Source organism: Strigops habroptila, assembly GCF_004027225.2.
Source record: "Strigops habroptila isolate Jane chromosome 13 unlocalized genomic scaffold, bStrHab1.2.pri S16, whole genome shotgun sequence".
Taxonomy (NCBI): Eukaryota; Metazoa; Chordata; class Aves; order Psittaciformes; family Psittacidae; genus Strigops; species Strigops habroptila.
The window spans coordinates 2,861,087-2,933,175 of record NW_022651054.1 but is presented as its reverse complement, the minus strand read 5'-3'; positions in this window follow the sequence as shown (position 1 = coordinate 2,933,175).

The window sequence follows — 72,089 nt, the reverse complement described above, 5'->3', positions numbered from 1 at the left end:
AGGATGGATGCAGCCAGGACATGAGATTCCTGCGTGGGGAAACAAGGAAAGCACTAACAAGCACATCTTGCCAATGAAAGCCAGAGCAGCAGGCTGTGGAGACAGCCTCACTTCGACCTAGGGAAAGCTGAATTAACAGCAGATGGAACAGCTCCACCAGGAGAAACGGAGAGGACCCTACCTGCAACAGGAAGAAGCTCTTTAGGTAGGTCTTTATGCGTGAAGACAGTGGATCAGATCCTGACTGTGACTGAGGATGGGGCTGCAGCTACAGCCACCGCTCAAGGGGGTGCCAGGATTACGGATGCACTGGCTGTCCTGGGGCATAGGACACTGTGTTCCTTACGATTTGAGCCAGAAATGTCACCCACAGGTGATATGTCCCTATAAAAAGTTTCATTTTAGTGAATTGTTAAAGGCTGGGAAACTCACCCTGCATGATCAGAACATCACCAGCCCACACCATCTCACAGCGCCATGAGCTTCCTCCAAGCTGGGGCAATGGGTGAGAAGGGGTATGTGGGGTGGTAGGGGTGACACAGACAGTGCAGGGACAGGTTCAGAGCAGAGCCAGGGCTCCTGGAGCTGCAGAGGGAAAGAGGTGGCAGGAGGAAATCCCATGTTTAGGGCTTGCTTGTGAAAAACTGTCCAAACCTTGGCCAAAGCAACAAGGAGCACAGGGTACCCCACTGCTCACAGACTATTGCTGCAGCTCCTGGAGCAGTAGCATCCCTTCTTGTAGCTCCACAGGGTGGGAAAACCCAGCCAACAACCAGCAATTCCAGTGATGGGGCTGGTACTACCTTCCCTTGGATGCACCTTTCCCAAGTGGGTGTGCAGTGGGACCTTCTCTCCATGGAGCAACGGGTGTCGGGGGAGAGCTCTGCCCTCCATGGAGGAAAGCTTGTCCTCCAGGTCCATGAGCTGGCAAGTGGGATGCTACTGACACCCAGTGGCTCCCTGCATGCTGCAGACAGGGACTGGCTCCTTTGCTGGTGGAGGAGACATCTCCATGCTCTCCCCACAGCCTTTTGAGGGGTCCTGCCTCTTCAGGGACTCATCTGTGGAGGGTTGGAGCCCCTGGGTCACCATATGCTTGTGGCATGGCCAGCAGAGAGACCCTGGCAACATGGTTTTTCAGGGTGGCAAATGGGACCCAGGGGACAGGAGGCTGCACCCTGGAGCGTTGTGGCTCCGTGTTCAGCCCAACAGTGTCTACCTTGTACCATGTGCCCCAGGGAGATGCTGTGCACGGGTGATGTTCTCTCCTCACCCGTATCACAGCCACATCCACCTCTGCAAACACTGGTTTATTCTAAAAGCTAATCCATGCTGGATAAATACATGCCATGTTACCACAGAAATGCTGGAGGATGGGATGAGGAGAGAGGTTGGAGTTAGTTGTTGTTGCTGCTCCCCAGATCGCCCTGCAAAGCTCTGGGTGGCCAGCTCCCACCTCTGCGGACCATACATCCTGCAGCAGTGAAGCTGGGATTTTAGGATGGAGCTCCACGGGCACAGATCGCTCACAAGCATTGTGACTCCAGGCAAAGCAGCAGGTTAGAATTGGAAGTGGATTAAGCTAAATCAGAAAAACCCATTCACGTTCCAGAAGACTGTCTACACAGGGAGTTATTTAAGAGCAGCACCAGAGCTTTTCAATCCACTCTGCATGTCATTTCAGAGCCAAACCCAAGCAAGTGAACAGTACAAAAACATATCAACAAACTGTCTGCATTTGGCACCCCACTGTGCAGAACCAGAGACGATACAGCCTCTGACCTGAAGAACAGCAACAGACAAGATGGACACCGAATGGAATAAAAAAGGCTTCAGGAGCAACACTTCACAGCTAAGACAAACACGTTTTCCTCTGGCCCTGTACACTGACAAGCTCATTTTAGCCGGGGAGAGCACCCAGAGGCTGTTCAAACAGAAATGCATTTCTAATTATTTGTGATCATCAATTGCTTTGCAGACAGAAGCTGCTGAGAACAAAAGCCCATTGCACTGAGCACACAGAAACAGCTCTTTTGGCCAGGGACTGTGTGAGCAGACACCAAGGCAGGGACTTACCTAAGGAAGATGATCTCAGTCTCATAGTGGACCAGCCATTGTCCCTGCGGGATCAGAGGAAGAAAAGATGCTTCCTCTGCAACTATATAAATCAAATTGTGGGTGGAGAAAAAAAGAAATAGAAGCAATAGATGAAAATCATTGTGGCCACAGCACATGGTGCACAGATTTTGTGCACAGCACACAGATTTTGTTTGTGTTCTCCCAGAGAGGACTGGTGGTTCTGTCTTACAGGATCGGGAAATACTGGTTGAAGATAAGGCACCAAATCTGGGCTACAAACAGGGACAGAAGGCAAAGTCTGGAAGTTCATATCTGCATCCCATTGCCAGGTCTTTCTTGCCTCCTCTTACCATGCAAACTGGGGACATGGGAAGGCTCCACGTGCCATGATCTGGGGGATGAGTCTGGGGTGTCCAAGGAGTGCAAGGGAATGCACTGGCTGAATGAATGCAGCATTTCCATCTGTCATTTCTCCGCCCAAATAAGCCCTGTTGGCAAACACACACATCCAGCTCTGGAAACACACTAGCTGATTAGCATCGACTCTATTATCATTATTATGGGCACAGACAGTTGATCAATGTCTACTCAATAAGGCAAAATCAGGCGGCAGTCACTCCAGCAATGCCTCCTGCCTGCTCCACAGGAATTCGTGTGCGCTGGCTGCCTTGCTCCCGGACCACAGCCCAAACGGAGAAGGAAAAGAAGTGTGGTTCCACTTTCATCCCCAAATATGTGATGACTGCTTGTGTGTCAGCAATAGGGACCTGATCACAGCAGTCTTCTTCATGGCAGGACTTTTGCTGTCCCTTGGCAGAAGGTGGACTTCTGCAGGGCACAAGAAGGATGCATCTTCCACCCGGAGCAATGCCTGAGCATGCTGTACCCTGTGATGAGGAGACATCCTCTCCCCTGCCCTGCTCTCATCACACTCTGTGCATGCTTCCCTAGCCCTGCCCAGTAAACATCTTGCACGTAAGGATTAAAACATAAAGATCCTGAGCTGACCTTCCAGACTGCCTACCTTCTGCAGTCTCCAGCTCCGTGCAGTAATCAATAGCTCTGCCCTCTCTTCCCATTCTTCCCAACCTGACACTTTTTCAATAGCCTTATTTCCTTCGGTTTGTTTTGCTCCCTGCAAACTCCTCACTCTTGTTTCTTCTGCATAAATTGGTTTTCTCTTACACATTGTCTGGAGAGAGGTGAAGGAGGAGTGGAAAGATCACAGCCCCTTTCTCATCTCAGATCATCACCCACTTTCCCTCTCTTCAAGCACACATTCAGAGCTGGGAACAAAACCAGCTTCATGGTGGGGCTGAGGATCATTGCGAGGCTGTAGTGTGGAATGACTCTCCTGCTTCAGAGGTGGAATGTCCTGTGGAGCAATGAACAAGCGAGTGGTGCTGGGGAGGAGGACTCAGTCCCCTGCTCTCTGCTCCCACTTCTGTGCCTGCCAGCAGTGAGGAGTGTCTGGGTGCACGGCAAAGAGCTGTGGCAGCCAAATGGGAGGTGAGGAAGGTGCTGAAGATACGTGGCTGTCTGCATCGGCTCTGGGATGGTGCTCTCCCTGTGAGACCTACAGACAGAGGTAAAAGGCCTCATGCATACACATGTGGGTCCTGGACTTTCATTACAGGAAAACTCAAGACCAGCTTCAAACCCCAGTGCAGACACAACCAAAACCTCTGCACTCCTCTAAGTGGCTGCCAAGTCCTCTCTCAGCCAGGACTGTCCCCTCGTGGGTGCACACAGAGCCTGGAGCTGGGGGGGATTGGGGTGTCCTGTGTGGATCTGGACACCTGAAGGGCAGGAGCAGCCCTTGGGCTCAGTGCTGGCACAGCAGGAGACCGCATTGCTGTAGTCTGGCCAAGGGGTGATGAAGTCATGAATAACTTCAGCCAGGTCGTTATCTGCCAGGATGAGGTAGAACCTCCTTGCCAGTTAGGGATGACAGAAAACATCCTTCATGGCCATTCCCATGTGAGAGGAATCCAGAAGTACAGCAAAAACCAGGCCACCATTTGTAGGTGTGAACTTCCGACCAAGGAGAAGCTTTCTTGGGGGAAGCTGCAAACTCTTCAAATGATTTTCCCCCCATGTTGTGCAGATCCAGACCTCTGCTGACCTGCTTGGCTGTCACCCATCCAGGAGCCAGTGTCTCTAGCTAGCAGGGAGCTGTGCCACCCTCACATCCCACCAACCCAGGGCTTGTGCCATGCCTGCAGATGGGCACAAAGGGCTGAGTGTGGGGGCTCCAAGGCCCCTGGCCATGGAGATGCCACCATGGAGAGCTGGCCTTGTCCAGTGTGTTGCCCCAGCCCAGTGCCACCACTCCCAGGTGAGGTACCACCATCCTGCTGATGCAGTGATGAACAAGGATGCACACGAGTGCCTGCGCCTCCTGACAGCGGGACATGATCCATCGGTGGCACTTGGTCTGCTTCAGCTCATGCTCTGGCCCGGCTCCAGAGCTGGGATCTTGGCTCCAGTCAGATGAGCTTGTAGCTTGCCTTTGAATAACATTTGAGATCCCAGTTTTCAGGCACCTGTGCAATTTATTACTCTCCAAATAAACATAATATGCATCACACCCCGGGGCAATCTGTGCACCAGTAAATCCCAATCCCTCACCTCCAGAAAGCCATAAAAACCAGTAAGATGCCAGTATCCACTACTGAGCTTGGATTGCGCTGAGATCACAGGCTGGAAAAGATGTGCTCTGAGGCACAGTGCATAACTCGCAGTGCTGAAAGCACACTGAAGCATGGTGCTTTCTGCTGATGCGAGACAGGCAATGCAGTGCCCGGTGCCTGCGCTGCACTCCTGAACAGGGTGCATGGGCACGGGGCCTGGGTCTATCCCCAGGAGCTGTCAGGGCTCCTTGAACCAACTCCCTGGCTCTGGCAGAGCACACTTTGCACCTCTCTGCTTCAAGAAGCCCCGGGAAAGCTTTGCTGTGTCGACACAACTAGAAGAGCCTCCCTTGAAGAGGGAATAACCCCCAGGTATGAGGAGTCAGCACATGGCACAGACTCTCTCTGAGACTGAGAACAGGAAGGGAAAAGGTAGAATCAGACATCACGGGAGCCAAAAATCTGAGATACCACATGCAGTTGTGTGGCAAAGGTGGAAAAAAAGCCCTACATAAACTTGTCATTGATTTAGACAACATTCCCCATTGGGGTTCCTTGGCTAGGAACATCCCCTGGCTGAGTTTCCACCCATGGCAGGGCTGGGTGTCCCCATAACTGAGGCTCAGCCTGTGATCCAGCGCCATCACTTCGTCTGCCACGGTGAGTGGATTTAATGAATGAATTAATTCTGTTTTCAACCGGGTGCAACACACATTCAGAAGCTAGAAAATAAATGTTTCCTTTTCCTAATTTCTCGTGTCCCTTTTGATTTGTCATGCACACAACTGCGTGTGCACAGTCTCTCCCTATCTCCCCCACCAACCGGGTCCTGGATTCTCCATCACCACAGAGATAAAGAGCAGAACAAGTATTGCTGTACCATGTATTTCCTGCCATGCACATCGCTGTCTCTGGCACTGTACAGTACCACAAGTTGCTCAGGAGCCCAGAACTGATATTTCGTCTCTCTTGTGGGTCATCACAGCCAAAGACAACCACCTCCCTCCTCTGTCAGTAGAATCCTGTTACAATTTCCATCTGAAATGTATTTATGCCCATTTCCAACCATGACAATTTTATATTTAAGCATCTGTATCCTTCTCTCTCCATGGTGCTGTTCAGTGTGATATACACAGAGGGAGTGATCCTGTTCCCACTCAGTTTGTTTTGCTAAGCTTAATAAGCCAAGAGTCTTCACTGCAAAACATGCTTCTCAGTCCTCGGGCTAGCCTTTCTTTCCTGCTGTTCCAGTTTTTGGATGGATGCCACAGAAATAGTGATCATGAAAACCTTTAACAACCACTCTTTGGTGACTGCACCACAACCAAGCCTTTCTTCTTTTACAGGAGTGTATATAAGACTGTAACTATACCCAAAACTTGGATATATAATTGGGGCTCTTCCAGTGCCTTTTCTAACAGGCATGAGAGCCAAGTTCTACACCCTACACATTGCCAGGCAAACCACTTCTTTGCCTTTTTGAGCCACAACCTTGCTATACAAAGCCCTGGTGCTGCGAAGCCTGGAAACCAGTTAGTGCCATTAAGAGTACCTGCAATTCCAGGTATTATCTGTCATGGTATCTTTAGAAAGCAGAGCAGCACTTAAGTGGTGAAGTGTAAGAAATCATCTGACAGAGCCTCTCAGGACTGAGCAGAGAGTTTCAGCCCCAGCATTAGCATTTGCAATCCCTCTTATAATGAGAGGCCATAGGCAGTCTGCTGGAACAATCTCCCACTAAACTGTCCCAAACCAAAGCAGGAAGCTCATTAAGAGGGAGTAATTGTGAAGATTTGAAAAATCCATGGTTTTCCCCATTGGCTCTGCAAATCCAGTTTAGAATTTGTAAATCTGTAGGACTGGATTTCTAGGTTTCATGATTTATAGATCTTTGCTTCCCTCTTACCCTCCCCTTGACTTTAAGAAGCAGTCGTAGACTTTAGCTCAGTTGACATTTTAGAAAGAATTTCTCAACCACAGCAGTTATGTGGTACATCAGAGGGGGAGATTTCCCACATAGAACATGAGACATCCCCGTGCCAAACCCTTCTCACAAACAGGATGCTGATAGTGAGATGTATTAGCCTTGGCTGGTGCCTCTGAAGAAGCACTATTGGAACAGAGAGTGTGTGCCATCTCCAGCAATGAAACCCAGCAAATGAAGTCAAGGTCTTGCTTCAAATCACCTGAAAGCAGAGCACCACCACCACCACCACCAGGCCAGACCAGCCATCTCCAAAGTTGGCTGCTGGGGGCAAAGAGCAGAAAAGCACAAACTTGTGGTGGTATTATCCAGAATATCTCACAAACATCAACAATTTGCAGCCGAGCCAGTGATGGGGAGTTCATATTCAATTAGCCCTTGAGGGATATGTCCTCTGTGCCCATGGCCCAGCTCTGCCCTGAAAAAAGCCCTTTCCTCTTGGCTATAGAAGGCCCTAGCATGACTGTCCTCCTACGGACATGTCTACGCTTAGTGCTGACTGCCCCGCTGCCCGAGCATCCCTCACTGCCCTTGGATATCTCATTGGGATCAAACAAGATATCCAGACACAAGAGCAACAGCAAATCTTAACTCACTCTGGGATCTTTATCCACCAGACCTGAGGGAGCAAATCATTTATCAGACTCCAATAAAAGGTCCCACTGAGTAGCCCCAAAGACACTGTGTCTCAGCTCCACTTTGCTCAGTGGCCGCATCATTCCCAGCCTGGGCTGATGTATTCTTAATTAGCATCTTAATGTGAAGAGCATATGCAATGAAGCATGAAAAGAAAATCCCCATCATTTAAATTCATTAACAGTCATCGAAAGCCTTCAATGCAGAGGTGGAATTATCTCTGAACTCCTTCTGAGAGACCAGCTGTGCTCACTAAACTGTGCTGGATGTCGCTGCACTGCCTTATTTATTTAGCAGCCTCCAGGAGGTTTGTCCCCTCGGATTATCACAGATTGCACCCGCCAGATCGCCTGGGTGTCTGTGCCAGGGCACACAGACTGTAACCACAGCCATCGCCCCAGGTCCACACACAGAACCACTGCCACAGGTTGGTCATGGAAACCCTGCCAGTGCATCCCCGCCAAGGCTGTTTACCGGTCATGTTTACCACACGGATTACTCTGTCTCCACTATTTGCTTTTCTTCTCATCCTTGCCACAGGGAATACCTCCAGCAGCTACTGCCTTTAATCTCTCCCCCTGCACATGTCATGGTTGTAAAGCCCTGGCAGCAGGGTGAGAGCAGGAGTGGGATGTGTCTGCCCAGATGTGCCTGTGCCCAGATGTGTCTGGGTGCACCCCCCATGCTCCAGTGCAGTGGGGTGCATTTGGCTACATAGAGCAACAGCTGGAGGTACACCACGGGGCTGCTGTGCTGTGTGAACCCACTCCCAGTACGCAAGGAGAGACAGGGTATGTCCAGATGTGGAAAATCCACCCTGTCTTAATAAGGCAGGACTTTTCCATCTGCTGGAATCACACTCATTCTTCAACCCCGCTATCCCAGCCTCTGTCTGTGACCTGTTTGCCATCAACCCCCAAAGCTGCTGGCTGCAGACCCTCCATCAGCAGGCTCCCAGACACCCCACATGGAGAGTGAGACCCCTGCTTGGAGAACCAACCCCTGACACTGAGCACACAGAACTGACGAGAGGAGATGCTGGGCTGGGTTCAGCCTTCCCATGTAGGGTCCTCCTGACACAGGTGAGGAGCTGATCAGCTATAAGATGGAGTAGCAGAAGAAGAGAGGAAAACCTTGTGCCAGCAAGACCTGTACCACTGAGCACCCCCTGCCTTCCTCTGCCGTTTGTCTGTCCCGAGTGTTTTGCTGGAGGCAAATTACCAGAACCAAAGAGGCAAAGAAATCAGAATAAGCTGCTCCAGAGCAATTATAGTGAAGGTCTCATTTATAGAGAAAACCTGATTTAATGCAAAATGGGCTTATAACCTGGTGCAAACTAGGCTGGTTTAGGGTATTTGAAGTTGCTTGAATACCTTGCACTCAATTAGGGATTGTGTTTATAAGCCAAACCCAAATTTACCATTAAAAGAGAATAAAATATCCTCACAGAATTTTGAGCAAGTGCAAATAAAGTGGATCCAGATCCTATTTGCATTCAGTGTGCGCCACTTTCTGAGTTCCTGAGGTGGAACGATCCATGAAGGAGGCAGCAACCATAAAACCAGAAAGCTTGTGGAAATGTCAAAATTCCCCACATTCTTGGAGGTCAGGCTCCACAGGTGGGTTACAATCAGTGTTGGGTTTGAGTGGCAAGGATTTGGTAGTGGGGCTGCTACAGGGGTGGCTTCTGTGAGAAGCTTCCAGAAGCCTCCCCCATGTCCAATTGGCTCCATGGAGCCAATGCCAGGCGGCTTCAAGATGGACATACCGCTGGCGAAGGCTAAGCCCAGCAGTGACGGTGGCAGTGCCTCTGGGATAACAGAGTTATCCCAGGGGGGATAAGAAGGGGAGGAAAACCCAAAACTGCACAACGTCAGCTGGAGCGAGAAGTGAGGATATGTAAGAGCAACAGCTCTGTAAAACCCCAAGGTCAGCGAAGAAGGAGGAAGGAGATGCTCCAGGCGCTGGAGCAGAGATTCCCCTGCAGCCCATGGTGCAGCCCATGGTGAGGCAGGCTGCGCCCTGCAGCCCAGGGAGGTCCATGGTGGAGCAGATATCCCCCTGCAGCCCAGGGAGGACCCCACACTGGAGCAGGGAGATGCTCAAAGGAGGCTGTGACCCTACGTGAAGCGCACTCTGGAGCAGGCTCCTGGCAGGAGCTGTGGCCCCATGGAGGCAGGAGCCCATGCTGGAGCAGGGGAAGAGTGTGAGGCGGAAGGAGAGGCAGAGACAACGTGTGATGAACTGACCACAACCCCCAGAGAAGATCGGGAGTGAAGCTGAGCCTGGGAGGAAGGGAGGGGTGGAAGGAAGGTGTTTTAAGATCTGGTTTTATTTCTCATTACCCTACTCTGATTGACTGGTAATAAAGTAAACTGATTTCCCCAAGTCAAGTGTGTTCCGCCCATGACAGCACTTGGTGAGTGATCTCTCCCTGCCCTTATCTCAATCTGTGAGCTTTTCATTGTATTTCCTCTCCCCTGTTCAGCTGAGGAGGGCAGTGATGGAGCAGCTTTGGTGGGTACCCAGCATCCAGCCACACACCCCAGAATCACATCGTCTTCCCAGTGACAGAGCTGCAGGAGGAATGGCAGGAGTGTTTGAAGAATGCAGTGATCTGAGGTGCTTTCAGCCATCTTTAATAAATGATAGAAAAGGGACCCACTTCCATTCAAAACACTGCTCTAAGATTACATTTGCCTCACCTTAATTTTTAAAATACTTTCAAAAGTGAGGCAAATGAGTGTAAAACAAAAAGAAACAGAAATCTGTTTTGGTTTGGAGTATACAGACCCTTCCATTGAATCTCAAAGGCTTTGTGAAGGTGGAGAGGACTCTCGTGCATGAGCTTCTCTAAGGAAAGAAACAAGCTGAAAAACTTTCTATTTTGGGCCATTCTGAAAAAGAAACCTCATTTTGCATTTATTTCTGGTTAGGCAGTAAAAGGAAAAAGCAATTATTCATGCAGTTCTCATTAACCATCCATTTGCAAGTTGTTTATAAGTGATTAGTCAATCTTAGCTGCCTGTCCTAGACAGGAGCAGCGTGTGTTTATTAAAACCATGGGTGGAAGGTGTTGAAGGCAGTTAGAAGCCGTGGCTGAAAAGAATCAGCTCAACCCTTCAGCTATTGATTAGTGATTTAGCCAGCCCGTATTCATTACAATATCTCTTCGTGGTGTACTAATGAGCACTCAGGAATACACCTCTAATCTAAAGCTGAGTTCTTAAGTGGTCAGCTTGGGTCCAGCTCTCAACTACTGAGGGGGGTTCAGGTTGACCTTGCCTGGATCCCATGTCAGGGGTTGCTCCTGGGCAATTTTTCTCCAGGCCTCCTTGGAGCAAGCTGTGGAGCATTTTTCATCGAGGACCATATCCAATTGACTTCCCAGGGATAGAGCTATCATGCTATTTCCCATGGAGGTGACTTTGGTAAAATTACCTCAGTACTGATTGCACAGCCCTGACTTGGGAGCAAGTGTGTGAAAGGACCAGATCCAGACTCTGCTCAATAAAACCAGGAGGATTTACTTCAGCAAATAATTCAGCCTAGTAATTGTATTCTGCTCTCTCCTACTCTCTTACCCTCCTTCTTTTTCTTTCCTAATAAAATAACTATATGACAAGGACTGAATTCTGCAGTAGGAAATTTTTCAAGCCAGGCCTCCTCCTAGGATAATCTATTATCTTCACAAATTACAGCAGACAGTTCTTTATTGTTTAAAACCTTTTATCCAAATAAATGCATAAACCTTTAGGATGGGGGAAAGGGTGGGGGAGATGAAGGGAACCAGCATTTTAAATTAAAACCTCTTCCCCTCATTGACTATTGCATGCTAAAAAAATGAAAATAAGCTGAGAAAAGGAGAGGAAAGGAATGAGCCCAGGGGAACAGAAACTGGTGATCTGCAATGGATTCCATTAAAGTCTTCCCCCTTTAAATATTACAAGTGTTTGTTCTCTGCAGCCTGATAAATATCTCACTGTGTTGAGATTGAAAATTGATAAGCCATGCAACATCAATCTCTGTCAGCTTCGCAGCCTCCCTGCAAACTCATCACTTTGGGACGGGTACTAGTTTAATTAGCTGCTGGGTAATGCCATGTCGGGCAGCTACCTAACAGCCTGAAAGCATTTCCAGTGTTCTGCTACATTAGGTCCCTTTGGGCAAATATTTCACATACACCCAAACACAAACAGGAATGCGAGAGGCCAAATGAAGAAGCAAGCTCCTCTCCCTCCTCTGCCTGATGTGCTTTATTATCCTCATTTCAGTATTAACTCGCTGGTGGCGGGTGAGATGCGGCTGGGAGATGGCAAGGGCAGAAGGATGCTCAGAGAGGATGCTTGGGAAGAGGAAGGGCAGCGGGCTGGGGAATTGTCTCAGGGTGAGGGCAGGAACCTGGTTTCTGGCAGCACAAGCAGAATTGTGGTGATTTTTCTGCAACACCCCCCACTGTTTTCTGCCTCTGAGGGCACACTGAGGAGCATCTCAGAGGACCACGTGTGTGTTTGTAGGTGCAGATGAGTGGGACTGGCACATAAGCTTCAAGATTGTGCTCTCCCACCAGGGAGTCAAATCTTAATGCCCCACTATCCCCCTGGCCCTTGTACCCACCACAGGGTCAGGGCACTGAGTGGGTGAAGGTTTGTCAGTGTGGGGAGATAGCGTGGCTCTGCACAGACCTGACTGCTCCTTTCTGGGGACCTGGACCTTTATGGGACCCTCTTCAAAGCCACCCAGCAGGAACTGAACCTCACTGGAGACTTGGAGACTGTCCTGGGGACATTCACTGAAAAGTAACCTGAGGGATAGTGACAAATCACCACTGAGCCCTTGATTTGACTGATGGAGCCTCCTGCATCACCTCTTCCTGCACCCTGAGGACCAACTGCCCAACTTGAGCATCTCAGCTATCTCCACGGCAAACCAGGGCTCCCTCAGGCTTCCTCGGAATCACATCCAGTTTCTCCCCTTCTTCTTCTTCCTGCATCTCCTCCTTTCCCAGACCCAGGGCCTCACCACAGCGTTGGTCTGTTCTCCCCATGCTGCAGCAAGAAAAGGGAAATGGGGCCACCACTATTTCACCCAGCGTGAGGGAGGTGAGCGCGGCTCCGGAGAGGGAGGAAATGACTCGGAACCGTACACAGTGAAGATGTGGCCCAGGAGAGCAACTCCTCTTGTCGGGGCCCCGGCGACTCTTTATCAGGGAAGCCTTGTTCAGTCTAACAAAGCACAGCTAATGTGCTGTTTATTACCTCCGCTGGTGCATTTGGACTGTCAGGAGATGAAGAAATATCCCCAGAATTAACAGCAACATAACAGAGGGAGAAGAGCCAGGGGAGAGGTTAAGGCAAGTGCTGCTATCTAAGAAATAGGCTCGTAAACCCTCTTCACTAAAAACGGCTTGTGCTTAGATGGCAGCACCCCTCCTGGCACCCGAAGGCGGAACTGGGGCTTCTGAACACGTGGCAGGCAAGGTGCAAGGCACCAGGGAGAACCAGGCTTCTTCCCTCATCACCTTTGCCTGCATGGCCGCTAATGCTCAGACCATGAAAATATGTCTAGTGTGATGCAGAGCATTCCCAGATAGAGTTAACATTAAGTCCTTGAAGGCTTGAGTAGTCTTTGTGGATGTACAGTGCTTAAGATGACAAGCTCCATGGCCGAGTCACAGGGACAAGAGGAAATTCGTTAGCACCCAGCTCCAGACTGCAAACACTCAGCAGAGGTTAAAGTCTGGACAGGAGGGAGCCCGTCACACCAGAGGCTGAATGCCTGAGCTGAGGGAGGTGTCACCCAATCCAGAAGGCACCTAAATGCAGGGGACACAATGGGTGAAAGCAGGAAGGATCAAAATGAAGGCACGGGATGAAGAACTGAACAGCTCAGGAAGATGATACTGGAAAAACCTTCATTTTTGATGGCTGAGGTATGATATGTCCTATAGACAGGGGCTTGTCTGGTTGGGAGCCTAGAGAGAGGGCAGGATAAGCTCAGTCAAACATACAGGACCTTCAATAAAACAACCTTTGTCTCGCTCACAGACCTGGAGCCATCAAGTCTCCAAGCTTTGGGTGAAGAGCCTTCTAGTCGCCAACAAGGCATCTCCACTTATTCCAGAGAGGGCTTTCAAGGAGGCACACATTAAGCACGCTGCTTGATCACTACACACCCATGCTAGGTGGAGACAGCTCCACATCTCCCAGTGGGTCCAGAGCCATCCAAGCTTTTATGGGGCCACAGCAAGCCCTTTTTCCTTTCGCACCTCCATCATGGAGCCCATGACAGGGTTGGAACAACGCAGCTCAAGCAGCTCATGACAGGGTTGTAACAAGGCAGCCGAAGCAATGTCTGCTGGTACCCGCAGTGGGATAGCCTTCCCAACGTTTTCATGCCCACACACGAGCAATTTCAATCACACTTTTGCTGCAGCAGCTTCCCAGCTGCAGTCTGGTGGAATCAAAATGACTGATTAAGCTCCTGGCTTGGCCAGGCTGGAGGAAAAAGCACGTCCTGGAGAGGAGGGGAGAGGTGGTGCTACCCAGAGAGAAGCAAAATAGCATGGAAGGGTGAAATCTCCTGGGTTATGCATGGATATGCATTGAAAATCCCCTCTGTATGGCAGAAGCCTACAAGAACAGGCAATGTCTGCCTCTGCAATGCCAGGTCATGCTCTCCACAGGGCTGCTAGTGCCCCAGACATCCATCTTTGCCCCCTCCAAGGACTGGCCTTTCCCATCTGTTCTCCCTTTCCCATCTTTTGCATATCAGCTCATGCCCGTGGAGCAGCCCTGGGGCTGTTATTACATGAAGGGGCTCACTCACCCCTTCTCCAAAGGCCATGCAGATGCCTTCTGGAACTCAAGGGCTGCTTCTAGCTCTAAGCACTCCCGCCAGCTCTTATTAGCACAGCAGTGATAGCCACATCTGTATGATGCTCCAAACAGATCTTCATTGGGGTCTTCCTAACTACAGTCCTCATTGTACCAAAGATGGGGAGACTGAAGAACTGCTACCATGTTAAAAGCAGGCAGCTGAATCCTTTAACACTTTGGAGCTCCTGACCCCTCTTGCTGATTGAATTCATCTAGAAGAGGTGAAGGCTTACAAGGAAATCGGGAAACTCTAGGAACACAAAGGTTATTGCGTGGGGAGGTGACTGGTGTGTCCTCTACTCTCTACTTTAACCACTACTAACATTGCTGCTGGCTGAGAAGCGGCCAGAGCATCTGCACTGCCGTGTCCCCTGTGGAGGTGGAGAATCCCATCATGGAGCCAAGAGCTGGGGCTGACCCACCGAAATCCAGCAGGACACAAGGGGTCCACCACAGCAGAATCTCATTTGCAAGATGGTCCTTTGGGTCATCACTGTGATGCTGCCAGCATCTCCTGACACGGCACATCCGTGTGGGTTTAGCTCACATGGAAGGAAGCATCCAGAGTTGGTGCTGGGATGAAACACTCTCTGAATGCCACCTCACAAGGAGGGTGAGCTGCACTGTCAGAACAATGCAATTAGCCACTTATTTCTTCATGTTAATTAACTTTGCTTGCTCTAGCACCTTTGTCAAGGTATCGCCCTGCTCTCTGGGGTGCTCTAGGGAAAGCAATTATATGGCAGTTACTTTGCAATTAATTACAGCTTGAAGAAGGCTGTGGGAGGGCACCTCTTCCTGTTTGATCTCCTAAATGCTTCATTAAAGGCCCAACAAGGAATAGATATTTCTGTAGTTCTGCTCACCTGGCAACCCTGTCCTCCTCCCCTTTGAAGAGGAGTGGTGCCAGGTATTTATACTCTGTTTTAGAAAGAAGAAAGACCAAACCCAATGGAGTTCATTTGGTTTGGCACAACATCCCTGTTGCTTTCCCCTGACTAAAAGGAAGGGTGGGTGACACTTTCCTAATGAAGCAGCTTTGCAGGCTGCAAATGAAGCCGAACTTTTCATACTGTTTGCAAACCTGGCAAATGTTGGCTTGTGGTCCAAAACCTAGAGAGTGGTTTAACTGAGATGTCTGAGGTCAAACACTGACCACATTCAGTCATCCGATATAAGCTTTTAAGCCAAGAAGGGAAACTTTAGGGTTTACCACTGATAGGTATTTAATGAAACATGCTGAGGGTTTCATTTTTTCTAATTAAGTCATTGGAAAAAATAATCCTGTTAGAATTTTCCCAGAGAAAATGCCGTTTCCAAAGCCTGTTCTGCTGAAGAGATGCAGTTCAATTATACAATAGCTCCTTTGTTTTCTGCATTCTCACCCCGTTTCACAGTGAATTGAGCAACTGCTGCTAAAGAATGTGTTAAATGAATAATTGACACGCTGGGTTTTCTGCAGCAAGGAGCAGAATCTGACCTCCCCTACACAGCATATGCTCTGAGTGAAGCACCACAACGAAGGGGAGCCATGGTGGATGGGAAGAGTTGATGCTGGGTGCAGAAATCCCTTATTTGAAGCTGTATCTCCATGGGCTGGTGATCCCTTCCTGAAGCAATCCTCTGGCAGGGTGTCCGGGTGTCATCACATCCCTGACTCCATCTATCTGCATCAGAGCAGCCAATTTGGCCAACAACCTGGACCCCTTCGGCCCATCCTCACCAGCCCTTATACAGCCACCTTCTCCCCCTCCTTGCCCCAGTGCAGGAGGGCTGTGCCATACGGAGGGTTCCTGCCTTCCAGCTGGCACTCTCGCTCGAGGAGCTCAGCTTCTCCACGAGCATCCTCGCGGGAAGGGGAAACAGAGCAGCTCAGATAAACTTTTTGCTTGGATTATTTTGGATACTGCTGGCAGCTGGAGTGCGCCGAAGTGCTGTGAAGCCTGGCAATGAAGTGAGGCAGGGAAAGAGGAAAAGAACAGATGAGGAGAGGAAGAAAAGAGTCTATTTACTGAGGGCTGCCTTTGCTGCTTCTGCATCTCTCAGCTATCTACCGGATGCTGAAGCATTTAGCCTTTGTTATGCTAATATTGCTTTTGTCAGCACAAATCCCATGGCTGTTCCCACCCTTCCCACCTCCCGACAGCGTCTTCTCACTCAAGTGGAAGCACCAAGTCAGCAGAACAGACGGGGCCATCTCTACCCACACAGCCTGCGACTGCAGGGACTTTTTGTCTGGTATTGCAGCTTCCCGCTTTCTTCTTCTCCCTTTGAACTGATGAGGGGGAAAATGAAAGCAGGAGTTGAAAGGTAGGAGCACACAGGCCGGGAAGGCTGGGAGGTAGCTCAGGTGCTGCGGCACTGCCCTATGGGCAGTGTTGGCTGATCTCCTGCCCCATTGGCCTGGAAGGGGAGGATGTTCACCCCATGTGTCAGGGTGCAGGGTCTGCCAACTCAACTCACAGGGCTCTGTGGGGCTGTAGGAGAATTAAACCTTCCCCCTTGCACAGAAATGCTCCACACAAACACAGCGAACCCTCCACAGCAGAGCACATAGCTGGAAATGGATGTCTCTGTGCAGCTCTGCCCACCACCCTCCTGCCCCTGACAGTGGGACATCTCTGGCTGCTCTCCCAAAGCTGTCTGCTCTCACCCTCCATTAGCAGCCTTGTTAATTTACTCAGCTTCTCCCCTCCACCACTGCAGCACAGGCCCATTCAGAGCGAGCTGCCGACTGCAAGAGATGGACCTAACGCCATTCGATTCAATTCAATGTCAATTCAGCCTGACAGCGAGCAGACACCACCAACTAACCCAGCAGTCTGCTGATGCAGACAGTGCCTGGGATGACTGAGAGGGCCACAGCTACCTCCTTGGCCTGCTGCCCCATTCCCAGTGCTCCTTCCCTGTGAGGGCTGCCTGTGCCGGGGAAGCCTGCACGCCCGCTGCCCGCGTGGCAGGGATAAATGGGAGCTGTCAGTCAGCAGGGCTATCAATCTGCCAGGCTGCATCAAACCTGCCATAAAAGACATTTAAAAAGAAAATTGACATTGTGTTTTACAGCGCTGCAGTTTAACGAAGGGGGAATGAGGGCTGGAGGAGCTGCGCTTCCTCACACGCCTGCTCTGAGTGTGGCACTTCTCCTGCTCCCAGCCCCAAGTGATGCTCTCCCACTTTGTCCACCAGGACACTGGGGATGAAGGACATGCTTTGGGCATGGAGGTGATGCCCAGCATGGGCTCATGGAGCGATGTAAGGTAGAAGTGAATCCACCACTCTGGCTCTGTCCCACTAATCAAACCCCGTGTCTTGCCCTGGGGCAAGGCATGTCCCATCCCACAGTAACTCATCCGGAGAGCAGTAACACTGGTGGAGGTGATTTTCCCACTGGTGGAGGTGATTTTCCCACTGCCTGGCCCCAGCGAGGCAGAGATGATGACTGAGCCTTTTCCACCACTTAGGACAATCAAACATCTTGCTGCCAAGTGGGTTCTCCAGGGTCTAATAAAGGTTGAGCATGCCTGCAGCCTCAGTAGCAGTACTAACACGTCCACTCTCTTTCTCCTCCACCAACTTCCATGGATTGTGCAGAGTCTGAAAATGTTGGTGACTTGTGGAGGTGCTTAGCACTGTGTGGGAAGGGACTGCAGGCAAACAGATGCTCCTTCTTAAAATAGGAAGCTTTTCCCTTCTTCCCCTCTTGACTCCATCCTCTTTGCCCTGACCAAGGACAGCCCATGTTCTTGGGCTGGCCCTGATGCATTACACCATTTTTATAGAGGGGGAGTCCCTACGTGGCATGTTCCCATAAATAATAATAAGCCATAAAACCTGGGATTTATGGAGTGCCTTTCACTGAGACACTGCCATGTACTTTATAGCCATTGATGAATGAAGCTGTGCAGTGCCCCACAAAACACAGCAGTCTCTGCCTGATATGGAGGAGACTGAGGCATAGAGGAAGGCAGCAGTTCCATGAATTACGCACAGCCGGCCAGCAATGGGGCTGGCAGGAGGATCCACATCCTCCTCTGAGCTCCTGTACTGAGCTGCAACCTCAACTGCCACCAGTGACATGGGGAATGACACGTTTTACGAGCCAGATCTGCACCTTTTCCCTGCCTTGCCACTTAGTATACAGTGCCCCCGAGCAGCCCCTGTCCATGCTGCTGCCCCATCACAGACACTGAGTCCAGGAGATCCTTCTACATCTCATTTCAAGCCTTAGCTTTTAGTCTTCGGCTCTTAGTTTCTCTCTCCTTTGCCTATTAATTAATTCTACAGAGCACTTCAGGATACATTTACTATGAATGACAGAGTAGCAAATAATCTCTCCAGTTTTATTACTGTGTGACTACAGCAGATCCCTGCAATTGATGGCTACTTATCTGAGCAGGAGAGTGACCAGCAGCCAACACGCGTTAACCCCTCGCTTACAAGGATGTAGGTCACGTCAAGGAGTCACAGCACTTTAATGGAAAGCTGGGCACCATCCAGAAGGACTGGAACGCTGTGTTCTCAGCCATTTGCCTCTGTTCAGGACCTGATGTACCCTGGGAATGGGGCTCAGAGACGCAAAGAGGGTCATTGGGCATGCAGGGCGCTGCCTCCCGAACCCGCTGGACACTGGTTTTCATGCCTCTGGCACTCCACGTGTGCCTTTTGGAGATGAAAGAGCTGAAGGCACTGCATGGCTGAACCAGGAGGACTCCTCCTGGCTTGGTGCAGTGGATGCTGCCAGGAGGGGTGAAGGTGATGCGTGCAGAAACTACATCAAACGCGGGATGTGCAGGAGCAGAAGAACAAGGGTGGGTGAGACAGCTCTGCCTCGGATTAAAGCAGCAGAACTAAGCAAGGTGCACACAACTGGGGCTCCAGTTCCCTCCCAGTTACCATGCCCTCAGCCTCCACAATACCACCATCCAACAGCACTGAGCTGGCAGGGAAACACCTTGCCAACAATCACCAGCCATGCAGGGGCTCAGGTCAGACACGAGCTGCAAAGTCCTGCCAGGGCTGAAACCACCTTTGGTGAGCTCAGTAGCAGGCACCACCTGAGAAAGTTCAATGCTGAAAACTAGGTTTTACGTAGCTCCAGGGTTAAACAACAATTGAGAGGAATGTATAGGCTTCAAATGTTTACCTATCTTTGCTGTCTAAAATGGAAACCAAGTGCCTCTGTCCTCCAGCAGAAATAATTCATGGTCTTCTGTACCTCAGCTCTCCATCTATTAAATGAATAACACTTCACGGATGTGCAAAGAGGGCAGATGTGCTAAAGAAGCTGAGGGGACAGGATGCATATTTTGCAAGCCCAGTAATTACCCATGGGGATGAGGACACCACATTCTTGCCTTGATCATGAGAGATTAAGATGAAAAGCAAGGAAGAGCCCAAGATTCAAATAAGAAGTTCCATCAGCATGGGGAAAAATAAAGCCAAATGATCATCGTCTTGATGGTAAATCTAATGAGACTTGTTGCTGATAGTTTCCTTTTATTTCCTCCAGCACTTTTTTCAGGCAGAAGGACAGATGTCAAGACCAGCCTCCTAAATATCATTACCAAAGCAAGCATGGATATTGGGGAGCAAAAACTGTTTATGTTCTTGCTATTTAATGGCATAAAGCAATACTCTTTACAGCAACTATTAGGTGGCTAATGGCATCCCATCATTCCTCATATCAGTTAAGTGACAGATGGAGCTGATGGCATAATTAAGCTACTAAGAGTCTCATAAATTACAAAACTACCACTGAAGCACCAGCCACACCGAAGGAACCATTGCAAATATGATGTATGAGGAGTGCAAGGGAACGGCCTTCATTAAGAGACTGAAAGAAAACCATTATGGGGTTTGGTTGTGCTGTGAAGAAACCTTAAAGTCAGCCACAGTGCATCACTAATGAGATATTTTCTGCTGCCGGTAGGCCATGCTCTCCCTCCGAGCGACAGAGAGGGAACTGGCCTTGTCCTGCTGAGGAACACAGCGTTCCCAGTGCTGGGAATGCTGCAAATCCAACATCTTGACACTGGAGATAAGGGTCCTTCAGCAGGAAAACCCTGCACCATTGGAGCAGTCCCTGCAAGTGGGGCTTGGGTGTAGGAGAGGGTGGCAAAGCTGAGTCTTTTCTCCATCATCTCGCCATCAAAAGGACGTCACATGTCTCTGCCTCTCACTCAGTTTACTAAATCACCCAGTGCTAAGGATGGGGAAGTCCAGAAATGCTTTGTGGAAGCTGGAGCAGATTTGGCACCCGATGCTTTTGTGTTTCCAGACACACAGAGTGACAAAGGACTCCTTTGTGCTGCTACTGGAACAGATTTTGTGGGAGTGGAGCCGGTTTTGACAGCGGTAAAATTTCTAGCTCATTACAAACCTAAGTGAAGTTATTCTCCTCAATCTTTTCACTTCATTCTGATGTGTAACAGGCAAATGAAATATTGAAGAAAATTATCTCAGATAATTCTGACAGGGGTTTTTTGCTGTTTCTGAGATGTGAGGAAATTTGAAGTAACAACTTTTCAACCCCTTTCCAGAAAAATCAAGTTTTATGCTCCTCAAACATCACCTATTGAGGAGCAGATCCCTGATATGAAATGGGATGTGGGTCTTCTGCCTTTCCTCCTGGCTTTGCCTCCATTCCAGACCACAATGTTCAAGTGAAGGAAACGGAGCAAGGGAACAGCGGGATTCCCACTGTTGGACTTCCTCGAAGTCCCCAAAGCACCACACTAAAGAGCAAAGTTAAGGCCTTGGGGAAGGGGGTTGCTCAAACAACAGTGCATTGGATTTTAGAAGTCCACTTAGATAACCTTTTGGATGCCACAGGCCCAGGATATGTGAACATCTCCTCCTGGTTATACAGGAAATGGACATCTTTCGAGCTCTTCAGACAGCTCTACCCACCACATTGCTTCTGGGGGAAGAAAGCCTTGTAAATGATAAGTTATAAACAGGCTTTCATTTTACAGTCCAACACCATGACCTGCAATGATACAGCAGAGCATTTTATCAGAGTATTATCCCTTTGAATTTTAAATTAATTTAATTTACAAGACCAAGGATAGAGGAAGAGAACTATCCATAGAGATATTAGTTCATCAGGAAAAAAAATCACAGAGAGGAATCTGCAGCTCAGACAAACAGAAGCACATTAAGAGCGACAGTGAGTGATGTGAATTTATCAGGGAATTATATAGAGAGGGGAAGGGTAGTGGCAGAATTTACATTTGGTGCCTGTGTTTATTGCTTACAGCTGAGCATTATAAATAACAAACTGGGTTCTTACTGCCTGTGCTAGACAGTTGTATTTTTCCCCTCTTCAGATCGTGTGGTTTCTGTGACATGCACAAAGCACCAGCCCAAGAAATGATTTGTTGGACGGCAGGAGGAAGACAGGGAAAGGAGAGTCACAGAATAGGCAGGAGAGGAAGAAACCCCACATTTTCCCAAGCAGAAGTTGCCATAAGGGTTGTCCTATTGAGTGGGGACCTAGTCTGCAGGAAAATGTCTTGGAAAAGCATGTCCTTTAGAAACTTCCTAGATCAGACCTACAAAATGGCTGGGTTTTCCTAACCAGCTGTGTGCTGGCTAATAGTTATATGGGACATCCCTGTCCCCTTGCTGCCCTCAAGGTCAGCTTTACAGACCCCTGCCCCTCATCTGAAGAGGTGGCTGGGAACCCTCCAGTGATCTCCTGCCTCGACGGTGGGCAGGAGCGAGTGCTGTGGCACTTTGGAGAGGCAGCAGCCCACCCCAGGATGATGCACTCGGGGTGATTCTGACCTGGTTGAATCACCCCTGCCTTGGGCAGTGCTTTCCAGCATCTCAAAAGCACCTCGTAAATGAGACCACTGAATGTGTGATCCAGACAGGAATGCAGAGGCTGAGCTGTGGAGGGCCAGAGGGGCCAGAGACACAACCCAGCCTGTTCCATAAGCCAGACCAAAGCGTTCCTGGGTATAGAGATGGGAGGAGGGTGCTTAAAACACGAGGGTCTCCCAGATACACTCGAGCAGCCAAGCAGAAACTCCCTGACTCACAGCAGCCCAGCAAAACCCACATTTGCACATCTAGGCAGGTAGTGGCATAAGGAACTCCCCAACAGTGGTGCAAAACAAGACCCCCTGCTGACTTTTCCAGCCTAAACATTGACCTTAGGTGCCTCTGTCGATGGGGACCCCGCTTGCAGGCAGCTTCTACCCCGAGCATCAGCCTCCCTGGCCAGGATCCACAGGGCAGGAGCCATGCTCCTCACCTGAGCCCAAAACTCACAGAGCCACCCATGCAGCCCGCCCTTTCCCTGCCTCTGCTTCCCGATGTGGGAATGGAGCCAAGAGCCTCCTCTGTGAGCTGAGATGGAACCATGGAAAGAGCCATGCACGATTTCAGGGGCATGAAGCAGTGCTGCTGCTGCTGCACTTCATCACCATCCTCTGGTCTCTCTTCTTTTCCAACCTGGATGCCTTCCTTGGCTCTGCTGCAGCCCTAATGCTGCTCTTCCAGCTCTCCCCCTCATCCCTATGGCCTCTGCTTTGTGCCTCTGCCCATCACAGCACACTGCAATGCCAAGCCCCCACACAGAGCTCCCATAGCTCCTAATGGTGAGTTATTTCCCTTCTTCCCTATGGCAAGAAAGTAGAAGGAAAATTGATACCGATTTATTTCCAGTTATTGTCTGCTCCTCCAACACTGGCTCATTTGGAAAGTTTAATCACTAGGTAGCTTGTTCTGCCTTCTCACAGAGCATCTTTTGTGCTGCAAGACACGTTGCATTGTGTTCTTTCCCTAATACAGTTTTCATGGAGTGAGCTTTAAAAATCATTTTCCTTGGCCGCTTTTCTTCTTGAATGTTTAAAGCACCTTTTCTTTGCGAATCCCCAGCTCTCCTCCCTCACAGCTCTGCTTTTTGTGATCTGCCTTGACCCTGCATAGTCCAAGCTAAAATTCAATGCAATCAGCTGACAGAGCTTTCAGTGGCAGCAGGTTTGGGGTCAAGCCTCCAGAGAAGCCAGAACCTGAGATCAGGCCAAACCATGGCATGCAGAGAGTGCTTAGTCGCTTAGTCCATCACACTCCTGACTACACAGTCTTGCCTACCCTGACCTCCTTCCAATCTAGAATGGGTTAAAAATGGAAAAGAAATAAGGCAAAATCAGAAACCATTGCACTTCGGTATGCAATAACTACAGCCACAGAGAGAAATTACTCCAAAAGCAGCAAAGACAACTCCTACTCATGTGATTCATGTGGGTGTAGGGAAGTCTGGCACATCCTAAATGCATCCCAGCACGCACGTGTCCCCGTGCAGCAGATCCTGCCATTCCTGGAAGTTCCAGGTTCGCTGCATGAATGGTGTGTTATGTGAGGACATGCTTCTCTCGGGGAAGCCCCAGAGAAGGCAGCTCTGCTGTGGGCTCTTGCTTACCCTGGCTGGAGTACGCTTACAGCACTGTCCATCTGTAATCCATCTGGATTTAAGTGGCTGGGCATGGCACACAGTCTACATATGTGTTCATGTGTGTAATGATCTATTCAGACAGCGTGTACCCAACTATGTCTCCTGTACATTGGCAGTATTCCTAAGGTCTTGGAGATCATTCAATTAATTACACGGTACCATCTCATCTCCATTCATTTCAACAGCCCTGACTATGAAAACACCATTCTCTTTCTCACTGAGACAGGAACAAAGGGGCCCGTGTGAAAGGTCTTTTTTAAAAGGCTTCCTTTTAATTTATCTTGTTTTCTTTTTGCTTCAGCAGTGCTGAGAGGATGCAATGGGGTTCATTTCAGGTAAGAAACAGGAGGAGTTGTCGAAGATGAAGCTGCGTGTGAGAACAACAGGCTTGGAGCAACCTGCTCTAGCAGAAGGTATCCCTGCCTGTGGCAGGGGGTTGGAACTGGATGAGCTTTAAGGTCCCTTCCAACACAAACCAGTCTGGGATTCTGTGAACAAACTGGTAGAGCCCAGAGGGTGTCTTGCTTCTCTGCTGAAGGTTTGGAGATGATGGCTAAAGCAGTCAGGAGGAGGCTGTGCAGTCAAAGGAGCGTGCACAAACTCCCTGCCAAGGGCCTGTGGTTCAGTGCTTTGACCCCACTGGAGCTGGGTGACATTGGCATGTAGGCTGGGCTATGCATTGGCAATATTCAGTCGAAAAGACAAAGCAGAAAGCAGCATTCCCCTCCACCCCAAGTCTGAAACACTTAGGGTGACATTTTTCTTAGGGACCACTCTAATTTCTCAGCTCACACAGCTCATTCTCTTTTTACACTGGTGCCTGTTTAGATGTGACCATACCTGAAAGGGTAAAACCCTCCCACTTCTCACTTGGGGTTGAACAAAGCGTTTCCTTTAGTCCCAAATGAAATCATTGCTGATTTCTCTATCCACTAAAAATTCAAACCTACAAAAGAAAATTACTCACTCTGGCTTGGTGTGAGATGAATTCATTTCCCGGCTTGTTTGGGAACGGCAGGCGTTAGAAGCAGATTGCAATGCAGGTAGTAAATGAGATCATCAAACTTTAGTTAGCAAAAATTCCACTCTGGACTAAACAAATCCAACCTTGACTCCTTCTGTAGTCAGCTGGGAGCAGGGGCAACCCTGAGAACAGCTCTGTGCAGGGAGCTGCTAGCTGGGAGACTTGACCCTGGGATTTCTTGTTGCACCAGAGATCCCCATGGGCAGGAGATATCTCCCCTCTAAGACATCTGGAGGAGGGGACAGAGCCCAGCACAGAGGAATGACAAATCCCCCAGTAAGGCACATGTGTGCCAGGCATCAGCTGGAATCCTGGGCTCATTAATGACAAACACAAGTGGCACCTCTTGACTGCTGAGCATTCTAACTGCCTCTGCTCTTCTTTATTAGCACCTCCAGCTTTCTGCAAGAAGAGGGGAGGAATAAACAGAAGGTGCAGCTCACAGATCCGCCTGACTGATCGTGGGAAGTCAACACGACCTCAGCTTGTCTATCTAATGAGGCAACCACATAATTACAGCTGTCTCAGCGAGAGGCTCATAAGCCCCAGGTACGTGAAGTGTCACCAGGCAGTGGAAAGCCTCTGCTTAGGGTGGGATAGGTTGTACTTGTGCTGGAGGCTGAGGGACGCAAGTGGGAAGAAAGGAGGAGGAAGACGTAGGAGGCAGGAGGCTGAATTTTGGCTGCCTCCGGCCTCAGGAACTCCTCTGTGCCATGGATCCACTTCTTTTGTGCCCAGAGATTGTTGTTTAAAGACAGACCCACCACTCTACCCCAAATCCATGCATCTGGGCTCCCTCTGCAGCTAAAGCAGAGATGCTGGCTTGCAGTGGACCTTGTCTGTAGAGGAGGGGGTGACAAAACCTTTGAAGAAGGTGCTTCTATCATCTCCTAGGGGCTACCTTGGATGTGAGATTTGGCTGGTTAAAGAAACAACAGATCCAGCTAAGCCCTTGCATACAGCCTCCAGTGGGAAATTCTCTTCTAAGAACAGGTCTCTGTGTCCCACAGAGCCTGCTCTCCCCCGTCCCCACTGCACTGTGTGGCACTGGGACGAACACACTGAAATCCTGCTGCAGGAACAGGCTTAATAGCTGAAATACTGAAGCACAAAGAAGGTTTTGCTGTGCCATGGAACATCTCTAAGCAAGCCTGCCCTATGGGCATCACTTTCCAGACCCAGGCCCTGGAATCGGGAAGCTCTGGCTCTGTTCTCCTCAGCAGGAGCTGCCACCCCATCATGTGTGTGCAGGGAAAGGCGTCTTTGTGGCTGTGCTGCTGTGAGCAGGGTAATGCTGCCAACCCTGCGACCTCTGCCTATCGCCACGATCCCATCAGCAAGATCTTTGTTCTTGCTGATGAAAGAACTCTGGAATTTGCACATGATGCCATTTATCTGCCTTTTCTTATAAACACCACCCCCCCTTCCTCCTCCCTCCCTCTCTCCTTCCCTGAGATAATATTGACACCAACATCCATAAAGGAGAATATTAAAATAACCTTTTCCATTACATCCTAATTTAACTACTTCCCTACATTGCACGACACACCTGGCTGTCTGTGGCTGTTTGTAATGTGCTCCTTCATTCCCTTCTTGAGAGTCCTTCTACTCCATCAAATCCCTTCTCCTTGCACACTTAGCTGCAGATTACTTTTTCATAAGATGCAATTTCACCCAGATCTCATTACTTACTCACTTAATGTATTTTCTGTATTTGTTTCATCTACAATTTCTCTCGTGCTCTGTTCTGCTGATAAAATAGTCAGTTGAGGTGCTGTGGAAAGCAACTTGCTAGAGCACATTAACTACAACTCTTCTTATTCTTGGTTTGATACGCATTCTCTGTGCCTTTGACCTGCCAGGCAGAATGAGACCCAGTATGTGCTTGGTGCAGAAAGACCCCTAGAATGTGGCCCTCTTGATTTACTAACATCTGACAGTGGCATTTAAGCTGGCCAGGAACGGGGGGCAATAGGAGGTGTGGAAACTCACTGACAATGCTGCATTTTCAAGCCAACCTCAAGATCATAGAATCACAGACTGGTTTGGGTTGGAAAGGACCTTAAGATCATTCAGTTCCAATCCCCTGCCATGGGCAGGGACACCTTCCACTAGACCAGGTTGCTCCAAGCCCCTGTGTCCAACCTGGCCTTGAACACTGCCAGGGATGGAGCATTTACCACTGCTTTGACCTGAAGTTTCATGTAATGCTCCATGAGAGGTGGAGTTCACTGTGGACATCCTTAGTCCACTATCTCCTCTCAGCCTCAGTAGCCAGGAGTGGCATAGAAATGGCAACTGCAATGCATCATTGGAGAGGGGAGTCTACTTGGGAGCCCCTGGCCCACAAAGGACATGAAGAATCAGCTGCCTCCAAATTACAGGTCTTGCCCAGCATCATGTCAGTCGACCTAGAGAGAAACTGTCCCATTTATCCAGATTCACAGCAGTGTGGGCTGGACATCCTGCACTTCTCAAGTGAGCTGGTAGAAAAGAGAAAGCAATTTTTCCGGGCAGAGATGACAATGTTCAGGAAATGAGCTATTTTCTAGGAAAAAAAAGTCACCAGCAGTTTTAGATGAACCCTCCTCACCCATTAGAATGCAGAGGAGCATCATCTGCATTGGCCAGAGTCACACCGTATCTGCTAGCCCACCCTGGTGCTGACATAAACCTCTCCCCAGGCACCGCACCAAGGTGAGAAGTGAACAAGAGAAGAAAAGAGGCATCTGTGACACCAGGGAGACAGATAAGATGAGGAGGTCCTTTTGAAGTCAAAGTGGGAGTCAGGGAACACATTGATCTCTACTACGTGTGTGAATCTTTCAAACAGCATCCTGAGGGACCTGGGGTTTTCAAACCTTGTTGGGTTTGCATTTGTTGAGCTCCTGTGCCCAGAGCAGATCTAAACCCAAACCTGGTTTGGCCCTTCCCTTCACATTCACTGCTGGACCCCCAGCCACATGTCGCTGGTAGCGACAGTGGACGGACAGAGCACCTCTGTGCTGAGACATCCAACTGCCAGGGGAACGTTACAGCACAGCCTGTCCTCAGAAAAGAGGTATTTGCCATAAGAGGCTTAAAGTGCAAGTTTGGGGTCTGGCCTGAACTGAAGCCAAACAGGAAAAACCCACCCCCCTGCAATTACAGGCAGCATTTTTACCCTGCAGATTAAGAGGCCAGGAGAGGAATGTAAGTCTCCTTCTTTCCTGAATTCCAATTTAATAGCAAATAATCCTGCCCCTAGATGCAAAACCATACATTACCCTGGAGAATTCCGGTGGAGTTCAAAGCAGGTCAGACAACAGAAAGGTCAAAAATGTAACAGATGGCATCTGTATACACAAAGAAAGTGCTCTGCCTTCCTTTTCCATACCTCTGCTCCTCCCCTGCCATCAAATACCACGTATATTCCCCTTCCTGTTTGTTGTGTGGCTAAACCAGGAGCCTAAAGTCACTAACACTCCCTACCCTTCAGTGATGCTCAGGCAAGCACACCGTTTGTAATGTGTCTGGAGGGAGGAATTTATTAAAGAGGCACTGCATTAAAAACATGCAAATGTTCCCCGTAACTCCACAGGCCCATGAGGAAGCCAGATGAAATGTCATCCCTCTCTTCTCCCTTGCCCGTTTTTATGCACTGAGATGGTTTATGGTTCCTCCTGGTTTAGACTGTAACTGGGAGCATGGCAGATATTTAATCTGTTTGGAAATAATTGCAGCAATAATGATTATTTTATTGGGTTTAACTAGGACCTAAAAATAAAGGAGATGCTGCAGCAATGACAGGCCAAGACAGGGAGCGGGAGAGAAGATGCTCTGTGTGTGTGAGTGCAGGGGTTTACACCCTCCTGTTTGCACACACGTGGGGATGCCTGTGCCATGCTTAGGGAGGGCAAGGAGCACCTAAAGGCGCATCTGGTTGAGTGTGTAATGGACATACATGAAGCATGTGCCCAAACACTCCAATATGAGCCAAGCTGCCTATGACATCCAAAACTGACTGCATCTTGGAATTTAGTTGCTCATCCCTTTACAGAGTTCTCCATTTAGGAGTACAGGAAGGAAAGGGGGCACAGAGCGAGGAAGCACCATTCAATTTCAGCTTCTGTAGATTTCCTCTTTGAAGCTGCTGTGTTACACAGCCTCAGGGCAGCCGAAAGCCCCAGTGAGATGGACTCTGTGGTCTTAATCCCAGAGAAAACGCATCGCTCAAGTTCTTTTTATATCTTCCCAACCTTCGCAAATCCCTGCCTAATACCAAGCTTCACAGAGCTTTCTTTTTCACATTTCCCCTGATTTTTCCACCCTCCCTCTTTCCCCCCTCCCTTCCAGCTCTGCAGTGGAGCTGGGAGGTCTGAGATGCCCTGTGAGGACTTGGTAAGGGAAAGGATGGCACTTCAACATGCTGCATCACATTCATATCTGACAGCATTTGATGGTTCCAGTTCCAGGTCAGGAGGGGCTGCAGTGAGCATCTCTGGGGTTGCTCGTGCTGTACTGAAAGGGTTTTGCCACAGTCATGCAAAGAACTCCAGTTTGGGCCACTCCAATCACAGCTCCTGACACCTCCTTGAAGGCAGTGAGTTGTTCTTCTTCCTTGCTTCCAGCCTATCTTTTAATGTGCATAAGTAGCACCCTTCACCTGCACCTCTTCCCTCTCAAGAGCACAGCTCAGCCAGGGAGCACTGCGATTAGGAAAGCAGGCACTGAAACAGAGACACCTCCTGACATCTCCTGCATTAAAACCAGCCCTTCTGAATGCAGCCTCTCCCCCTCAGTGGGAGTCCTTGCCATGGCGCACTGACACTGGCTATCAGGGGAGCAGCAGATGCACAAGGTCAGGGCAAATTTTGGATGGGCAGGAGGAGGAGGCTCCCATGGGGATGCTGGAAGCAGAGGATGGCACCAGTACCTGCAGCTGGTCTGCTCCCGGGATGCTGAGCTTCGTGTCCAGCATGACTCTTGGAAGAGGAGGTGAAGCTTTTCCCTGGACCTCAAGGCTTTTAGCAGGAGCAGGAGGATGAAGGGGACACCTGACTCTCAGTGTGACCACTCATGAACAAGGCTCCCTGGGCTCTGGAAAGTGCTTTCTCTCAACAGAGCAGCTGTAGTTCCTCTTCCAGAAAAACCCTTCCATTTCCAACAGCTCTCATCCAGCTGTGCCCATGGAAGTGTCCTAAGCACCATGTCCTGCCTCTCCCTGAGGTTTAGTGGATAGCTGTGATGTGTGAAACCCCAGTCGCTTCTACAGAATCTATTTCTCTCTCACATTGTCAAACCTCCATAAATATGTTTTCTGTCAGCAACTGGTGCTTAATTATTATAACTGTCTTAATAAATACAAACGCCTTATCTGAGGCACTTCATGTAACAAATGATCCATCATCTTCCCTCCCATAAATCCTGGAGCAGATCGAAACACCAGAGGGTGTTAAAGCTGGGATGGGAGCTGAGGCTAACATCCTCGTGTACAGGGAGAGGGAACATCTCTTCCAGGTCTCCTCAGACCAGCACAGCACCCACATCTTGGAGTTTATGATGGTCTTTGGAGCCCATCAAGCCAGAACATTTTCCCCCATTAGAATTCACACACTGTGGATGTAAAGTACATAATTATCAACATGCCGAACAGAAAAGTTTGGGAAGAAAGATACAAGATAATTCAATCCCAGCAGCCCCTTCCAGAGAGAAGAATCCCTCCCTGTCCCCAAATCCAGAGCACAGATGTCTACGAATAAGACATAAGAGGTTTTCTATGCCCATTGCAATCACTGCACCACTTGCCTGAGCTTCACCAACACACATAAACCAGAGCTTGTTGCTTGGTGTCATCTCCTTCCATCTCAATTAACTCCCCTTCTTTTCTCCCTCCTGACTACTCAATTAAAAGAGTGGCCAAAAGTTAATTACTCTAATTCAATTTAGCTGCAATTCCTGTGGGGGAATAGAGAAGAGAACGTGGGTGAGGGCCTGGAAAAGGGAGCCAAGGCAGGAAAGCTAGGATAGAGACTCCTGAAGAACCAGCAGGTTTTGGGAGCTGAGCTCTGCTTACAAGATGCCCAGCACAGCTTGCTCATGCCTGATGCATAGAACCTGGGAAGCAGGATCCCCAGTGGTGCTCCCATGGGAGGAGCAGTAAGATCTATGTAAGAACAAGAAATGACAAGCAGGACAATGATGGTGGATGGACAGATAGATACAGACAGACAGCTCTGCAGAGGGGCTGGCAGAGGGCTGTGCATGGGATGGGTGGACAGAGGAACAGCCAGAGAAACTGGGAGTGGAGTGCAAGTCTGACTTCCCTGGCAAGCTGTCCAAATGCATTCTGCTAATGAACCTCCTTCCTCGCAACACCCTGGCAGGGCTGCAGGCTAATCAGAACCCCCTCTCCATTGCTGGAAGCCATCCTGACTTGGGCACTCGTGGCCACAGCCCTCAGATTTGGGCCATATGGCAGCTGAATGCGCCAGACGAAGCAGCACGGCTTGTCGGAGCATGCCAGCCGCTGGGAATGAGCAGTCCAGCTCCATGGCAAGCCCTCTCCAGGCTGCTTCCATCACCACCTGCAAACAAAAAGGCCTTGAGTGCAAATCACAGGCACTTCTTGGCAGCAGAGCTGGGCCAGCTTCAGGCAGAGGTGGAAATCAGGACACCAGACTCCCCAGCTCTGTTCAAGTTCCTCTTCACTCCCTTTCAGTCTTGAAAGCAAATACAAACACGTGTCATCAGCAAAAAGTTCCCCACCTCACTACTCAGCCCCAGCCACCACCATTAGTAAATACACTGAGCAACATTCCCACCTGATGCTGACCTGCAAGAACCCCTTGACAATCACCGTTTCCCCTGCTGAGAATTGCCCATTTCTTCTTATTCTCTCCAACAGCATTAATCTATCACAGGGATTTTAACTTGCACCCCCTGGTAACCATCATGCCTTGATAGCTCTCTGTCAGGGTCTTTATCAAAAAAGGCTTTTGAAATTCAAAAGAAGGAATGTGTGTATATATACTCTCTCATTCCCTTTTATCCACTGGTCTCTTAACTCATCCAAAGGATTTAAGCAGGTCAGAGAAACACAATTTTCTTCAGCAGAAACCATGCCGTCTATCCCTTATCCTATAGAAAAGCCTAAATATAGGCTCTGAAAGTCCCTGCAGCTGGGAACGTGAATGCAGCCATCGTGCTTTGAAGCTGCCTGAGACTCGTGCAGTTCCCAGATGAAGGGCTAGCTGGCTCTGTCAAAGGAAGAGACAAGTCTTTCAAAGATGCTTGAAGACACGAGGAACGATGTGGCGCACAGATTCCCCTTTTCCTCCTCCTTTTCTTAGATTTTCTTTACCCTCTTTAGCTCCTTCTCTCTGTCAGCTTGTGCTGAGGCAGAGTGAGGCAGTTCTGCAGACTACACCCACCTAGGAAAGAACAGGGTAATGCCCTGGTGTCAGATGGGAAACTACTAAAATCTCATGGAAGTGAGGGTCCTTAACTGGCTTCTGCTGGGATCAATCCAAGAGTGTGAGGCTGTGGTCTTGGAGCTCCAAAAATGTGGGGTTTTTCCCCAGTTGAGGCCATGATTCAACCTACAGAGGGAACAAAGCACCAGCCCAGTGCTGCTCCACAGATACTTTGGGGAGCATCATGGATGACTGATGGCTGTGCAGCACCCACTCACCCTGTGGCTCCTGGCACCCTCCTGAAGAAAGAAGTCTGGATGTTTTGCTAATCCCACTGTCCATAGATTGCCTGTGCTCCCTGCCCAGGACCCCTCAGAGCCCAGTGCTGTACTGCAGGTTAGCTGAGCAGCCCAGGGGATCCTGGGCTCCTTTCTTGCTCCGTACTCACAGTTCCTGTGCTTTGCTTTCCCCTCCATAAGGCAGGTTATCAGATGTGCTTTACTTCTAGCGAATAGCTGAGAACGACGGTTATTATCGGATCCTCTGACCACCCAGTGAGACATCTGTCAGAACAGTGTACCTGGATTAAACCTCCTTCTATACCCAGAGCTCAGATGTCTCCAGGATCTTCTATCCATTTTCTTAACGCAAGTGCTTGACAGCTAAATCCATGCCTATGTCTATTAGGGAAATGCATGTGTTATGAACACCACGAATTCAGGCAGCCCTGTTAAATCTATCTATCTGATGTATTCACTTCAACCCTAACCCCCCCTTCCCAAAAGTTACCTATCGGCCAGGCACTAGAACTGTCAGGTCGTGAAGGATAACAACATTATGGGACTAACAGAGAGCAAACCATGAGGGAAAGCAGGCTGGCTGCACGCTGCCTGCATCAGGCACAGGACAGCACTTCTGCATCAAGTACAGGGAAGCTTCCGAGACATCAGGCTCCACACACTGATCTGGAAGCACTTTGGAGACATTCACTAATGGAGATCATTGCCCTGAGGGGAAATGAGAAGGCAAGGAAGGTAACAGCTTACATGTGCAGCTGATTTTAAGGCACTGGAGAGAGTCCTACATTGGCTTTGACTAAGCCAGACCCAAAGTGGAGCCGCTGCATTGGCAGAGCAGAGGCCCCTGCCAGGAGCACAAGGGACCCTCATCCCATGACTGGAGCTGTCATCTCTGCACTATGGACCTGCTCTGGGGAACTTCTCTCTCAGATCTCCCTTGATCTCAGGCTGCAGATGGACCCTGGAAGGCTCCAACACGTGCATGGAGCAGGCCAGGCTCAGCACTGAAGTGCGCTCCAGAGAAACCCATCACACTCTCTGCTCACTGTAAGGGGACAGACTTGAGCTGTTCGCCATCTCTTGTGGAAGAGAGGGGTGAGATGGTGTGAAGAGCCCTTCCCAGAGCCCCTCTGCTTGCCTAGATAAGCGGGTGCAGGAGACAGGGAGTTTTATACAGAGGGGAATGCCCTTGACTGGAGAGCATCCACATAATGCTTTCATAAGCAGGGACTTCTAGCAATCATCTGCAGACTCTCTGGGTTCCACTGACAACTGTTTCTCATGTTTTAGGGCCTAAATGAATGTCTCAGATCTTCACCAAATAATATCATGGTTGAGATGGCTGAAATTCTCTTGGGCCTTGGCTGGAATGGGCCTCGGTGCAGTGATTTCCACACAAGTCACACAGCCTTGTCTTGAGCATGTGGGCTTCCCTCCCACTCCAAGCTGCTACCAGGGCTGGGATTTTTGTTGTTTCTATTTATTTTTTCCCCCATCTCTTTCTTCTTTTAACCTTTCTTTGAGCTTTCGCTTGCTTCCTCAGCACCTAGTGTAATTGCTTGTGGTCTCTGAGGAGCCTGGTGAGGATTTGTGTAACACGCCAGGCAGCAATTTGAAAGGCTGCTTTTGGATATAAGAACTTAATGCTACACCAGCCTTGGGGAAAATGAGCTGAAATCCTTGGGAGGGCTGTGTGGTGTCTACTGCACACTGCTTCAGAGCAGGGCTCAGTGCAAGAGCCTCTGAGCATCCCCCTCTTTGCATGGTGAGAAGGGAAGGGAAGAAGAGGTGTCTTCAGGCAAGTGGCTCGCTCCTTCTGTGCCTCATTATACTGTGGCTCTATCTAGAGGGGCAGTTGGAGGCAGGCAGCTAACACTCAGCATTGCTGAGCAGCGTGGAGAGGGGAGCAGAGACACAGGGAGGGGGTTATTTTTCCAGCAGACAGCGTGGTTTTGCTGCTGTTTCTTTCTCTCCTCTGCACTTCTGGTTGTATCAGGGTCAAACTGTCCCCTGGGGTACCTCTGTTGCTTTCAAGACTGCCACCTGAGGAGGGCATCAGGACTTTGGTCTTACTGATTATTTCGGGGAGGAATTAGGGATGGGAAAGGGGATACTTCTAGGAGGAAAAGGAGAGCAGCAGTGTTCTTGTCAGGCTCTTGAGCATGATGGCCCTGCAGCAGCACGCGAGTGCCCGGATTTGAGGGCTGCATTCCCCTGGTTGGACAGCACAGGCTGTGCCTGGCAGGCAATGAAAGCACAACTCTGTACACCAGGCACCCAGAATAAACCACCCCAGCCAGCCCTGCCATGTTCCAGCTCTTCCTGTGCCTCTTCCACCCCCTGCCTACCTGAGCCCAACACAGATGGGTTCTGGTACCCGAAGGAACAATGTGTGTTCAGGAGGGCTGAAATCTTGCACTCCAGCTTTCCTTAAACTAGAGTTTATAGGTTGTACCCCCTTCAAAATCATATTTTCCATCAGTCATTTTCCAATCATGTTGCTGATGGAAATAACACTACAGCAATCAAACTGTTTCAACGTGTCAGTCTGGATGCCTGCCCTCCCTCCCTCCAAGCTTTTGAGGTGATTTCAAGTGCATTCAACACAGATTAGGGACCTTAAAACTCAGAGGTGCCACTGAGTGAGGTGATAAGATGCAGCTAGGCAGAGGACAGACATCCCCATGTGCCTTCTCTGAGTATTAGGGAACTAGCATGGGATAGAGAGGCAGGAAATGGGCTACATCAGTCAAGGGAACAAGTTCTTCACTTAAGACTTGCTAGCTTTCTAAGCGTTAAGGATGAAAAGGGAAAGGCTTAAAGAAGTTATGCAACCTGCAAGCTAAACAAAGCCTCACACTCCTGGGCAGACAGCTCATCTCTGGTCGGCTGGGGAAGGCCCCACCATCCTCAGCATCCATGCAGTGCTGGTACCTGCAGGGTTGGCTGCAGGCAGGAGCTGTACTGCCTTTAGCAAGAGGACTCAGGCTACTCCTGACTAACCAACACGGAGCCATAAGACTGTCCTGGCCATGGTAAATGAACCCAGGCTCTCCTGCCTTTGATATTAAGACCAGAAGAAGATGTGCCACCCTACTGCTCATCTCCCTGGCTCTACCCTCCTGGTCCCATGAGGGCAATGTGTTGCCCGCAAGCTTTACAGGGCTGCTTCCCACATCCTTACATTTATGGGGGTGTTACAGCAACAGCAAACCCTCCTGAGCCACCCTGCTCCTCACTGTTACACCTTGCTATTGCAATAGCTCCAGACCTCACTTTTCTTCCTCTGAGCCACGGTGTAGCCCTTAAGCTCCCACCTCCCAACCAGCATCACCACCAGCCACAGCCTGCCTGGGAATTACCAGTGCTAATCCATCATTTGCAGCATCAAATAAGCATGTTGACACTTTCCTTTCTCATCCTTCTTGTATCTATAGAGTAATGGAGAGGAGAACAACTAACACCACACCAACAACCAAAAAAAACCCCGACTAAATTAACATTACAGCTGAGGTTTTACACGCACAAAAGTCAGGAAGTTCAAAGTTATGGTTCCCCCTCCAGCTGTAATTCCGGCACACTGCACATATATATTAAGACATTAAAGTTAGCCCCATAAACAGTAATACAAAATACTACATGCACACGAGGGGGCCAATCTACGATGGCCAGGGGAGCCATAACTCCAGCTACCCTGACTCCTGTGCGTGCGTTTCTCCCACGAAGAAAGAATAAGTCAGCTCTCATTCACTTGTAATTCAAAGCTCAGGATGCTGATAGGGAAGAGAAAAGAGAGATTATTCTGTCTGCTGCTTCTTCCTCCTCCTTTTTCTTCCCTTTTCTTTATGGCACAGGCTGTTGTGTAGCTGCCTGCGATCAATGCTCTCCCTCTGCCTGACTTTGATATATCAGCAAAGATCTCAGATCTCCATTCCCGTCCTCTCGCTTTGTAAGCAGCATGGCATACAAATGCAATAGATAAGGGATAGCCTTTGATTGAATTTACTTAATTTATACAATGGGACACCAGAGGAATATTAAAATACAAATTAGCAGCTTCACATTTCACGTGCATTGAAATCTCCCCAGCAGATAATGAGCTGCTGGAAACTCATCTGCCGAAGGCCTCTCCCCAGTCACGCCTATTCCCTTCCTCCCGGGACCCTCGAATAAACGCTGGGAAAGTTGATAACTGGAGAGTTATACTTTAAGTCCTTAAAAGGACAATAACTCAGGTCCACATTTCTAAACTACTCTGCCACTGGGGAGGAGCTGTACTGAGAAGGCACAAAAGGTTTTTCAGCACCTTCAGAGCGGGATGGAGACATGTCTCCATCTCCATTTCCATGGGAAACAGGCAAACTTGTATCCACTGTGCGGGATCTCTGCTCCCCTGGTTTGGAAGCAGGTTCCTTTTGTGGGCTGTGTGAGACTCTGGCAGGACACAGCAGCAAAACCTCCCCGGGCAGCTTTAATGTCAGGGCATTGCAAGTTTGGGGACTGGGATTCTGCCTGGGTGACCCCACCAGTTTCTGTTTCTGATGCAGCCTGCAATTACCCAGCATCTGTGGTGGCTGGGTTTGGCAATGCAAATGTGACACATCCCTTCGCATTCTAACAGGGTCACTTTGCAAGAAGCACATTTTTGGTTAACTGTAAGAACCTAAACCTATGCCTGAAGATGGTGTCTCTCTCCAGTCAGCTGGCCCAGACTCCGATCCCACCCATCCAAGAGGCGATGAGGTGCTGTTATCCATAGGAGCATCCTTTAGCAGTCCCAGACAACCCAGTGGCCTTCCTCTTACTGCCCCCAGTAGGTAAACCCCTCCCCACTAGATAAACACCCCCATTTGGGTGGAGTATTTCATTCTGCTGCACCTACTTATATCATATCTATAGAAACCAGAGGTTTCTGTAGTACTGTGGTACCCTTGGAAGCTGCAGGTGAAGGGATGGAGAAGTGGCAGAGCAAAAGGCCCATCGTGGTGCACTGCAGAAAGGGTGGGAAGGGTCACCATGTACATATTTTCCTCCTGGTTGCCCCATGGATCATAGGTAGAGATGCAAGGGTACAAGCAGAGAAAGCCTGAAGAAGCTCCTGCAGTGTTAAGTGTTCTCCCAATGGAGATTGTTAGCTGGATTTGAGGAAGAAATCTGCCAACAGACCTACTTTTGAAGTGGTCAGCAGGAAATGCCTATAGGTAAATGAAACCAACAAATCAAACCAACCTAGAAGTCACATTGACACTCTGTGCTTAAACTAAGTTAAAAAGGACCCTGGTGCTTCCCAGTCCAGGGTCTTTAACTCTGGTAGTAGCCAAAGTCCAACAGAAGTGAAGAGAGATCTCTGATGGGATTCTCAGAGATAAAGATGTATTTTGAAGTGAGACCAATGAGTCCTTAATTCTGTACACCAGGCCTGATTCCTCCTGGAGAGGCTCCCAAGATGATCAGCTTCATTCAACTGAAGGCATCAGTAACAAGAGAACCTGATCTGCTTCACAAGACACTAGATACAGCTTGAGCCTTGCAAGGGGTGGTGATATTCCCCATATCTCTCCCTCCCCAGCTTCTCACGCCAGAACAGTGAAAAGGAGTAGGAGTGGGGACCCAGCCACATACTGATGGGTATCTGTGGGCTTATACACACTCTGGTGTATGCTCTAACACGTGGAGCTGCACCAGGAGGATCAACTGTGAGGGAGGAGACGCAGACCTAAGTGGTGCTGACTTACCTGGTTCTCTCTGCCAGCCCAGTGAGATCCCTCCCAGCACACAAATCACAGAATCATAGAATAGTTAGGGTTGGAAGGGACCGTAAGATCATCCAGTTCCAACCCCCTGCCATGGGCAGGGACACCTCGCACTAAACCATGTCACTTAAGGCTCTGTCCAACCTGGCCTTGAACACTGCCAGGGATGGAGCATTCACCACTTCTTTGGGCAACCTGTGCAGCACCTCAGCACCCTCACAGGGAAGAACTTCTTCCTTAGATCTAACCTGAACTTCCCCTGTTTCAGTTTGAACCCATCACCCCTTGTCCTATCACTACAGTCCCGGATGAAGGTCCCTGCCCAGCATCCTTGTAGCCCCCTTTAGACACTGGAAGCTGCTCTGAGGTCTCCAGCAGCTTCTCTTCTCCAGGCTGAACAAATGGCTCAGACTCTTTCCTTGATGACAAGAACTGAGGGGCAGTTTTGCAAGAGTGTTCTGCTTTTCCTTGATTTCCCACTGGGGAGCTGAAAAGCTACAACACGGTGGAGAAAAACATTTCCCTTGCCTTCCACTTTCCCATCTTACCCACCTCCCACTGCCACCAAGTACAGTTTGGCTGTTTCAATGGAGACTCTATGCAGTTTCAGAGGGCACTGACACTTTTAACACTGGGGAACAAGTAGTGTGTGACTTTGAACCAACCTCCCAACTTTCCTGAGTACAGCCCTTTGCCAGTGTCACAAAAGAGCCGGATAACCAGGATGCTCTTTCTCTATTAAAGAGCAGTCTGATCCTCTTGACTTTTATTCCCATTAGAAAGTAAAATGACGCAGGGAGTGACAAACTTATGCTGTCAAAAACAAGACAGTCACTTTGAAAATCAATAATACCCCAAGGTGTTATTGTGAGTTAACAGCTCTCTCAGGCCTGAAGCACAGAGTGGGTATTAATGCTGTTCTCACCGCCTTTCCCACCACCATCGTCGCTCCTCGAGAAAATCCCTGACATGGAATTCTACTTAAAGCAAGGGCACATTTTCCAGTTCAGTGCCCAAACGAAAAATAATCGAGAGAGATGAGAAAAAGAGAGAAAAGGAACGTGCTACAGGCCACCCTACGTGCTTTATGCATGGCAAACCCCAAACATTAGCTTGTTCTTTTGGGGTGATTTGACAAGTAGTGACTCCCACTCTTTTATTTTGATTTGTTTAGTTAAAAGCAGTGTTGGAGGAAATGCGTAACTTCAGAAAGAAACATTGGAGTTGGGGAATACTGACATGAGGTGTTCAGCTGTCTGCTTCTCTTCCCCATCCCTTTCTGCTCCTCAGCCCAAACTACTGCCCTAGCTGCACTGAAGCCAAACTGGGGTGGTTCATCCCACAGCTATGAAAATGTACTTTACAGCAAGTTTAAAAAGAAACCCCCGAAGTGATCAACTCCCAGCATATGGGTGGTTTAAAGAGAGGTGAAACATGTGGGAAGGCTGCTGAACCTCCAGAGGATTTGAGGTGCCCTCCAGCTGTGTCCCTGTATTTCTCAGTTATGGAAATGCATGACCCTCAGAGGGGAGGTTGAGAACAAAACAGATCTGAGCTGCCCTGAATACCCTTTGTGTTTCCAGACTGCCCAGGGGAGCTCAAAAACCAATATATACAGCTAGTGCCATTGCACCAGGGGAATACAGGTAATTCAGGAGGTGATGTTCAGCACTGGGAAACTATTAGCCCCCACTCCTGGGAATGGGCATTTAGCTGCTGGGAAAAGCAATGATGTTTCTTATTCTGAGTACTGAATATGGACAGATAGGGCAGAACTGGCACAGAGCTCTTGGGTGGCTGTTTTTAATGTGCAACATAAAAAACACGGTCCCAAGCAGCTGGTGCCAGTAAAGCTCCTGCTGCATTTTTACAGGAGGCAGTGTTAGATCTGCCATCCTGTCCATATTGTGGGCTGGGGTCATTACCTGCTGCCTACGTCCTGCTTCAGAGCCTTATGTATCATCTACATACTACTCCTGCCACCTCCTGAGGAGGAGGGACTGCGTGTAACGCACTGCCCCACACCATCCCACACCTTGCTGCAAAGGCATTCCTGCAGGGAAAGCACAGGAGAAAAAAGGCCAAGATAAAAGATGGTGGAAATGCAGAGGATGATGTTTCCTCAATGGCAGCAGGGCAGCTGGGCAGGCAAGACCTTGAAATAACATCCCCTGCCCTTGCTCACACCGAGCCTGGCCTCACTATGGGAGACACCGAGTGATGAGAGATGTGGAGCCACATTACCCCAAAGGTTCTGCACCAGGGAAGGTCTGCATATCCCACCATGCAGGAAGGTCCAGGTGAAATTACATATTAGTCTCATTTCCATCCCTGCCTCGAAAAAAACCCCTGTCCAAAAGGGCCTTTTCTCCTCCTCCTCCTGTGACAAAGGCAAGAAGCAGAGAACATCTCCTGCCTTGGACATCTTATTAGTTTAATTAGATGATTTTCTGCATGATTTATCCTGAACGCTGCAATTGCACAATCAAATCACACATCAGTTGACAACTTCATTTAAAAAATTAGTGTTTAGCAGCTTTGCGGGCTCTAAAAGCTCCGAGGACATCTGTCAGCAGTGACCCCTTCTGCTAATGACAAACAGGCCCAGGCTGTGTCCCCACCTCCCGTCCTGCCTGCAAGCTGGCAATGCTGAACAATCCCTTGAGAACAAAAGCCACCCCGAGCCTCAGGGCATTCCCAGTTTGTATCTGTCATAGCTGCCTGCTGCTTGGCCTTCCCTCTCATGTGTCACTCCACAAATGTGAGTGTTACAGACCTGTCAGAGAGTGAATAGATCCTGCTGCTTGGAGGGGGCTTGGGGACTCAGATGGGCTTGCATCAGGCCCCGTGCTTTTGCTAAGTTTCAGGGGAGCTGATGTGAAGCTGCCACCCATGATATTCAGCATCAGTTAAAGCTGGACTCCTGAGTCCCCTTGTGAGCTCTGCTCACCCTGGGGCTGGTTGGTGGTGATGGAGGGATGGATGCTGCTTCTGGCTGGAGCTGAAGAACCCGCAGCTGAGCCTGCAGTGGATTCCCCAAGGCGCTGATCCTGCAGGCTGGGTTTGGATCAGCTCAGCGTGGCATGTCTTGAGTTTGCTTGTGCTCAGCAGGCTGTCGGGAATCATTTCCCGCAAGGGGGAGGGCAGCAGTACCCACTGGTGGACACTGAGGCCATAGCAATGTTCCTTGTAGGCTCGGCTTTCTGGAGCAACAAAGAACTGCTGGGGCAGATCCTGAACAAGGATTCTGAAGGGAGGAGCGATTTACCAGTCCTTTCCAGCAGGTTTGGAGAGAAGAAGACATCATACACCTTCTGAGCAGGGAATGCACAAAGTGTGCATTTCTTTCTTCTAAAGAAACAGAAGCCAAAACTGGCTTCCCCTCCTGGCTTTATCTTGTGGTTAGTCCAAAGAGCCCTGCTCCCTAAGGTGGAGGATCTGTGATGGGTGCACAACTGATCCTTAGGCTGTCTGAATCCTCCATGTTCACACCAGGCTGAGTCAATGTTATCCCTCCCGAGGGAGCCCACCATTCCAAAGGGCACTGTCCAACTGGGGTGATACCATGATGAAAACACAGCATCCTGTGTTCTCAGACCTCCAGAAACCCCACCAACACCATCTGAATTCAGACCCTGCTATGAAGCTCAGGAATCAGCATCCATTGCAGATCTCCAGCAGCCCGAGACATTGATTATAATGAGCTGCACTAATTAGATGGTTTTAATTCAAAGGCCAGCAGGCTAAAAGAGATGTGAATCAGGGGAACCTTTGTGAGGCATCTGCTGGGATTTCCAGCCAGCATAATTCCTCCAAGCTGCCCACTGATGAGTTCTATAGCAAATGTCTCCTCTCCCACCTCTCTCCCCAGAATGAGATCTTGGCCAGGAAGGGCTGGGAAGTCTCCAACTTGCTATTCAGACCCCCATTATTCCCTCTGTTCTCCAGCAGACCCCTCTGCGGGATGAAATGACAGCTGTTTCCAACCAAATGAACCTCCTTCTCTTGTTCCCTCTTCATATGTTTGCTTCAACTGTTTCTCAATTGCACAGATGAAAAAACAACTCGGGGAAAGAGCTAATTAGAGGAAGACAACAGAAGCAGATGAACTGAGGTGGAACTGGGAAAGGAGACGGTGCACAAGGGACAGAGGAAGTTCAGGTTAGATAATAAAGCAGTTGTTCTTCCCTGTAAGGGTGGTGGCACAGGGTGCTCAGAGAAGCTGTGGCTGCCCCATCCCTGGCAGTGTTCAAGGCCAGGTTGGACACAGGGGCTTGGAGCAACCTGCTCTAGCGGGAGGTGTCCCTGCCCGTGGCAGGGGGTTGGAACCGGATGAGCTTTAAGGTCCCTTCCAACCCAAACTAGTCTGGGATTCTATGATTCTATGATTCATCCTCCCTACGTGGAGGATGAGAAGAGCAGTGTGTGTGGCTGGTGGCTGATTGAAACTGGTCAGGAGCCACCAGGACACAGGGCCATGCACTCTCCAGTGCTGAGATGCTTTTACAGCTTTCCCAGCAGACCAAGGCTTGACCTGCCCTGGGCAGAGTGGTGGACCTGTGCTGCAGCAGCTCCTGCTCTACAGGAGATAAATGGAGATCTCCCAAGCCTTGGATGCAGTGTGTTGCAGATGAGATGTGCAGATAACCCAGGTATCTCTGACTGCAGTTGGTGCTAGCAGTGGCTGTGGCTGGCTGGCTGAATGCTGCCCTGCTCCTGCTGGATAAACTGGCCTGGAGCCACATCTTTTCAATCACAAATGCTACATAATCCTTCAATGAAGATAAAGAGCACAACCTGCCAGCTGCACCTACCAGCACTGCTAGAAACGTAAGGAAAAGCTAATGGCAATTTCAATGGGAAACCTCAACTTCCCCTGGTGCTTATGTGCCTATGGGAAGTTCCCATGGTACCTGGGAGAACTGATTTCAAAAGGATATCAAACAAAGAAGCAGGATTATAGTAATAAAAAAAGAAAGACAGAAAGATAAAGGCTGTTTTGAATCATTTGCTGCTAAAGCATCTGGCACCTGGATTCCTGCAGCACAGGACAGGACAATGAGGGACAAGTAGAATGTAGCATCAGGGTTTAAATAAGGAACCACACTGAGCAATGCTTTGAGTGCAGGCTGGTGACATGTGGCACCAGCAAAGCGCCAGGAGGGGAAAAACAAGGAGCTGACAGCTTGTGAGCCATCTCTTAACCCTTACAGTAAAGCAAGCCTCACCACTCATCTCCTGGTTGTGCCAAGTGCCCTGGGAACTCCAGGACAAGCTGCTGATCCCCTCTGGGCCCGAGTTTTCCTTTTTGCAAGACCCAAATTCCATTTCTGCTTGTGTTCAGGAATGACCAGTGATCGACTTAGGAACATCCTGAGATGCGCAAAGGGACTCCAGGAGAACAAATCTCCTTGCAAATTGCTGTTTGGGACCTTGGGAAGAACAGACCGCTGAGAGAAGGACAAGGAGTCTGAGATATCCTTCGGGAGAGTCTGTGGCCAAACCACAGTCCCCGCAGACCATGGGAACTACAGTGATTGATTGAATCCATTCGTAACCTGGCTCGCTATCTGGAACATCTAGGAATTCATCACCTCCAGCTTGAATGCCTGGGAGGAGGCAGGTACTGGCCTGTCACGCCAGCTCCCTCCTTTTAGTGGCAATATCTCCCTCTGTGTCCCATGCTTCCCTTCATTACCAAAATCCCCCGAAGACACCATTGATGATGGAGAGCCATTGGAGAGGCAATTAGAAAGAAGTTAGAGTGAATTACATATGCAGGGTTTATTTTCTGTTTCCTGCTCTAGCTGCTGCCAATTATTGTGCAATTAGGCTGCCTTCATTAGCAAATGAGATTAAAATTAACATCGTTAATTACTCGTTCTGTTAAACAGGCATTTAAAGGGAAGATGCAGAGAAGGTTGTTCTTGGAGCAGATGCAGGAGCATTCTCTGGTTGCAGCGCTGTTTCTGCACAGGTTGCATCAGGTTATTCAATTCCAGCTCATACAGAGGGAAAAGGGAGTGTTTAAATTGAAGTCACTAAATCGAGGCCTTGCAGGAATGCTTTGCTCAAGAAAATCACATCATCACACGCTGCAAAACACAAGCTGATGGGCACCGTGAGCAGCCCCTGGATTGTTCCCAACAGGGGCCGGAGGGAATCCTCTCTCCTTAGCCACTGGTGCACTAGACTGACTGTCGACAGAGATGTCCAATGGGATCTACAACCCAGCAAGCTGGGAGCATGGCTGACACGTCCAATGATGGGGCAATAAGGCCACAACAGCTATTGGTATTTATGGCAGTGTTATCTTGGTGCTGGACACTGAAGAAGACTGCTTTCCTGGGCTCACAGACTAGAGAAGGAGGTCAATGGAAGAGCAGCAGAGCTCCAAACTGATGGCGTTGTCCTCGCAAGCCAATTCCATGGTACTGCTTGCTGCAAAGCTCAGATGCTGACTAAGTACAAAGTGATGCCACTAATCTATGAGGTGACACTTTGAGTGTCCTGGATCACGGGGCGGAAAGGATCTCAAGCAGTCCCTTAGCTCAGCCTGCTGTCTCCACACAGAATTGATGTGACTGCACCATTTTTACCTGCTGTCTCTCTAGGCCCTTCCCAACAGTCTGCACCAATGCAGGCTCTGCCCCTCCTGAGCCATTGTGTTGAACATTTTGCTTTCTTTATGCTCAGGGAGGCTTCTCTAAGTGTTGAATTAGAACTGCAGTTGCCCAGTATGAGCTGTGTTGCTCCCCATGGGCAGGGAAAAGTGATTATTCCCATTCTGCTTGCATCAGCCTTTTTCATACTTAAGAACTATTCCTCCCGTGCCCAAGTTCCTCTTCTTTGGACTAAACTATTCCAACTCACTCTATCTCTCTTCGCAGATTGTGTTGCTAGTCTTCAGTCAGTGTTCCTTGCTCGGGACTCTCTTCTATTGCTTTGCAACTTTCAGGATCAGTTGTGCCCCACACTGGACCCAGGAATCCAGCTGAGATCTCTGTAGCACCGGGCAGAGCAGGAACCCTACTCTGTGTGTCTTGCTTGTGATACTTCTACCCAGACTCTCCTGTTTGTCATTTTGCACAGCAACTTGACATCTCTCCTTCACACCGTGATCAAAACTGAGCCCCAGTCTTTCTTGCAGGACTGCCTAGTCAACTCCCTATTTCTACATCCAGCATGAGAACAGTTCATTATTCCTGCCTAGATGCAGAATCCAGTACTTATCTCCATTAAATTGCATCCTATTTCTTCCAAACCATTTCTCCAGTTTGTCAAAATCATTTTGAGAGAAATAGGGAGATTGCTCAGGTCCCCTGGAAAACATGAAGTGTGGTAAGACAGCCCTGAATTTCAGCTTGAACCTTGCCAGGCTGAATGTTTCCCTTGGATCTATACCTGTCACACCTTGCTCTGCAACATCTCGAAGCAAATTGTGGCTCCTGTAAGGGACATTGTCACAAGCTGAGACACAGGCTGACTCTCTGAAGCATGCAGATGTGCCCACAGTGTCCTGAACACTGGGAAACATCAGGCTATGGCTGCAGAGCCAATCTCTCTGCATGCAAACCTCAGTCTGTACTGAAGGCCGTGCATGGTATCACAACATCCGTCTCCTATCTGGCCAAAGTACCAAAACCTATGAGTGCCTTAAGCAAAAGCAAAGACTCCAAAACTGGACCAAAGACTTAGGAAATAGCTGCTCAAATGGACTCCCAAACTGACAGTCAGGATGTGCTGCAAGGGTTACCTGCCAGCCTGCCTGCTTGTACTTCTCCTAATGGGTTCATTTTCCATATACAACAGGTAGCAGCAGGACAGCGGCAGCAGAGAGCCTCTGTGGATGTAGGTAAGACAAAGGAGGGGGAGTCTTCTATTGGACCTGCTTTGGAGTACACAGATCTTTGCATTAGGAGTAGAAACATCAGACTCCAAGTGAATGAAAGCTTATATTTAAGGTCACTTATTGTCTGCCCCCTTGCTTGTATGTTCCTCCACTCTAAAAATGCCAGCCGGTCCAGTTCATAATATGCATTTGGAAAGGAGAGCCCTGGCTGGAACGCCCACCACTGACTCCAAGCTCTGAGGAATAAGCTCAAATGCTTATCTGTTGTGTTTGGACCTGCTGCCTGATCTAATAGAAACTATTTCCTCTCTCTATGAGCTTTCCCTCATGCACAGAATAGGCACTGGCTGTGAGCAGCATCACCAGCAGCAGTGACTGCAGAGCCTAAGCGGAGCATATACGGGCTGTACCCCTTGCTGGAAGCATCTGAACGCGTCACATTTTCTGCTTGCCTGACACCCCTGTGAAAACGGGAGGAGAAATCCTCCGCATCTCTGAAGCTGGAAAACTTGGGCAGAAAGAAGAGATTTAACAATCTACCCATGGTCAGTCATGAGCAGGAGGCCACTTGGGGAACTAATACTATTTCTAAGTCAGGGGAGACTTTTGGTGTTGATGATCTGTGAAATGTTTGCCTTGAATTTCCTTTGGACCCAGCACTGAGCAGTATCTTATTCAAAGGCTGTATTTAAGAGTGGCAATGAACTTTATTAGATGTGTGCCGACAGCTTCACAGACCTCCTCCAGAAGAAAAGCAATCAGATTCCAAGCAACACGATACCTTGTGCATAGCAACAAGCCAGCTGGCTCTGAACACCCTTTTCTCATGCAGACCTCATCAAAAAATGAAATGAGAAAATAAGTGGACAGAACTAGGCAGGGAATTCTTCTGCCCTTGTGCCCCGAGGGGAGTATATCCAAATTAATAGGCCTTTTCCACTGCTAATGACTCAGTGAAGATGTGGAGTCATCAGCAGCTGGTGTAAATCAGTGTGTACCTGGAGATATAGCAGGAATAACATCAGACGACATTCATCTTAGTGTACAGCCCATCTCACCAGGGAGCCCACTTTCCCCTAGCACTGGGTTAAGCCCAAACCACCTCAGGAGCCCCTGGACCCTACCTGGCTCTCTGCTGGGAGGTATGCATAAGGATAGGGATGCTATTCAAAGCCTCCAGTTCAAAAGCCACACAGTGTTGTGTTGCCACTGGTAAAATCCTTACCAATGCCAAATCGTCCAGCACTGGGACTTCCATGCTCCTTTCCTGGGTTCAGCGATTCCTTGGAGAAAAGCCGAATTGAGAACGGCAGAGGAGAGATGCACGAGGGAAATCGAAGTGGTGTGATGGGATCAGTGGGATGGAAGAGACTGAGAGAAGGTGCAAAGGGGCCCTGAGGTGCGCAGAGGGAGAGGGAAAGATAGATGAATGGGTGCAGGAGAGGAAGATGAGAGATAAACAAGAGATAGGAAGTTTCCATGTCAGACTCCTCCGTGAGGGCAGATTTATCTGCTGCCTTTCTCTAGAAAATTCATTAGGCATTTGTGCCTCCCTCTTCTCCTGGCAACGCGCTCTGGCTTTGTCCAGGAATGAAGCAGTAACTCATGTCCATGTGCTCTCCTCTCCCGACAACCGCGAAACAACACAGCATCCTCCCACCCCAGCACTGCTCTTTGTCTCAGGCTTCAGCAAGGGCCTGACAGCGACCAGCATCCTGGGAGCCTGCAGCTATTCCTTGAGAAATGTGCAGACAAATAGCAGAAACTCTCTGGTCACACCAGAGGTTGGTGTGAGATTTGACCCATAAGCATAAACGCTTCCCTGGGAACAAGAGAGGCTCCAGCAGCAGGGCACGCTCTCTAGTTAGCTTGAATAATTCATCTATAACTGAAGCTAAAGGAAATGGAAGTGGCCTGTTCCAACATTGCTTCATTTGCCAAGGAACTGGCTATGGAAAGAGATAAGAAAGAAGGTCTGAAATCTTAAAAGAAGCCATTAGGAAAATACAGAAGTGAAGACCAGCCAAACTAAAGCCAAATGCCTGTGTGTGAGCCGATAAGATTCTCAACACTTCTTTCAGCAGCTGATAGCCAGAGGTATCAACAAGGTAGACAGATTAAATTCCTACAGGCATTAATTAAAAGAAGCCTGATGAGGAGAGAAATTAAGGCCCAAATACTGAGCAGAAATAACTGTTATTTTTCTTCTTCAGAGAATGATTAGCTCCAAACAACTGCTGTGGGGGAGAAAAAAGCCTGTGGATGGAAGGTGTGAGATGCAGATGGGAGATGTGGAAACACATCATGAAAGGATAACGGCTACAAGCTAACTGAAACACAAATGAAGTTGGGATGAATCTGGTGGGGGTGAAAGAAAAGAAAGATGAAAAGAAGCTGACCACTGTGGGCAGCCTACAAATATGAATGTAGAAAATGCAGTGAATTCCCAAAGATTTCAGCAGCCAGCAAATGAGATTCTCAAGACGAAAGCAAGCTCAGTAAAGCATCTCCTGGTGTTCGGCTCCTCTGTGGGAAGAGATGGAGGAAGGGCACGAGTACAGTGTGATTATAGCTGGAACAGAAGAACAGGAACCTGCTGAGATTGGTCACGCAGCTCTGTGTGCACAGGGCTCAGGAGAAAGGGGAAAAATCTGTTTATGAATTCTCATCTGCTTATAAAGCTGGCTGCAGGGAGCCAGTGTGTGCTCTGTGCAGAGCTGGCCAAGCAGGGAGGTGTGGGGCAGACGGACCCGAAGGCATCTCTAGGCAGTGCTACCCCATGACTACACAGCCAGAGAGACCCAAGAGGAGGAATAACCTCATGATTTAGGCATGAGCGTGGGGACTGGCACATCCTGAGCATACTCCTGGTTCTACCATGGATGTCAGGCAGAAGGGAGGACTTGGGGAAAGTCATTTGCCCCAGCTTCCTTTCCTAATGAAATAGAAGTGCCCTTCTACCCTTTGTCCCAACCATTTTCTTTTGTTGGGAAAAAATAAAAGAAAATTATCTGACTCTTAGCTGGTACATGCACAGTGCCAGGAGGTCTCCGGACTCTATATTAAAGCAAACAGGGCTTACTACACTGGAAAGCTCAGGGGAGACCTTACAGCAGCTTCCAGTGCCTAAAGGGGCCAACAAAAAAGTTGGAGAGGGGCTTTGGACAAGGGCCTGGAGGGACAGGACAACGGGAATGGCTTTAACCTGCCAGAGGGGAGATTGAGATGAGCTCTTAGGCAGAAGTTCTTCCCTGTGAGGGTGCTGAGGCGCTGGCACAGGGTGCCCAGAGAAGCTGTGGCTGCCCCATCCCTGGCAGTGTTCAAGGCCAGGTTGGACACAGGGGCTTGGAGCAACCTGCTCTAGTGGAAGGTGTCCCTGCCCGTGGCAGGGGGTTGGAACTGGATGAGCTTTAAGGTCCCTTCCAACCCAAACCAGTCTGGGATTCTATGGAAGACTTGTGCCTGCCACATTTACTGTTCTGCCTGCTGCAGCAGCACAGGAGGGTACCTGGTTTGTCTGTAACATCTGTGTGGGTGACTGCTTTCCCAACAGAAACCCCAGCCTGTCTGCAAGTTGTGTTGATTCACATTTAGCTGCAATCCTGTTTCCTCTGGAAGACACATGTAACTGAAGCCAGACTGATTCCACCCACCACAACGCAGCACAACTGACGTCTTGTGGCAGTCCCTTGAGAACACACGTCTCCAGAAAAAGAATCATCACACAACTGCTCATCTCGGCTCCCAAAGCCACCACTTCTCTCCCTTTTCTTGCCTTTTTTGCTTTGCTTTATTTACATCCTTTTCCCTCAAACAGGTTGACAGGGAGGGATGGGACAGCAAAAGACTCCCCAAAACACTCGAGTGGCTCGGAAACACCCGCACTGTGCGGTCCCATTAGGATGCAGTCACAATGTGCTGCAGATTAAACACCAACTTGGCAGTTCAGGAGTGAAATGTCAGCTCCGAGGTTGATTTCATTCACCTGACATTCCTGTTAATAACAATGCCTAATTAGAAAGGCTTTTAAGCATCCCTTACATTAATTTAACGTGAAAATCTCATGGAGCTTTATTGGGATTTTTTTTTTTCCCCCTGTAAAATTAACCCTGCAGGCTTGTTACACATGTTTTCATTAGGGACTGTGAGCACTGGGGATATCTGATGAATTAGAATGAGCCCTTTAGTCTCTGAGTTTAACTTTGGATTCCAAAGGTTTTTTATGCTGATAAAGCTCTGATTTGACACACACACTCCCATTAGTTTTAATACATGCTACAGACTCCTCACACTGTGGTTGAGGGCTAGAAACCCAAACCCAGTGCTGCTGATTTCCATACTCGGCAGAACAAAAGCCTGTAGCAGTTCACAGGCTTTCATCCCAGCTGGTGTTAAATCCTGGTCTGCTGACCTGCTCCATGGAACCTCACGTGGCATTCCTGCCGCACTTCCAGCCTCCAAGCCTTCTCTGAGGGAGCTGCAAAGCCAGGGTAGGATTGCTCCAGTATTATTTCCTTTTCTAAGTTTGATGCCATTGTTAGCCAGGAGTGAGGCTTCTGCTGCTAAGGGCTAAAGTATCACCCTGCTCCGCAGGGAGGGGATGAACAGAGGCCATTAGAGATCCCACACACTGGGGCTCAGCAGTAAAGGTGCTGCAGTCCTAATGGCCTCCCCATGACACACCACTAATGCTCCTGCCACAGCCTCCAACTGCTGCAATTACACATGGCCAAGTGCCCCCGGGACAGGTCTAATGCTCTCCTATACCTGCAGAGACCAGACCTTTGAAGAACATCCTGAGGTATTCTGAGCGCTGGGATTCATTAAACTGTGTTATTATGTTAAAATCTGGACCTCCATTGAACCCCCACTGAACCTCCCAGCTTGCCAGAACACTGAATACACCAGAATGACTTTAATAATGGATCCACTCGAGGATTTGAGGGAGAAAAGCTGGGGGAACAGGAAGAAATACTTGACTGGCATAAATCTATGGAATTGTTTGACATCCAGTGGAAATCTGACATGAAGGCAACTCCCCTGTTGCGCAGAGACCGTATTACTGAAATGGAACCTAAATGGCAAAAGAATCACAGTGTCACAGCAACGGAGGAGAACATACACATCACCTTGTTCTCCAGCAGGTTTCCCTCGTTATATTTTACATTCCTGCTGCTCCACCAGATCTCCAATTCCCAGCAGATTTCATCTCTCCCCATAGTAAACTACCCCACTGCCTAACGCAACAGATGTAAGAATGTTTACCTGCTAACCACAGAGATTCCTCCTCTTATTAAGACTTCCCCTTGAGTCACTGAGCATTAATATTACCCATCTGTGGTATTCTTTCTCACTGCGCAGACACTTCTCATCCCTCCTCGTTGTCACTTTGCCAGGCTGCACATAATTAGATTTTTTTAATCTCTCCTTGTTAATCAGACCCTTTGAACTCTCCTACCCCCAGTCATTTTGTTGCTCTTCCTTGAACTCCCTGCGTTTGTCAATACCCATCTCATAATGAGGTGTGCAGAACAGAATGCAATATTACAGCTGTCTCGCAGAGAAAGGGAGGGTGACCCCAGCCGCTGTGCATTTAGTACCATCAGTCTTTCTCTGCAGCTGCAGCACAGCTCCTCTTTTCCCCTCTGCCATTCCCATATCCCTCCTGACCATCTTCTGGCTCAGAAGTCCTCCAAGGCTCTGTCGAAGATGATGGAGATCTTTTCTGCCATCTCTGTGCCCTGCTACCTCCCTCCTACCACTCATCACACAGACCAAGTTATTAGCTCAGAGCCCGATTGGCAGGAAAGGGGATATACGAGGATAGGAAATGAAAGGAACGCAGAGATTGTGCATGCAAGTTTAGCTCCTCTGTACACTACTGCATTGGCACTGCCTAACAAACTAGTTCAGTTTGCTCCCTGCTGAGAATTTGTTTCTGGAAACCTGTCCTGCCTAATTTCCTAGAATTTCCAAAGCTATATCCTTCAAAAAACAAGCTCCTCAGCTCCAACTGCCCTCTGCTAAACAGCTTTGCTGTGATCCTTCCCAGCTGCACAGCAACTGCTGCCTGCGTTAACCTCTTTCGTGCTGTCATGGGGCAAAATCCACCCACTGCTCTACAGAGGAGCAGGCTTGGGTCAAGAGCCATCAAACCAGATGTGAAAACTCAGTTTGGATTGAGATGCTGAGTGAGATTTCCACTGAATAAGATGAACGCCTACTGTGAATTCCTATGAGGAGGCTGTTAGCATCTGCTGAGAAAATTCCAATGCACACTCCCCCTCCTTTGCCTCTCCCTCCATCAGTCTGACAGAGGCACTGGAGGTCCCTCTTGCTAAGAGCAGCTAGGCGCTGTAAAAGGATTAGGAGTGGTCTGGAAATTGTGCTATTAGAATAGCTCTGGAGTCTAGAATTGGATAAAAAGCTCTGAAACCAGGGCTGGCTGGGTTGCCCTGTCATTCAACATCCTTCTGATGATGCTCTGCTCATCCCCGCTGCGGATGCTCTATGCTGAGATTTCTCAGAGGCTGAATCTCACCACCTGAGCTGACAACGCTTTATCTCAGCAGCTCAGCCAAGCAAGAGGACTCGGAGCAGGTGACAGAGCCTGAGATGTGCTGCTAATTGCATGTGTGCTGCTTTTCCATAGGATGGCAGGGCCTGGGAAGTGACAGACTAAAAAAAGGTTAAACCTAAAAAAACCCACTTGACCCACAGATTTCTAACAAGGCTTCAGTTATTTGGAAGGGGAAAAGAAGTGTATTTCTAAGGATTTCCCCCAAATCAGGGAAGAAAGGAGGTGTAAGGGCATGTCAGAAGCAAAAGATGCTGAGAGATGAGAGAGCAGGAATAATCCAGAGGCTGAGCTTCTCATATGGGGCATAAACCTCTGAGTTCAACTCCTGGCACAACCCGTTCCCTGTGCAACAGGGATGCTGATCCACCATAGAATAAATCCACCTAAGGCAGAAGGAGATGGCTTAGCAGAATCTCCCACAGACTCACAACAGAAGGTGGGAGGACATCCCTCCCCTAGGGACTCCCATGGCCAAGCCAGGCTGGCTTTGAGGGAGACACAAAGGCAGCTCACTGCCTGTGTGTGCAGGGGCTGGAGGTGCACAGGGTGAAGTGGAAGCTCAGTGGCCTGAGAGCACCCAGGGGCTGCACAAGGCTTTCTGCTCCTCCTGCCCTGGACAAGGGGGTAATGACAGTGCGGCTTCTCGTGCTGTCAGCTGGCACAGCAGCAGCTCTGGCCTGGGCTTTCTTACGGCCTGTCTTCTCTCAGCAGGCTGTGAAGGGATTTACATAATGTGCCTATTTTAACTGTGCTTCCCTGAATCCTGACAAGATACAATATTTTTGATTAAACAGCTTCCTAGGAAGGAGCCGCTGCCTTAAACTGTCTGTGACCTCCATGCGATGTCCCATCACACACCAGCTCAGGGCATCTGAAATACCACTTATCCTTCTCCCTCTTCGGGATAGGGCAGGGCCCTCCTTACCACTGTGGGGTGTGCAGCTAAATGGGGCCTAACCCTGACCAGGGCATCCTGTCACAGTCATGGCATCAGCCCTTCTGCCTCCCTGTTAGTCCTGAGACAGGCTTTCTCTCCAACTGCCTCCATTACTCACTCCTTCTCCTCCTCTCCTCCGCTATCAATCTTTGGTCTGCCTTTTCAGTTTTTCTTTATCTCATACCATCTGTCTCTCTTCTTTCTGCCTTCTTTTTTTTTTCCTTCCTCTACTGACCAGCCCAACAGAGACAGATAAATCTTTCAAGCCAAGGAGACCATGTCCTCCATATATATTTGTACAACAGTCAGATGCTACAGCGACAAAGATCAAAATCACCAGCAAGCTCGACAGAGAGATTTAATAAAAGCAGCGAGTTCTATTGATAGGAACAAGGCAAATGGATAGTTTTGATTTTAGTAGATTATTGACTGCTCAATAGGAGCATAAAAAAGGCTTCCCAGCAGCACGGCTTAGACAGCAGCTCTTCCTGATGCAGCGCAGCCAAACAAGAGGAGTGAAATATGCGACAGGGAGCACTCTGTGGCATCCCTGACAGTCCCATCAGCCGGGTGAGGAATGGTCCTCCCTGCCAGATGAACCACGTATGGAAACAGATGAGATCTGCTTTCAGCTGAGCCTGAAGTGAGCTGTGCTGTGCAGAGAATTGGGGTGCACTCCCACTCTGATGCACACTTGGGCATCAGAGAACAACTCCCCATCTCTCAGCAGAGTCCTGTCAGCATGGAGACCACCGCTCTAAGGCGATGCAGAACCGTGCAGGGTGCAGTTTCTCTTCATTCTGACTCTAAATACAGGGGTGTCTGATACTTACACAGCACTCGTCAGTCACCTTGGTCTCCAAATGACCAGTACTCTGCAGTGAACATATCCTCACTGTTCCTTTGCCTGTTTAATGTTGGGAACTGAAAAACTATGAGATGTGCGCATGGGTCCCAGAGGAATCTGGGTCAGGGCAAGAAATCATCTTTGGTTATGGCTCTTTACCAAATCACTCAGCACAGCTAACTCCACATTCCCCCATGATCCCATTTTGCACACAGATTATTTGCTCACAGTCCCTCTGTAATAGAGGAAGAAATTCAGATGCAAAGCTCAGACAGCAAGAGTTTACCTGCAAACACATCCCCAGGAGGTTCAGTCACGCAGGGAAGTTGGGGAGGTGAGGTCTGCATAGCGAAGTATCGGGTATGAGGATACAGGACAGCAACAAACCCCACAGTCCACATCAGATGTGGAGAATCAAGAGCCAGGAAGATCTCTCTTACTGTGATGTTCCTCCCTAAAATGTTCATGGGGAAGTTGGTTTCATGATAGGGAACGTCCTGCAAACAGCAGCCTGGCAGAAGGATGCAGGCTGATCTCCAAACACAGCCCTGAACAAGAGCAGCCACAACAGAAGAGTGAGGATCAAATCACTTCACCCCAAGACCAGCAAGAACTGGCAGCATTTAGTGACTATTAAATAAACAGAAAGGACAGGGGGTTGCTAAAGCATCTCTCTGAGAGCCTGGAACACTGCAGATGGGGTCAGGAGGGATGCAGAGCCAGCTGGCACATTGAACAGGATTAAGCCAAGCACCCTCAGGCTGCAAAGCTGGGCAGGGGGCATGAGTGTGGGGTGTGAAGGGTATTTCAGTGCTCTCTGCTTAATTTTAACTCATCCAAGGAAGGAGGGGACTGTTAAGTGCTAAATAGCAAGTGTGAGCTCAAGTGTGAACAGGTACAAGCAGGAACAGAGAGCAGCAGCTTTCAGCAGCATTTGCATCAATATTCAGAGATTGAGAAACACCATGAAATGATTTCTTGTGCATTCTGGGAAAGGAAGGAAATCTCACAGTACAAACACACTAATGGGCTACACAGGGATCTGAAGGAGGATTTTTGAGGTATTAGAGCAGGCTGCATTAGGGAAAAGCAGAGCAAGAAAAGAGACAGGATTTTCAGGGAGATTTCATCCAAATCGATTAAGTGAGAAAAGCAAAGGGGTAGCATTCCATGGGGATGGAGCCCGTAATTGGCTCACGCAAGTCCCGACAGAGAAAAGCACTCAAAAAGCGTGCTGGAAGGGGAGCATGTGGCTGGCAGCTTTCCTTTGGGCAGGATCCAGACCACAGGGAGAAAAGTTTCTCCTGTGCTAATCCTCTGCACGAAGCTGCGAAGCCTCCTTTCACATCCCTCCTTCCAAATCACTGCAACACCTATAAACCACTGACGTACACAGCTGGGGCAGCTTCCCACAGGAACCACATACTGGGGATCCCTCTTCCCCTGGTCCATGTGTTCTACATGTTGACTTGCACCTTAAACTAAGCTCTTTGGGATGGAAACTGTCTTTATGTTCAATATATGGTACAGGCGGAGCATTCAGGTCCCCAAGGTGAGGCTCTCCACAGCCAAGGGGGAGACACTGCCCCAAGCAGAATGTAAAACTCTGGTTAGGATGGAAGCAAGTCCAGAGGGAACCCAACAGCACACAGGGTTTGTGAAAGCATCAGATAAGGTTGTCACCCAAATTCTGCCTATTTCTCTTGCACCAAGATATTTCTGATTTGTTCCCCAAGGAAAAGCAAAGCAAACACTTGTCCCTGGTTTTGTATTTCCCTCTTTTTAGCAAAGAAAGAAATGAAAACTCAGACCAGGAGGTGGAAAAAAGCATCTGAAATGGCCAAGTCCATATTTTATAAATGCATCAAGAAACGTTATGTGAGTCACAGGGAAGGTGCATTAAAAGGAGCTTCTGACTGCTCCCAACTAATCTCAGTGGGCAAACTTAGGAACAAGATGGGACAGAGATGAGGAAGCTGCACTGTGGCTTCATCTGTCTCCATGTGCCCACGGGTAACACTGGCTCATTTTACAGCTGCAGATCTGGACAACACTATAATTATGGGCCTAAGGGGAAAATATCCTTCTTTCTCACTTGTTTATTTTAATACAGAAATGCTCTGAAAAGTGCAGAACTGACTGGGAGCCCTGTCCCATGGAGATGTGCAGAACCAGCACCTCTCACGTGAATGGAACAGCAGGCCTGCACGGATCCTGACTCTGCCTGGGTGGAACTTCTGCCATCCTGCAGAATAGAAGGTCTCTCCAGAGGTCTGCTCAGGATCAGGGATGTATTTTGGCACCTCTGTCTCTGAAATCCCTTAGGACCGACTATGGAAGAAATGACTATTTTTACACGTACTATCTCTGGTTGTGTTTTCTGTCAAGAAGTCACGAATGAGGTGATAGAAGGTTTGTAAATGATTGATAGGTGTTTTTATGAATGACAAAGCAATGCTTACAGATTACTATAAAGCTCAAACAGTCAATAGGTTGCTTATAATATTCTGTAATGCCTTCTCCTGACATGCTTATAATCACCTGCTAAATTATGCTACTCATGTCCATAATACCTATTAATCATTAATTAATCTCTTATAAGCCACTCACAAATGAAAGTATAATATAAACCGTGAGATCCTTTTCCTCCTGCCATCCGTGAGCATCACAATGTCTGGGGTTTAGGGAAGCATCGGTCAAGAAGAGACATGATTTGAGCCCAAACCTGAGTCTTTGCAGCTCTGCTAGGCTCTGGGTTATTGGCTGCCTTGTGCGGGATTTGAGAGGAGCAGGGAATGGTGAGGCCAGTGATGGTTCTGTGGTTCAGATGATGTCAAAGTGGTGTTCAGAAAAGATGAAACAGTCACGCATACAAAAGCTTCAAGAAGAAAATCCTCACAGAGAGAGTGGGAGGAATTAACTTCGAGGCTTAAAGCAAGGGAAGGAAAAATACATCACATGTGTGAGGACAGAGATTGAAGCAAATGGACCACAGGTAGGTGAAAAGAACCAAAAAACGTTCCAAGTAATCACAGTAAAATCAAAGGATGCTCTGACACAAAGCGTGAAAAAAGAGTTTGTAACACAACAGTCACATATTTCTCCCCTCAGATACCACCAATTTTTATAAAAATAGATATGTCTTTGCAAGACCACACCAGGTTAGCTGCAGCCACGAGAAGCTGCCTCTGCTTCACCACCGCAGCCCCAGAGCTGACAGCTACAGGCTGCCGTTAGATTCTCTTTCCAATTACTTATAACAACCCATTTTAACCACTTCCAGTGCAAAGTTTGCCACGATGTGTTACAATAGGACCCATCTCATCCACATCACCATCTACGCAGGACCACGCTGTGCAAACCCCTCTCCTGGTCTGTGCCGAGGGGGGCTGCTCAGAGGACACAGAGGCTGCAGGTTGAACCAGGTGATTTATCCAAAGAAGCCAAGGGATGAGGCTCTAAAGCAGAGCCTGGGTATAAACCAGCCCAGTCTGGTGTCTTTCCCCTTGTCTGCCCATAGACAGCTATTGCCCTTTTGCTGTTCCTTGCTATGTCTTCATACAGCACCTATCACAGCCCTGTCAAGGTGGGACTACATAGTGCAAGTGGGAAGACTGAAGAAGCCTCAGGAAAGGCAGCAACACAGAGGGGTAGGAGGAAGCATTGAACCTGGTTTCACATAGCTCCCTGTGTGCAGATATCCCAGGATCCAATAATGTGGCTCAGCTCCAAAGACTGCCTTTTCCTAAACAGGACAGACATTTTTAGATCTTTCTCTTCTGCCCATTTTCACCAAACATTTCAGCCCTCTTTCATATTTCCTTGAACACCAGCAGGTTCTAAAAACATGGATACATGGGGTGTGCTAAGCAGACACACATGCACACAAATTTGATTTAAACCCCTCCTTTCCTTTGGGTAACACATACAGCCTGCCCCCAGCCTTTGGGGACCTGCCTCTCTGTTAGCCAATGCCCTCAGAACTCTGCAAGCAGCCACCAAATCATAGACTCACAGACTGGTTTGGGTTGGATGGGACCTTAAAGCTCATCCGGTTCCACCCCCTGCCACGGGCAGGGACACCTTCCACTAGAGCAGGTTGCTCCAAGCCCCTGTGTCCAACCTGCCCTTGAACACTGCCAGGGATGGGGCAGCCACAGCTTCTCTGGGGTTGGTTCATTCAACAGGTCTCATCATGCATCACTCCTTGATCCAGGGTTTGAAATGCCCTAACTGCATTCATTTCATCCCATCGTTTCACGCTCTGCTCCCTTCTACCCCCCTTTGGGTGCCCTGCTGTGCCTCCCACCGGAGGCATGTGCTTGCAGCAGCAAGTGCTGTGAGGAGGAAAAGAAATCTGAGTGAGTCTAAATTAAAACCAGATAAAAATACTAAAATACAATCCCCTTGATCAGTATGTCTGTCAGTGCAGCAGCATTAAACACATTCAAATGGGATCTGCACACCAACTTAATTAAATGAGCCAATTGAAAGTTGCTGCCAAGTATTAGTTTAAGGTAGAAAATACACTTATTTTGGAGCTTATGCAGATTGAATCTGGAGGGCCTGGTGGGAAATGCTAAGCTTTTTTTTCTTGGAAGACTCACAGTTTGGAAATTTACTGCGGTGATCTGAATTTGGTTTCATTACGAGTGTCAAGCACAATCACAGTTAGAAAAGTCTCTTGGCTGCTTCCCAGGTTACAATATCCCTTTGAAATTGATCTTTTCTTCAAAAGTACTGCCGAAACCTATCCAGCTCTAAGTGCCCAGAGGCAGAAGACACAGATTTGCCCACCAAAGAGGCATTCGAGGCTCTGAAAACAGAGCACTTACGGCATTAACTGTGAGATGATATTTCGTGTCCAGTATCATCGCTTGATCTTTGCTCTTAGGTGACGTGCAGCCAGCTGCAATGTGATTACTGCAATGGAGAGCCTGGAATGTGTAGCAAAGCTCATCGTTTATTCCGGGCCTTTCTTCCGCGTGTAAGGCTGCAATCAGGAATTAGTTGAATAGCAGAACAATTGATTTGAAACTAGTGCTGTAAATGAAACGGCCAATTTCAGCGCTTCCACCCAGAGATGTGTCATCTCATTGTCAGCTGTTGGAGGCACAAGCAGGAACTGAGGCTGGTCGAGAACCTGGGGACAAAGCTGATTTCAGAGGCAGACCTGTGCAGCTGGGGTTTCAAGCAAGCTGCTGGAGAAATGCTTTTTCAGTTGGACTAACAGCTCTGCTAACCAAATCAAACCAATTTGCCTCTCTGATTACTTAATGAAACTTTTCGACCCAGAATTAAAGTGGTTCTTATTTTGCAGTGATATATTTTAAGACCTGGATGTGGTTTTTCTGATGGAAATGGAGCAAACCTTTAAATACAAATGTTGTTCTAAGCTGATGAGTGGAAATGTTTCACTTCGCAGCTATCAGATGCTTTGATTCTTTTCTTTTCTGATGTTTCATTTCTACCCCACTCTGAAAAGAATAATCTGGGGGAGCATGGATTCAATTATTTCATTAGAGCCCTTGATGGATGCCAGAGAGGAACTCTTCATCAGTGGCTGCAGTGATAGGAAAAGGGGTGATGGGTTTAAACTGAAACAGGGGAAGTTCAGGTTAGATCTAAGGCAGAAGTTCTTCCCTGTGAGGGTGCTGAGGCACTGGCACAGGGTGCCCAGAGAAGCTGTGGCTGCCCCATCCCTGGCAGTGTTCAAGGCCAGGTTGGACACAGGGGCTTGGAGCAACCTGCTCTAGTGGAAGGTGTCCCTGCCCGTGGCAGGGGGTTGGAGCTGGATCACCCTTAAGGTCCCATCCAACCCAAACCAGTCTGTGGTTCTGTGATTCTACGATCTGATGTCATTTTTCTCAACTTTCAGCATTTTTGATAAAATTTCAAAACTGGGAGGCTGGTAGGTCAAAACCAGGGGAAACATGTCCATGGTGCTTTTCTTCCTCCTGCTCTTCATTATGCAGTAGCTTGCAATTTGCACTTTAAGAAGGTTTTGCATGAAAACTTCACTTGTAGCTACCCTGCCTGAACTAAGCAACCACAGTGATCTCCATTTAAACACCAGAAAAGATCCACAAGGATGAGGAATGACTCAGGTCCTGGAAGCAAAGCCTAGCCCCAAGGCGAGGACAAAGTTGCCCCAAGGAGCTCAGGGTAAACCCTGCTGTTGAGGGCCATGAGAGTACTGTAGGCTGAGGTTTCCACCAGGGTCCAGATTCATTCCAATGGGACATTTGAAAGGTAAAACCTGAGCTAAAGACACTGGGTGCACTTGGTGGGGAACGCGGGAGGATGGGGAAGTCTGGTGTGTACCTCAAGGGGGTTTACTCTTGGGTGAGAATAGCCACGGAATTGAACTGTATGATGCTGTATACACTGGATATTATCCCTTTCATGGCAGCCATACACCCATCACTGCGCTGGATGCCTCATGGCACCCATCTCCGCTGCTCCGCATTTGAGCAGCTGAACCTGACTCCCTTTTCATCACCACATCAGTGAAGCAGGAACTTTGATCAAACTGGACGAGTGCAGCGCTGATGGCATCGGAATGAGCTTCAGCATCCAACAATCCACCACCACACACCATCCACCTTGCCTGCCCCGAGACGCTCATCACAGATGGAGCCCCAAGTCACGGACTCAATGAACTCAACCAACGTTTATAGGGATGGTCCAGAGACTACGGGAATGATATCTCTGTGTGTGTGTATGTATATGTATATGTGTATGTGTATGTGCATCTGTATCTGTATCTATATCTATGTTATATACATATATATATTTATGTAACTCAAAGGACAGGAGAGGTGATGGTGGAAACTGTGAGACCTGGTGTGATGTGAATGGGTATGGAATAAGGGGTGGATACTGTCCTGGTTTCGGCTGGAATAGATTTGATTATTTTCCTAGTAGCTGGTGCAGTGCTGGGTTTTGGCTTCACTCTGAGCACAATGCCCATAACACGCTCATGTTTTAGCTGTTGCTCAGCAGCACTTACCCCAAGCAAGGACTTGGCAGTGTCTCAGGCTCTGCCATCAGGAGGGGCACAAGGAGCCGGGAGGGAGCAGAGACAGGACACCTGACCCAAACTAGCCAAAGGGCTATTCCAAACCACAGCACGTCACGCCCAGGATAGAAACTGGGGGGACTTAGCTGGGAAGGACCAATTGCTGCTCAAAGGCTGCACACAAACATTCTCAGTGCTAAACTTGACATTTATGACTGAAACAATAAAATTGCCATCATAACCAAACCCTAAGTGGTGCTTCTGATTTCTGGAGAGAGTTCTACCATGCAAGAAGGAAAAGAGGGGTTTGGGGCTGCTTTTCATTTAGCTGTATGTAATGCAGCTGCAGCCAACACGCTGGGGGAGCTGGAACGTGCCACATCTACCAATGTATTTCCACTCCCTTGCTCCACAAACAACAGGCCCAGAAGCACCTTTGCCATTTAAGCCTCTCCTTCCTCTTCTGCTCTGCCTCATTCCACAGAGCCCACTGACAGCAGGCTCTTTGCTCAAGCACAGCCCACAGCAGCCAGCATGGGGAGCCACGGAGGAGGCAGGATGGCACCGACACCCAACAAACACTGAGCACTCAGGAGCTGGCAGGTCAGCAGCCAGCTCTGCCCAGAAACAACACACTCAAGGGAGTGTGCAAGCTGGAAGCAGGCAAGCAAGAGCAGAGGGTATTCATAAACCTATTTCGTCCAATAGCATATAAATACTGGTGTAACAGGAGCCAGCAAGCTGCGATCCGGCGAGGGTCAGTACCCTCCAGTGATGAGATTTGCTGCTGCAAGTCAGAAACACTCCCACAGCAATTGGGGCACTGCAGGACCCTGGCAGAGCTGTCCCAAAAACCTTTCATGGCCCTACTCCTAGCCAAAGCTTTGCTCTGCTTGTGGCAAGTGCCAGGGAATGCACACACGAACATCACAGCTTCGTTTCCGCAACAGCGAGACCGAGACTGAGCTGTGGCATAGAACAGCGAAGACTGAGGACAAAAACAACCCCAAAGTGCCACAAGGCCCCTTCCCACCGCCACCACTGCAAAGACAGGGAAGCACACACGTCAGCAGCACAGGGACAGCGGTGCCGGACCCATCCCTTCCCCTCGGACACCAAATTCACCTCCCAAAAAAACATCACTGGCATGAGAAACCATCGTGGGCATGGGAAACCATCATTTGGGACAGGGAAGCATCAGCAGGGGAGGAAACCATTGTGAGGGGAAGCTGATGGGTCCCTTGGCCGCGAGGCTGCTGGAGCAGCCAGGATTGGTGCAACGTTGGGCGGAACCTGTTGGAGAGGGGCAGTTGGCCCCAGCCCAACTGACACTGACCAACGGCCATGGCAGGTACAGCAGCAGCTCCCGCTCCTCCCGCTGCTCCTGCCCCACAGGTAACCCCCAGCCGCCTCTGCCTGCCCCTTTCTCACCCCATCTCCGCTCTCTGCTTCTCCCAACAGAGAGGTTTCCCCTCCACCTGCCAGCGCCATTGCAAGTGTCTGGTCTGAGCCCCAGCGCTCTGGCCATGCAGCGACCCAGCGCTACCCGCCAGCTACCCTCTGTCCCGGGGCTGCCGCTGTCCTTGGCGCCTGCCCAGGACCAGCCTGGCCCCCACCACCCGGCGCAGGGGGTCTCAGGGCCCCGCGGGGCCCCGCGGCACCTGCTGCAGCTCCCCCCTGCGCTGCCGCTCCCCCCCGCGGCACAGCTCCCCTGCGCCCAGGGACAGGAGGTGGCCTCCAGCAAGGACCGGGCACCCACGGACGACACCGGCCCCACCGCCACTCCCCACCAGCCTGCCGCGGCTCTGCTGACCCCCAGAAACACCATGGAGCCCAGAGGTGAGGCCTGGGGAGTTGAGGAGCCTGGGCACGGGCAGCCAAGCTGAGCAAAGCTCACATCGCCCCGCGCTTGCCTTGTCTTTCCTTGCTTTTTCAGCTGCGCTGACCACCCCAGCAGCAATGGGGGAGCCCATGGAGGTGTCTCAGCAGGGACCAGCCGCCCTCGCTGAGACCTGTCTGGAGCAGGCAGCGGACACCAGCATCACCCATCGAGTCACCTCCTTGGACACACCACGCGCGGATGACACCAGCCCTCATGGCCCCGACTGGGCTGCCTTCCTCCAGGACTTCCCCGAACTCTCCGAGTACGTTCTGAAGGGTGGCGGCGGGGTGCTGCTGGGCCAGGGGACACTGAGGACACTTGCCCCAATGTCTTCCCTTTCCCAACAGCCTCACCATCACTGCCTTCCTCCACGAGTTCTGCGACTTCTGGGAGCGCGTGGCGAGCGGCGACTGCCCACTGGACCAGGCAGTGCTGGCGCAGCTCCCCGACATTGAGGACATCACCGAGAACACCGACGCACCCAGATGTTCTGACGAGGTGCTCCATGAGCTCCCCAAACTGTCCAAGTACGTGGCGGGGGGGGGACACCCCAAAGAGCCATCGCTGGTGGTGGGGCTGGGGGATGGCGAGGACACAGTCCCCGATGTCCCCAAAGCCCCCATCCCAACCAGATCCCTCAACAAGCTCCCCCACCTCTTGCCCTACAGCCCAGAGGACATCTGCACCATGGACATGGAGGACAGCAATGACACCGCCCGCGACGGCCCCGACAGCCTTGACAGCGCCGACTCCTTCACCCAGGTTCCCGACCTGCTGCAGCTCTGGCTGCACATCAGGAGGAGCAAGGGCTGCTCAGAGTCACCAATGCTGGGGGATGACGACCCCTTCTTGGCGCTGCCGGCCTCCCCCTTGCAGGACCCTCAGGGGGAGCACAGCAGGGGGGCAGCAGACCTCCCCCCCTCGCCACCACTCAGCCCCTCTGACACTTCAGCGGAGAGCTCTCTGGAGAGCTCTGTGCAGAGCTCCCAGGACACTGCAGGGGCTCCAGGGGACACGGCTGGGGACAGTCCCTGCAACGATCCCCTTGCACCTCCCATGGACAATCCAAGGCTCAGCCCCCGCTGGCAGCCCAGGGTGCTTCTGACCCGCGTGCCACTGCGCAGTGCCCAGGCCCCGGCTGCCCCCCAGCACCTTCCACCCTGCACAGACACCCTGGTGCAGGAGGCAATCAACAGGCAGCCCAGGGTGGTTCTCAGACGATTGCCACTGAGGTGCCCCCACGTCAGACCCCCGGCTGCATCACAGCACCTTCCACCCTGCAAAGACACCCTGGTGCAGGAGGCACTGCACAGGCAGCCCAGAGTACTTTTAAGACGACTGACTGTGCCAAGTACCCAGGCCCAGGCTGCCCCCCAGCATCTTCCACCCCAGAGAGACACACTAGTGCAGGAGGCATTGAACAGGCAGCCTAGGGTGGTTCTGAAACGATTACCACTGAGGAGCCACCAGCTCAGCCTCTCGGCTGCCCCCCACAACCTTGAACCCCACAAAGACACGCTGGTAAAGGAGGCAAGGCAGAGGCAGCCAAGGGTGCTTCTAAAGCGGCTGCCACTGTCAGGTCCACAAGCCAGCTCCACCGCTGCCCCCCAGCCTCTTCCACCCTGCACAGACACCCTGGTGCAGGAGGCAATCAACAGGCAGCCCAGGGTGGTTTTAAAGCGATTGCCAATGCCAACTCCCCAGGTCAGTCCCTCGGCTGCCCCCCAGCACCTTCCGACCTGCAGAGACACCCTGGTGCAGGAGGCACTGCACAGGCAGCCCAGGGTGCTTTTAAAGCAATTACCAGCGCCGAGTCGCCAGGACAATCAACCAACTGCCCCCCTGCACCTTCCACCCCACACACACACCCTGGTGCAGGAGGCACTGCACAAGCAGCCCAGAGTACTTTTAAGGCGACTGACTGTGCCAAGTACCCAGGCCCAGGCTGACCCTCAGCACCATCAACCCAAAAGAGAAACCCTGGTGCAGGAGGCACTGCACAGGCAGCCCAGGGTGGTTCTGAGACGATTACCACTGCGGAGCCAGCAGGTCAGCCCCGCGGCTGCCCCCCATGACCTTAAACCCCACAAAGACACGCTGGTAAAGGAGGCAAGGCAGAGGCAGCCCAGGGTGCTTCTAAAGCGGCTGCCACTGTCAGGTCCACAAGCCAGCTCCACCGCTGCCCTCCAGCCTCTTGCACCCTGCAAAGATAAACTGGTGCAGGAGGCAATCAACAGGCAGCCCAGGGTGGTTTTAAGGCGACTGACAGTGCCAAGTCCCCAGGCCCAGGCTGGCCCCCAGCACCATCAACCCAACACAGACACGCTGGTGCAGGAGGCACTGCACAGGCAGCCCAGGGTGGTTCTGAGCCCACTGAAACCGCCCCGCGGCCTTGTCTCCTGCCACGGGGTGCCCACACTGGCAGAGGAGGGCCGCAAGCAGCCCAAGCGCCCTGTGCCAGCCCCCACCCACAACCAGCAAGAGCCCTCCCACCACCACCATTCCCCACCAAACAAGAGGAGGAAGATGGTGCTGCGCCGCCTCACCAAGCCCTAGGAAACGCTGGGCCAGGGGCAGGCACACACCGACAGCACAGCCGTGGGCACCGGCGCTCAGCACGCAGCAACCAGCAAGGGCAGAGATGGGGACGCCCCGCACCCACCGCTCGGCGCCTTCCTCAGCTCCATCCACACTTGCCACCCGCTGCGGCAAGGACTGAAGCTGCTGGGGCCACTGTGACCATCGCGCTAAAACCGTCACACAGCTGGAAACGACCCTCACAAACCTGCAAGAGAGCCCCAGGGCAGCCAAGGCCCTGCAAAACCAAACCAGCAGGCGGCAAATCCCCTGCCAGATGCCAGATGAAATCAACGTAAAAAGCATCGCAAGACAAGAAAAGGGCATGAGGAGGAAGGATTTCCCAATGCTCACGTGTTACAAGGGGCAAGAAAACCAAGACAGACGCTTACAGCACAAGTTCTTCAAACAGACTCTGCTCATAGAACCACAGAATCAGAGGGGTTGGAAAAGACCTTTCAGCTCAGCAAGTCCAACCAGCCCCTTCCCTCCCGGCCGCCATCTCACCACCCGCTCTGGTCCCAAGCAAAGGTGATTCCACCCCCTGCACTGAGCAGCCGCAAGCCCAAGCCCCACAACAAGCAACTCAAACCATCCCAATGGTGACTGCAAAGTCCCTTTGCCACCCGCCACTGCTGCTGCTCAGATGCTCCCGCACACACTCTTGCCAAGCTCCGAGCTGACGGCTCCTCTGGCCAAAACTGCACTTGTGGCACCCAAGCCACCAGCACTGATGCTTCCAGAAGCAACAGAGCCATTACACCTGTACAACTCTGCCCACTTCCACACTGCACAACCAACACCACTCACTTCTCGGCCCCACTGCACCCATGGCCATTAGAACCCGTGCTTTAGAGTTGCCTCTGGCAGCTGAAATAATGCTCCACATGGTTCCTCACTCTCCCCAAGAAGGACAGAGCTATGCCTGCTCTCACAAATAAAACCCTGCTCCACCTCTCACCCGCTGGATGGCACCTCTGCACAGCCAAAGCTATTCCCACCACTGGGGAGCTTCAGGACTCTCTTTCAGGAGCACGATGACCTGAAGCACGTGTTGTCCCACACACAGATAGCCTCCAGCAGCTTAGCACCAATCTACACCAGCGTGCAACCCAGCTCGTGCCCATTCATGGAAGCATTTCAGAATTTCAAGGAATTTTAATATCTGCATCTGCTGGCAAAGCAACAGACACAGCAGCAACTCCAACCCCAGCGACAGACACGGCCCTCACTCCAGCCAAAGGAACACACACTGCAACTGCTGTCTCTCCCTGCGGCTGCACCAACGCACTGGCAAGACTGCAGACGCGTAGAGACACCAGTGGGCAATGAATTCACTTCCCAACTCCAGCAACATGAACAAAAACTCTCTTCCTCCTCCCAAAGGTCTTACATCTCGCCTGTGGAAAACCTGAATGAATGAGGTGAGAAACTGTTCCAGCAGTTCCAGCAGCAACAGCAGCAGAAATCCTATTCCCCTCCTGTAAGGGCCAACATATCAGCTCTTGACAGGAAGCATCCTTCCTCTCAAGACAGAGCATCTAGAAGGCACACGCCTTCACCACACGCCCTCACCTAGCACACGCACAGGGGCTACCCTGTGCTTTTACCTGCGAGACCACGGAGAGGACATGAGGAAGTGCAATGGAAAGCCTATCCCAGTCCTAGAGCCATGGGTGCATGAAGTGCAAGGACAAACAAACACAAAGGAGGGTTCTTCCAGAGGAGACATTGCTCCAGTCTCCAGTGGACAGCTTCCCAAACAGACTGACATTGCTGACCTTACACATCACCCTACAGAAATGAATTCTAATCCGTTTTACAAGGACTAAGAGGAGCATCCTATGACCAGGCATAGAGGGGCCCTGCCTCCGACCACGTGCAGGAGAGGGACAACCACAGTAACTGGACTGTATGGATTACATGGCCTGGCACCTCACACCCACAGCACTATAAGGCCCCAGCAGACACCCTACCAGTGTACCCTAATACCACCAAGGGCCACAACATATTTGTATTTCTGGAGTGACACGGGGATCTCAACTCAAATAAGCCTGGCTGGGAAGGAGTGCCAAAAGCCCCCCACCCTCATTGGCCCAGAAGCATTTCAAGCACCAAAAAGGGGACCTCTGCCCTTTTGGAAGAGCTGCTTTAGAGACAGAGGAAATGCAGCAGCTCTCTGCCTTGCCTGCTCTCTCTCTCGGGGGGTTCCTGAAGGTAAAACAACAACAAGTGCCAATAGTGACCACAACAGTGCACCCGTGGCAATATCGCACCAACAGACACTCCCTGATTCCCATCCATGAGCTGATCCACAGACTGAAGAGATCAGCAGACACCAGCAGGACCCCCTCACCCTTTAAGAGCCCCATATGGCCCGTGCAAAAGTCTAATGGAGAGTGCAGACTAACAGCACACTATCATAGCCTGAATGAAGTCACACCACCACTGGGTGCTGCCGTACCGGACATGCTGGAACTTCAATAGCAACTGGAGTCAAAGGCAGCCAAGTGGGATGCCACAACTGACACTGCCAATGCGGTTTTCTCCATGCCTTTGGCAGCAGAGTGCAGGCCACGGCTCGCTTGTACTGGGAGGGGTGCCCAGTACCCTTGGAACCCACTGCCCCAGGGCTGGAAACACAGCCCTACCATCTGCCACGGGCTCATCCTGACTGCTCTGGAACAAAGCTCCACAGCACCTGCAATACACTGAGGACACCATGGTGTGGGGCCTCAGAAGCGACTGGCACTGAAGCACAGCTCCTCCTGGCACCACGGGGGCCCTGCTGGCCTGCATGGTCAAGGCAGGGTCTCCTCTACACATCATGCAACTGATGCTACGGGGACTAAGTGGGCTGCAGAAACCACACATCGGGCTCGAATATGAAATCCCAGTCATCCACGAATCCTAGAAGTCATCATGGACTGGGAGAGGGCAAAGACTTCGGAATGTCACCACAGGAGGAGCTCACACGTGCTCAGGAGGCCCCACTCTACAACAAACTACCAAAGAATCTACCTGCTGGGGAAAACATTCTGGGTTATTCCTGCCTCGAGCAAAGGCAAACCCACTCCTGGGATTGCTTTCGCTCAAGGACCTGGGTGCACTTGCTGGGGAATGGGGGAGGACGGGGAAGTCCGGTGTGTACCTCAAGGGGATTTAATCTTGGGTGAGAAGAGCCACTGACTTGAACTGTATCATGCTATAGACACTGGATATTATTACTCCTGGACAAGTGCAGCGCTGATGGCATCACAATAAGCTTCAGCATCCAACAATCCACCACCACACACCATCCACATTTCCTGCCCCGAGACACTCATCACAGATGGAGCCCCAAATCATGGACTCAATGAACTCAACCAACGTTTGTAGGGATGGTCCAGAGACTACGGGAATGATATCTGTGGGGGTGTTTTGATATATGTATATGTATACATAATGTACATATTTCTTATAGGACAGGAAAGGTGTTGGTGGAAAGTGTGGGACTGGGCATGACGTGAATGGGTATGGAATAAGGAGTGGAAACTGTCCTGGCTTCAGCTGGGACAGAGATGCTTTCTCCCCAGTAGCTGGTGCAGTGCTCTTTTTCCTTCACTCTGAGCACAATGCCCATAACACGCTGATGTTTTACTTCTTCCTCAGTAGCACTTACCCAAGCAAGGACTTGGCAGTGTCTCAGGCTCTGCCATCAGGAGGGGCACAAGGAGCCGGGAGGGAGCAGAGACAGGACACCTCACCCAAACTGGCCAAAGGGCTATTCCAAACCACAGAACGTCACGCCCAGGAGAGAAACTGGGGGGACTTAGCTGGGAGGGACCCATTGCTGCTCAGGACAGGCTGGGTATTCATCAGGGGCTGGGGAGCAATTGTATGGGCATCACTTGTGTCGATCCTTAGTGCTGCAGACACGGGTATTAGCACTTCCACGGCAGCCACACACCATCACTGCGCTGGATGCCTCGTGGCACCCATCTCCGCTGCTCCGCAATTTGAGCAGCTGGACCTGACTCCCTTTCATCACCACATCAGTGAAGCAGGAAACTTTGATCAAACTGCACAAGTGCCAGCGCTGATGGCATCGGAATGAGCTTCAGCATCCAACAATCCCACCACCACACACCATCCATCTTGCCTGCCCCAAGATAATAAACACAGATCTAGAACACCTGCAATACATTGATGACACCAATGTGTGGGGCAAGACAGTGTAAGAAGTTCCTGAGAAAGGGAAGAAAATAATCCAAATCCTGCTGAAAGCCGGTTTTCACATAAAACAATGTAAGGTCAAGGCACCTGCACATGAGAGTCAGTGTTTGGGAATAAAATTGCAAGATGGATGTTGTCAGGTTCCCACACAATGATCAACAACCTAACAGCAATGTCTCCACCAACTAACCAGAAAGAAGCACAAGCTTTCTTAGGTGTTGTGGGGTTCGGGAGAATGCACATCCCAAATTACAGTCTCATTGTAGAGCCTTCTCTATCAGTGACCCGGAAGAAGAAGGATTCCAAATGGGGCCCTGAGCAACAACAAGCCTCTGAACAAATCAAACCAGAGACACTTCATGCAGGAGCCCTCGGGACACTCCAGACAGGGCAACATGTGAAAACTGGGCTCTACAGCGCAGCCGCGGAGAATGCTCCTACCTGGAGCCTCTGGCACAAAGCTCCAGGGGACACTCGAGGGCGACCCCTCGCCTTTGGCACTCGGGGATACAGAGGATCCGAGGCCGGCTACACTCCCCCTGAAACAGAGATACTGGCAGCCTATGGAGGCCTTCGACCTGCTTCAGAAGTGACTGGCACTGAAGCACAGCTCCTCCCGGCACCACGGGGGCCCCTGATGGGCTGGATGGTCAAGGGCAGCGTCTCCTCTACACATCATGCAACTGATGCCAAGGGGACTAAGTGGGCTGCAGAAACCACACATCGAGCTTGAATAGGAAATCCCAGTCATCCAGCAATCCTAGAAGTCATCATGGACTGGGAGAGGGCAAAGACTCTGGAATGTCACCACAGGAGGAGCTGACACGTGCTCAGGAGGCCCCGCTCTACAACAAACTACCAAAGAATCTACCTGCTGGGGAAAACACTCTGGGTTATTCCTGCCCCGCGCCAAGGCAAACCCACTCCCGGGATTGCTTTCGCTCAAGGACCTGGGTGCACTTGCTGGGGAATGGGGGAGGACGGGAAAGTCCGGTGTGTACCTCAAGGGGATTTAATCTCGTGTGAGAACAGCCACTGACTTCAACTGTATCATGCTCTATACACTGCATATTATTACTTCTGGACAAGTGCAGCGCTGATGGCATCGCAATAAGCTTCAGCATCCAACAATCCACCACCACACACCATCCATCTTTCCTGCCCCGAGACACTCAGCACAGACGGAGCCCCAAGTCATGGACTCAATGAACTCAACCAACGTTTGTAGGGATGGTCCAGAGACTATGGGAATGATATCTGTGTGGGTGTTTATACATATATATATGTATACATAATATACATATATATATATTTCTCATAGGACAGGAAAGGTGTTGGTGGAAAGTGTGGGACTGGGCATGACGTGAATGGGCATGGAATAAGGAGTGGAAACTGTCCTGGCTGCAGCTGAGAGAGAGATACTTTCTCCCCAGTAGCTGCTGCAGTGCTCTTTTTCCTTCACTCTGAGCACAATGCCCAGAACACGCTCATGTTTTAGCTATTGCTCAGCAGCACTTAGCCCAGTCAGGACACCTGACCCAAACTGGCCAAAGGGCTATTCCAAACCACAGCACGTCACGCCCAGGAGAGAAACTGGGGGGACTTAGCTGGGAGGGACCCATCGCTGCCCGGGACAGGCTGGGTATTCATCAGGGGCTGGGGAGCCAGCGTTTGTAGGGATGGTCCAGAGACTATGGGAATGAAGAGAAGCTGCGTGAAGACCTCAGAGCAGCCTTCCAGTATCTGAAGGGGGCCTATAATGATGCTGGAGAGGGACTCTTCATCAGGGACTGTAGTGGCAGGAGAAGAGGTAATGGCTTCACACTGAAGCAGGGGAAGTTTAGGTTAGATATAAGGAAGTTTCTTTACTGTGGAGGGTGGTGAAGCACTGGAAATGGGTTGCCCAAGGACAGTTGGTGAATGCTCCATCCCTGGTGGTGTTCAAGGCCAGGCTGGACAGAGCCTTGGGCCACATGGTTTAGTGCGAGGTGTCCCTGCCCATGGGCAGGGGGGTTGGAACTTGATGATCTTAAGG